This window comes from Strongylocentrotus purpuratus, unplaced genomic scaffold (genome assembly GCF_000002235.5).
Source record: "Strongylocentrotus purpuratus isolate Spur 01 unplaced genomic scaffold, Spur_5.0 spur5_scaffold_20, whole genome shotgun sequence".
Classification (NCBI taxonomy): Eukaryota; Metazoa; Echinodermata; class Echinoidea; order Camarodonta; family Strongylocentrotidae; genus Strongylocentrotus; species Strongylocentrotus purpuratus.
Genome location: NW_022145606.1, coordinates 4,039,727 through 4,111,815, shown reverse-complemented (window position 1 = coordinate 4,111,815; position 72,089 = coordinate 4,039,727). Strand labels below are relative to the sequence as shown.

General features: G+C 36.3%; 2 protein-coding genes across 2 annotated transcripts; one reads left to right on the top strand and one right to left on the bottom strand.

Moving 5' to 3' along the window:
* Positions 1 to 20,370: 20,370 nt before the first annotated feature.
* LOC574889 (adhesion G-protein coupled receptor G2-like) lies at positions 20,371 to 36,770 on the top strand. The gene is made up of 7 exons (XM_775291.2): positions 20,371 to 20,772; positions 21,061 to 21,225; positions 21,840 to 21,955; positions 23,077 to 23,360; positions 24,533 to 24,599; positions 25,071 to 25,329; positions 36,624 to 36,770. Exons 1-7 carry the CDS (start codon positions 20,371 to 20,373, stop codon positions 36,768 to 36,770), a joined length of 1,440 nt encoding a protein of 479 aa, XP_780384.2.
* Positions 36,771 to 49,900: 13,130 nt separating this feature from the next.
* On the bottom strand, positions 49,901 to 54,137 carry LOC105436936. Its single transcript, XM_030993225.1, has 3 exons — positions 54,123 to 54,137; positions 53,604 to 53,804; positions 49,901 to 50,053 (listed from the first exon to the last, which is right to left on the bottom strand). Exons 1-3 carry the CDS (start codon positions 54,135 to 54,137, stop codon positions 49,901 to 49,903), a joined length of 369 nt encoding a protein of 122 aa, XP_030849085.1.
* Between the last annotated feature and the right edge of the window lie 17,952 nt (positions 54,138 to 72,089).

Here is a 72,089-nt window from a genome sequence, read left to right as displayed (position 1 = left end):
AACAGAGAGATGGAGAAATAGATAAACATAACGGCGGAAAAAATGTTTTGACGCACTGCTGACGCAAAGTTCACGTGACATTTCTCATATTCATTGGATTGATTGAGGCTAAAGTTTTAACTTGATTGACAAGCTGTTTTAATGATATAGACATAGCATCGTAATGACGCTTTGACGTAACGTTGCCTTGACGTTATTCATATACATTTGGCTAAGTAGGGGTACATGTATTAAGTAATTTCATTATTGTACTTAGCACAATACCGCCAGAGCTGGCAATTGCCTATGTCTTCAGATCATTTATTGAAGGATGGCAAAACAAATTTGCACAGTAGTTTTTGTTATGTAATGTGCTCCATAGTTGTTGATGTCTTTCTTACAACAGTTTATTTCTTGGGGTATTGATGTATATAAGTTGACATTGAATGCTATGAATAAAAGAATGGAAGGAAATCAAGTCATGAAAAATATTGGTAAAATTTTTCACTACTTTCATCCTACCAGAACCTTACTTTTCCTGCAGCATAATTTGTTATTTCCTAAAATGTGTATGTAAGATATGAATATAATCAGGGTTATTTGATGTCATTCTACTAACCTGTACAGGAGGTTGTTGAGCAGCAGCACTGGTTTGATATGAGTCAGTCCCATGTATCGGCATTCCCGCTGGAACTGCTATAAGGGTTGGTGGGGTCGTGGCCATCTGGTAAATGCAATAGAAAACGGAATAAAATCACATCATGTTGCATTATTACATTACTATATTGTTGGAAACGAATGACTGACAATTGCACACTATTTTTGTTTTGTAGTATTATGTAGCCTAGTGATCTTTTTTTTTTGTACTGTTAAAAATAAAGAAATAAATTGTTTAACATATAATATTCATGCACCCACTTTCTTTCTCCCTCCACCATGTACTCTCTCTCTCTCTCCCCCGTCCCCCTGCTGAAAACAAAATTGTGTTTGTGGTACCGTTTAAATGGCAGGTGGAATTTTGCGCAGATGATGTATTCCAACAAAATAACAGCAACATGTAAAGGAATCACTCAAGAGGAAAAACAAAATCAAGTGATGTTTTATCGATTGTGTTGTGATTTTCATAGAGGAAGATAATGACTAAATCACTCCCCATACTTGTCACTTATATTATGCACTTCTACATCATAGATTTATTCATGTTCATATCTGAAAGGAAATTGTCGTAGATATGCCTGCATCTACAGAAATGGTTCTGTATAATAAGCAAGATCTCTGAGAAATTGTAATACTTCAATATAGAAGAATTGAATCATAATAAAGATTACCCATCAATCTCTTATGTTTACTGTCATCCAATGGGGAGGGAAATTGAAATATTGTTTAGAAACATATAAATTGTATTTTTGTTAAATGGCAATATCACTGCTTGTCGGGGTGTTGGACGTGACACAACAGATGTAAACGGAAAAATATACATATTTGGTTGAAACTTGACAAATTTTTCTTTTGTATGACTCATTTCTGTAAACGTTAGTAAAGTGTATGCCTACATAAAAGGGGTCCTACAACCCTAATAACATGAATACACCTCTACGTATTAATTTTCCAGCTTAAGATGTTTTAGAAAATCTCTAAAATCAGCAAAAATTATTACCATCCATTTTCACAAATCTCACGCTTGCTAAGCTCCAGCCCTCGAAAAAAAGGTAAATACGGTCACGTGGCTTGATGACGCATTTGACGACATTGCAGGAATCCCTTGTATTTTTCCTCACAATTAAGGATCTTCCATAATTCATAATTAGGAGTGACGAAATGGCCAGAAACGTTCTGGGATTATCAAGTGCATAATATTATTCGGATAAATGTCTCCTTTTTTAATTCAATTAATATATCACTGTGCCTGTTTCTTGACATTTTAAGGCCTAAATCACCCTCCTGTTAACCGAGAAGTCGCGAGCAGACGATTTTTGCTTAGACTCATACCAATGTACTGTCCTTGTATTACTTTGCGTGCTCGTTCTTGTCAGCCTGGCGTTAGTTCCCTGTAGACCGCAAATTATCAATCGAGTGGGCAAAGATTCCACGGTGCTTATTTTTATCATTATTATTTTTCATTTGTGATTTACGCTTGCGGCTATAAAGTTTCGTTCTTTAAATTTAATGACTGGGAACTGCCGTGATTTTGTGCTTTTGACGATATATTTTTCTATTTCTCCGTGAAAATGCCGTCACGCTGTGTTGTCCCTGGTTACATCAAATAACAAAAATGACGGAGTAAGCCTACATTACTTGCCGAGAAATGAACATTTAAGAAAGGTTTGGACAGCTAGGGTGAACATTACTAGTGTCGAGCCGGGTGGAGTAGCCCCTGTCACGTCGAATCTTGATCGGCTGTCATCTGCAGCGACCATTTCCCCCGAGAGTGCATTCACAGTTTGGGTTTTGCCGTAAAAGGCGGCTCAAGCCCGATGTTATTCCTATCAAGCTACCAAGGAAGGATTAGAGTGCAGAAAAGGAAAAGAAGACTGTGAGGGTGAAGCTGAGAAAAGGACAAAAACGAGGGTAATCTTCGACTCGGAATACTAACTATATACGATGTGTATTTATTATAGCCTCGTACATTGGATGAGTGGTTTAGGTTAACGTTAGATCTCATTCAGTTGATAATTTATATAAGCTCTAGATCTACCGGTCTGCTTCTGCCTCTGCCTCGTCAAGCTCTGGCCAGGGCTCCAGCTTGAACTGATATGATTTAATGTTACTGTGGTCAATTGTCTTTAATATTTACGAAAAGTATAGGGAGAGGTACTTCTACAAATTTTGCCTGAAGCCCTTCACTGTCCGATTAATCTTTGAAATCACTTGCAACCTCTTCGTCGTTCTCATTGTCTTCTTCAGTTATTAGTCCTTTTCTCTCAAGATGAAATTCTTCTATAACCGAGGAAAAAAATATCCTGAGTCTAGATAGTCATTTTTAAAGCTAGATTCCAGATTTATTGATGATTTCTAAGAAAGATCATAATCATATTCGAAATCAAAAACTGTTCTACATGTCTTTATTTTCGATTTTAAGCTGGTTTTCATTTAAGGGGCCCTTAGGTTTCTGATACTACTTTGAAAGGGGTTCTGTGGGTACTTCTTGGTGACAGTATCATTTTGTATTAACATGTCGTAATATCACTTTACTTTAATTTGTTGTAGTATTTTTGTAGGACAATAAAAGAAGAAAGTAGATAATTGTGTATACATATTGGAGTTTGAATGGAAAAGGGAAGGGCTTAAACAACAAAAGCCTAAATTATGTGAGGACGTGACACACAGATGTAAACGGAAATTCTGCTTCAATTCAGACATTATTAGCATAAGCATGTTTTATACATTTTAGCCATCAGAATAAGCACCCATGGTAAATCAAAGCATGCTGACCAGCATTCGTGTCGAGGGACATAATTTGGATATTGTCACTGTGCCAAAAGGGACCAAAATCAACGGGGTCTCCATTTAACGTCCTATCCGAGGAACGGATGTCTGAATAGATATGTCTAAATTGCACCGCATTTTGTATGACAATTACATGTACTCTTTTTGCTCATGGACATCGTATACAACCTCTAGCAGGCAACCTTGTGGAGTATGAAATTACTCTGATTACTTTCTTCCGTACTCTATACATGAACATCTGTCATTATGAGGGTTCAGTACCATTGTCAGAAAACTAAGTGGCCAAACATATCATGTTTCTCTTATCATAATGATCATATCAACATTCATCAAGATTCTGCAGGCATCCAACACACATGTAAGAATTGTTCTAGAAATGGCAGGTGAGAGAGTTGCATGGCGTGCTCTCGTGAAGACCACAGCAACGCTTTACAGTGCCACCCGAAGTTGATGATGACTAATGTTTGCAGTGATAGCTTCCTTTGTAGGCAGATGATTGCAGTAGCACGTTCAGGACGCACTGAAGTCTTTCTGTCGTTAGTTGTGCGAACATTCCAAGCTCCAAGGATTAGTCTCTTCTCTCTGGATTCAGTGTGTGGTCTTTGTACACTTCTCGTCTTCGCCACATCTGATGACGCGTCGGCTACCCCGGACGCAGTAGCTATTTCATATGGTCTTTTGCTTATTTATCGCCAATTCCATATGTGATGGCGCGTCGGTAGTGGTTCCGGACGCGGTAGCTTCATTTGTGAATAATGTGGAATTCATATCATAGTTCTGTGAGGCTTGCAATTTTGATGTCGGTACCACTCAGCGCAATGCGATACCCTTTTGGCAAGATGTTCTGTCGCTCGACGCCACAGCAGAGCTGAGACGGCCGCAGTAACATCCTGCTGCACTTCACCTGATGACGTTGGTGATAATTGACCCACATGATAATCTACCTCCATCTCTTCATGTGGGCAACCACTGAGAAGATTGCTCACAAATGTACAAAGATAAAGGACAATATATATATATATATATATATATATATATAGGCAATTAGGGCAGAAGATTATTCAAACTGAGCAACAAGTGAGCTCCTTTGATGATAAAGATGATACGGCGTTCCTCAAGGATCTGTCTTGGTCTCAATGCCCTTACACAAATGTCCTGTGGTAATTCTTATGGTACCTGATGTTACCACACAAAATACCACAGGAATATTAAGTACCACATGAACTTGTGTAGTAATGTCAACGGCTGGATGAGGTAAGTTGATATTTCCTGTGGTACCTGATGTACAACACAAAATACTAAAGGAATATTCAGTACCACAGGAACTCTTGAGGTAGACTCCTATGGTAATTTCAAAGGCTGGCTGTGGTAAGTTTGTATTTCCTGTGGTACCTGATGTTACGACACAGAATACCACAGGAATCTTCAGTACCACAGGAACTCTTGAGGTAATATCACTACACTTCTGTGGTATAATGTCAAAGGCTGACTGTGATACTTTGTATTTCTTGTGGTACCTGATTTTACCACACACAAAAACACAGGAATATTCAGTACCACAGCCTCTTGAGGTTATACCACTAAAGTCTTGTGATAATGTCAAAGGCTGGCTGTGGTAAGTTTATATTTCCTGATGGTATCACACAAAATACCACAGGAATAGTCAGTACCACATTATTGTAGAGCGCTTAGAGACTTCTGACAAAGTAAGTGTTAGGCGCTATATAAGCACTGTAATTATTATTATTATTATTTCTGGTGTCATATTTTCTCTATATTTATAGAGTATTTTCACAGCAACATGGATATTTTTCAAGTATCCTTTTATTATTTATCTGAATTCTTAATATACTGAATACATTTCTTTTTTTAAAACTAGTTTTCCTCCAGTCTTTTCACAACTTCTTGGCTATTTGTCCAATATCTTTATAACTAATTTGATTTCATGATATACTTAGTATACTTCTTTTTTTTTCTTTTTTTTTTACTATTTTCCCTACTTTCATTCTTGGCTATTTTCCTGTACATTATTAATACTTCTTTATAATTGACTAGATTTTTGCTAATTTCCTTACTTTCTTACTGCTTGGCTGTTTTCCACTTTATTTGATATATCCTTTTATTTACCAACATTTGTTTGGCACTATACTTTTAAATCGTTTGTCGTTTATTTTAGCTCCTTTTCAGTTTCTGCTTTTTAACTGATTGATCTACCGTAATATTTATAATTAATTTTCTCACTTTTGTCATTTCGTGGCTATATTTCTGGCATCTTTAATATTTATTGTTTTTGTTTTATTTTCTTTTACCATTTTCAAACATGTACTTGTGTAATTACATTCTAGTTTATGTAATACTTCTACATGATATTAATGGACTGTTGGCGGGGGAGGGGGTGGTCGTGACAGCATTAAATGAAAGGTTGAGTTCTTGGAGGGGTCAAAAAGTTCGCAAAAGGTGACAGTTAGTAAAGAAAACATGATCAATTATGCTCTTTTAGAGACCCCGTCAAAACGATTCAACCTTAACCTCAAACGGTTCAAAACCTAGTTTTTAGATTTACACCAGGAAAGAAGAATTTGAAGAGTATTCCAGAGCAAAAATTTAAAAAATGGGGGAGGATCGAAGCAGAGTTTACCAATTTTAATACATAGCTCAGACTGTAGTTCCACACAGGCACATATGTGTGGGGTAATATAGTCGGTCTGCAGAAAACTGCTAGTTGCTACTTTTAATAAAGATCATCATTTTGTCCAGGAGGTGAGTAATAAGATTATACATAATTCAATACAGATTTGTGTTTGCTTTCAGTACAAAATTAGGAAATTTGCAATCTTACTCTTGTAATAAATTTGGTTCATTAAAATTGAAAACCGATCGCTTGTAACATGAAGATCGTAAAATAAAACATGAATCTAATTAGAGCATGGGATTACTAGTAGTAGTACAGTTGTACTTGCATGTAGTTCACAACTATTTTTAAAGGCAATAAGTAGGTCTAGACTAGAATTTAGAAATCTATACCGCAACGACTAATTAATGCCTGGTTAAGTACCGCCTTATGCGCGTGCTGGCCAAAGGGTAAAGACACGTGAACGCATGTGGCAATAGCGTCTCCATTTATACACTTGATTTGCGCCCATTTTGAATGATTTGCAATTCTTTAGAGGTAGAAATTTCAAAAGCCAATAAATCATTCTAAATCAGTAAATGTTACATGTTTTTGCAGATTTTGAAAAGAAATTGAATGGGAAAATTGAATCTTAGATAATCATACCTTTTCGTGTGTGTTGTGATTTGTTTCCCCGTCACAATTGCGAATTTAAATGGTTGTGCAGACATACACATGCACAAGCAGGTGCATGTATGTATAGATTGGTCCCGTGACCATAGTTGGAAAGTAGCTCTTCATAATTCATACATTTAAGTATCAGTCGGGCATCTCATGTCATGAATTTTTGAAGGATGAAAGTAGTTTTATTTGTTAGATGAATTTCATTTGTGCAGTGTATGCAATGTTCAACTCTTAATTTTCGCGAAATTTGATTTTAGAGCATAATAGAATACTACAACATGCTTACTCTTTTATTCATTTTGTTATTATTCAGGGGATATCTTCGGCTGCTAGACAGTCATCAGCGTGGACTGGCACGCTTGTCTTCTGGTGTACATGCAGACATGCAGTGTTAATTTGTAAGATTGAACTGTCTAACACACATCAAGGAAATGCAAGACATGAGTGAGAGTGTAGACCCATACTGGGTAAATGTTCATCGGTATGGGATTCAAAATTATGCAAATTATGCCGAACATCAAAAATTCAGCAAGTACTTCCAGGTCGCCTCGCCCTGTTACAATTAACCCTGTGTTCGGTCGGAATGAATCTGAGAAATAAATCTTCAATACACAGCTTTTTACCAAGGCAATCTCAACGAACACAAATTAAATTACCTTTAACAGCGTAATTAAATATTTATATATATCCTATATCTGTGTTTGAATATATTTATATATCTACACTTTTTGCAATGACAGTTCATTGCTTGTTAAGTTGATGCCAGAGATGTGTAACACTTTATAGATGTGTATTCATGTATCTATAACTTTGTTTTAAAGGCATCTAAATACTATTCATGTTTTGGCCCGGTCCCACTGGCCGATGGACACAAAACGTACGCATAAAGGACACAGCGGACGAGCACAATTTCGGGGATGGCTCCATCCGTTTTCATCCGCTCCAGAAATGGGCAAAATTTGGGGAAATTTGCGAAAACAGAACGAAAAATAACGGACGTGGGTATTATGTAGCGGGGATGTTAAACGGATGTTCATCGGAAGCCTAGCGGATGAAAGCGGATCGAAATGGATGACAGCTTTGAATACTTTATACACGAGATGCATACGCTTACATCCTTTCTATTTCCGTGCTACTAACGATGTATAGACGTTCCATGTGCCTTATCTTTCCTCCCTCTTTCCGTTTTCAGCTGCAGCGGATGTGAGTTGCGAGGATGCCCAGAGGATGCAGAGAGGATACAGCGGACATTTAACGGATGATAACGGACATAGAACGTTTGTTGCTCGTATTTGACGCGGATTTACATCGTACACGGCGGAAGGTCATCCGTTCTAAAAGTTTTGTGCAGCTCAAAACTTTTTGCGCGGATGAAATCACAGTGGACGGATGCTCGATGGATAGAGCGTATTAAACACGTATGCAATGAGTACACAAAGGATGCGTAGCGTTTTCCAACGGATGGCAAGATTTGTTTACGTTTTACATCCTCTTTGCATCCGTAAGTGCAGTGGGACCGGGCCTTTTGACATTTCATGACACTTGATTGGAAGACCTAGCTGCCAGTGCTATTAATTAACACATTTTACATTGTTATGGATGTGAACTTATTCCTTTGCCTTCAACATTTTTAAATAATTAGTTTTTAGATTGTTTATGTATGTCATGACATCTCATTGAAGCTCACCAGATAGCCTTGCTACTGGTATTATGTAACACTTTATAGTTAATATATATATATATATATATATATTTATTCCCTCCCCCCCCCCTCCCCCCACTCCCGAAAAAAAGAGGGTATAAAGATTAGGGGAAATCCTACGTATTTGTAATTTAAAGTTCTTAAGTTATGTGTTCATCACCTAATAACATTTTCATATTCAATGTTTGTCATTCATGTATCTGCACATGAAGGAGAGATCTTAAGATTCGTCGTAAATGTAAGGTCATTTTCTCTCCTCTCTGTAGTTGACTGTTCTAGGAGCAACCCATGTCATTACGGAGGTACATGTGAGAACAATGCATGTACATGTGCTGCGGGTTTTAATGGAGCGTTGTGTAGCGCAGGTATGGAAATACATAACTATTGTAACCTACATTAATGCCCCACTTTCCTACTTGTAGCTACTTGCTCCCTCTATATAGAAAACTTCCCCAATCGGTGCCTGTTGGTCCCCCATGATTCTATTTTTCTTATGTTAGTTGAGAGCTGAGTTAATGAGATAGCCACCTATCAGTGACCTCGCTGTGTGGTCTAATCCCTTCTGGCCCAGTAGTATTGACGGTCTTTAAGTGCCCTAAGCAGGCACAGCGGAGCACCCCAATTACCGTGCGATCGACTCTCGTCCAGTAAACATCATTTGCATAAAATCAACAAGTGTGTACCGATCGATGCGAAAAAAAGTAAACAAATTTCGAAGGCAAATTCTTCATTAATGTGATGAATATCACCAATCAAAGCTACTAAATTGAGTATTTAATAAATTTGCAAGACACTCATGTGTATAAAAAGAGTTATTGATGCACCAAAAATGTGAAATTTAAGGGATAGTTTTGACGAACAAAAACGAAAAAAATGAGATACAAAATCACCGTAAAATTCACCATTTTTTTTAGAGTGAGAAAGAATTGCCTCATATGAACAGAAAGAAAATGTAATAATCTCAATCCTTCTGAAATATCTCTTTCTATAGTTGCTTGATAGGGCCGACTCAGAGCAAAACATACCCCAATGTCCGAATCTCATCGAATACAAATAATCCTTCGTTGTCGCAAAATTGTTTGACCAGTCCCATACATTCAAATGTGTGTCATGTCTGAACCTCGCGTTTGCGTTGGCTGTACATGTCTTGCCAGCCGACTGCACACGTGCACGATAATGGCTCAGCTGTTTCGATCTAGCCTGCACTGGGCCTAAGACGCATGCGCAGTACATCGCTGAAATCGATGACGTCATGTTCAATGAGTTCGCTGAATACAACTTTTACAAATGAAGCCCCATGAAAAAGAACGTTATAACTATAAAAAATACAGCGGAGAAGCGAAAACTTCGCCCATGTATGGATTTAACACTCATAAATATTCATACCAAGTCTCTACTTCGTGCATTGCTTGATAGGGTCAGCTCAGAACAACGTAGACGTCGTGTTTTTCGAGGGGTGAAGCTCAAAACACATTAATATATCGACTTTTATTCCATGGAATTTCGTATTTATTTCACTGACATCAAATTCATAATAATTTTAGTTAGTATGGAAAGTTTCATAGCGATATTGGCAGTAATGAAGGCGCAACGCGAATTTTAAGATTTGACATTCTAGCACACATATGTTCGGATTCACGCAGATGTCCGTTGGTTATTCAAATAGAACGGGCCGCTAATGATATGCAAATTGGGGTGCTCCGCTGTGCCTGTAAGGATTCATCGTATTCATCATGCAATGTTTTGGTTTAACGGAAGTTTATGGTTAGATAATGATAACAAGATATATGCCATGTTCTGCTCATATTGTGACATTGACCTGTAATACATTTCGAGACCCTCTTTTTTTTACCCCCCGCCAGAAAAAAAGAAGGAGGAAAGAGATACGTCCTTTCTAATTGATTAACTTTCAGTAATCCAATCTTAAATCGCAAGCTTTTGGATTGGTTCCGTCGAGAATGGTGGATGTAAAGATTCGTCGTGAATTTAAGAATATTTTCTATACTCTGTGCAGTTGATTGTTCTGAGGGCAACCCATGTCGGAATGGAGGTACTTGTGAGAACGATACATGTTCATGCGCTGCGGGTTTCAATGGAGTTGTGTGCAGTACAGGTATGGAAATAATGTACATGTATATTGTAACGTACTTTAAGAGGTATCGGGGTTTTTCGTTTACGTCACAACAAAATATTGTGGTTTAAAGAGAATTAATGGCTACTGAATGTTAAAAAGAATAATGGCAACATACCGTCATACCATTCCTTGAACCTTTATATATATTTCGATAACAAATTTATACTATATACCCCCCCCCCCCCACTCCTGAAAAAGAGATTTGTATTAAAATGAGGGGTTGTGAGGGTCTTACATAATTTTTTTATTTGACATTCGATAATGCATCATTCCTTAAATTGTGTGTTCGTCACCTAATATTATTTTGATATTTTATTCTTGTCATTCTTGCATTTCCGCGTAAACCGTGAATGTAAAGATTCATCATGAATGTGAAGATATGTTCCATATTTATTGTAGTTGACTGTTCTGGGAGCAACCCGTGTCGGAATGGAGGTACTTGTGGAAACAACGCATGCATATGTGCCGCGGGATTTAATGGAGCTTTGTGTAATACAGGTATGGAAAAACATGTATATTGTCAAGTGCAATCAGGATTCAGAGTATTTGTCGAGCGATGTTTTTTTTTTTTTAATAAATGAAATTAATTGTTACATAATGATACAAGGATTAATACCACGTTATGCTCATACCGTAACAGGGACCTATTAAAACATTTATAGGTCATCTTTTGTATCACCCCCCCCCTCCAAATTCCGAAAATAGATCGGTATAAAGATGGTGGAAATCCTACGTTCTTTATAATTGGATATTCTTTAATGCATCATTCTTAAATTATGTGTTCATCACCAAATATTATTTTCATATTCTATGTTTGCCTTCTATGTATTTTCACGTAAACATTTAATGTAAAGGTTGGTCAAGATTTAAGGATATTTTCTCTATTTTCTGTAGTTGACTGTTCTGGGAGCAACCCATGTCAGAACGGAGGTATCTGTGAGAACAATGCATGTACATGTGCTGCGGGGTTTAATGGATCTTTGTGTAGTACAGGTATGGAAATATATTGAAACATCCGCTTAATGAAACCTCACCTCAATAAATAACTAAAGTTATTCTTTGAGATTTATTATATTCTTGCCATTATTCTTCGAAATTCCTCACCACATTATATAAGAGATGTATACAGCAACAATAATCTACAGTCCCCCCCCCCCCCGCCCCTCCACTCTGGGAACGGAGGGACCGCATGCGTGTTCCCAAAATCTCCGGCTCGTAACAAAGAAAAAGATCTGCCCGTATTGACTTTACACACCGGACTTATGCTGGAAGGGGGGTGCTGGGAATACGCAAATGCGTACCCTAAACAACACTGAGTGGGGTGGGGTGGGGGGGAGTTTCTCAGCACGACATGGGCACCCCCGTTTTCTTTGATAACATGACGGACTATACAACGTTGTTTATCAGGTAAATGAATTCAGATGTATGGATACTTTCTTTCCATGTGTGTTTGGTGATTAAGAATTTCATAGCAAAATCTTCATTTTATATCTCTTGTACACTTTCGTAAGGAATACTGTACATCAAAGAGCAGGAATATATCTCGGTTTTCAGAATATCTACACTTAATCTTTTGGGTGAGGGTCCCATTATTTAAGTACTCTCAGTATTCATTAAATTTTATTTTAAAGGAAAGTAATGGCTACACAATGATCACTTATTATTTTGTTCTTTGACCTCTTCGTATCGAACCTTTAAAATCTAAATTCATGTATGTCAACATCATCATTGTAACTCAAAACCGCTGCCCCGCCCGACAAAAGAGCGGTCTTAACACGGGGGGGGGGGGGGCGAACAGGAGCCTATATATTGTTTTAATTTTGCGTTCTTAAATACATCATTATTAATTTGTCTCTAAAATTCCTGATATTAATTGAATATTTATTCTCACCATGCATGTATTTCCACGTGAACAGTGAACGTAAATATTGGTAATTAGTTTTAGGATATTTTCTCCTCTGTCTGTAGTTGACTGTTCCGGGAGCAACCCATGTCGGAATAGAGGTACATGTGAGAACAATTCATGTTCATGTGCCGTGGGATTCAATGGAGCTTTGTGTGAAAAAGGAATGGACATATATGCCAACATAAGTTAAGTGCTATCTAGATTCTTCGTATACGTCAAATAGTATATTGGTTTAAAGGAAACGAATGTTAACATTATAATTTAAAGAACCTTAAGCAAAAATGAACCTTGAGAAAATATAAGTCTGTCCTGTTACTTCACAAATTATTTCGTTTGTCCTCTTTCTGGACTCCCAACCCAAACAAATTTAGTTGACTGTTCTGGGATCAACCCGTGTCAGTACAGAGGTGCATGTGAGAACAATGCATGTAAATGTGCTTCGGGTTTTAATGGAGTTTTGTCTAGTACAGGTATAGCAATATATAAATATTGTAGCCTACGTTAAGTGCTATCAGGATTCTTTGTATTCGATGTGTAATGTTTTGGTTCAACGGAAATTAATTGTACCGTTACATAATGATAACAAGATCAATGTTATGTTACGCTCATATTGTGATATTAGCCTCTTAATACATTCCGAGAACATCCCCCCCCCCCCCCCCGAAGGAAAAAAAATAACATACGTTAAGGGCTATCTGGATTCATCGTATTCATGAAGCAATGTTTTGGTTGTAAAGGAAATGCATGGTTGCATAATAATAAAAGGATTAATGCCATGTTATACTTATATCGTGACATTTGGATGCCATATGTTTAATCCCACTCCCAAAAAAGAGTGGTCTAAAGATGGCGGCAAATCCCACGTACTTTGTAATTTGACGTTCGTTAATGCGTCATTCTTAAATTATGTGTTTATCACCTAATATTTATTTGATAATTAATCTTTGCCATTCACGCATTTCCACGTTAACGGTTAATGTGAAGATTCTTCAAGAATGTAAGGATATATTTTCTCTATTTACTGTAGTTGACTGTTCTGGGAGCAAACCATGTCGGAATGGAGGTACATGTGAGAACAATGCATGTACATGTGCCGCGGGGTTTATTGGAGCTTTGTGCAGTACAGGTATGGACAAACGTGTACATGGTAACATACGTTAAAGTGCTACCGAGATTTATGGTATTCATCAATAATGTAAGGATATTTTCTCTATTTTCTGTAGTTAAGTGTTCTGGGAGCGACCCATGTTAGTGCCAAGATACCCGTTAGAACAATGCATGAACATGTGCTGTGGGGTAAGAGAATTAAACTCGCGATCCCGAGAACCGGGTCCTCGGGATCGCGCCGCAGGAAGGATCGCGCCATCACTCGGTTTAACGCCTATAGTCGGCGAATACAATTTTGTTTTAAAGTGTCCATAACTATACTACCTGTAGAGCCTCAGCGATGCCTGAGCGGTGCCCTGTCAATTTCCATCGGTCCCCGGTTGATTTTAGGTAAAAACTGGTCGAAATCGGGGAGCATGTCCGCGCGGCGTCCCGGCAGTGACCGACTGATCTCTCAGCGGCGACTGCTCGTTAGCCTTTGACCTAGCGGCCCGGGCCCCCACTCAGTGTTATTTAGGGTACGCATATGCATGTTCCCTCCTTTTGAAAACACCCTCTAAGTCCGGTGTGTAAAGTGTATTTGTGGATGTACGAGCCGGACTTTGGTGCGTAAAAAGTACCCCTTTCCCGGACATGATGATGATGATGATGAACAGCATTTGTATGGCGCCATATATCTGTTTCAGATAACATTCAAAGGCGCGAGCTCCTCCAATAAAATTAGCATTTAAATGTCTCAATGAAGACATTCTGGTAACATGCATAGTATCCCTCCGTTCACGGAGTGGGGGGGGGGGGGGGGGGCTAGCGGCTTCGATTTTGGACCTTAATTGCTCGACGGCAAATTGTCGATTAGGTAGGACACCAAGCGTATTTTGGGCGGGGAGTTAAACGTGAGCAGGCGCCGCCCAAACTCCGCGCTAAAACTTCAGCGGCGACCGAGCGATGCCGTAAAAACAAGCGGTGCCCGGGCTAAATTGGCTAAAGAAGAAATCACCGCCCGGCCGCCGAGCAGGCTACTTTTGTATGGGGGGGGGGGGGTTGTGACCAAGCCTGTATCCTCTACCGAGTTGTGACGTGTCAGCGGGTAACTGCACTATAAATAACCCAGATGTGCGTCCTTCCACCGTATATGCATGTTTGTTCTTTAATGGAGCTTTGTGAAGTACAGGTATTGAAATATGTTTCAAGGTACGGGATTCTTCGTATACCTCAAATAGTTTTTTTTGGGTTCAAAGGGAACTAATGGTACTGTAATAATAAAAAGAACCTGTAGCAAATATGAACATTGGGGGAAATATTAGTCCGTCTTATAACTTCACATCTTATTTCATTTGTCATCCTTCTTGACTCCCAATAAAAACAAATTGCACGATATCACACTTCTATTATTGTGGGATAGCCTGACAACGACTAGAATTCATACATCGGGAGAAAAGGGGAATAGTCCAATAGACTCCATATTACTTGGCTTTAATGTAGGTATCATTAGCAAATTGTGTTTATTCGTACACATGGACAAACCGTTTGAATCCTGTCCAATCGACTCCTTGTTAAGTATATCTTAACATTTTTTACTATATTGAATTTTGAACGTGCGCACACAACTGACAAATGAGCCCAATTTGGACTAGGGGGTCTCTCGTTTGGTTAATCTTGGTACCTTGTCTGAATACAACTAATTCTCAAGTCTAATCATATGTTTCAGGGAATGGATGCTAAAAACCTACCTTTCCCATCTCGTACATAATGTGGGCAGAACACTGTCATTGAATGATTTGATTTATTATCATGAGATTCTAGTTTCGAATCACCCCCTTTCAAGAAAGAAATGAAATTTGAAACAAACTCGCTATATTCAAATATGAACGGACATTCACGATTCTATAAGCCTGTGTACGAGACAAAACCTCGTTTTCTTTGTCCATCTGATAATGTCTAACATCCTGTTCAGGAAAAAGTGAAAGAGACATTCATGTAAGCAACATTTCATTCAATTCAATAATTAACACATTCAACTCTTTATACCGGAAACACTCTGATGACGGTAAATAAAACACCGTCAACATAAACGAGTGCGTGATCTGTTCAAGAGCTTTTTTGATTAAACAGGACAAATAAAAATGATCTATGTATCTATCTATCTACTGCTGCTAAGACTCCTCAGGAATAATTGAAGATTTTTTGGAAACAAATGATTGTTATGACCTACAAATATGTGTGGTCTTCTTCACAATAGATATGTGAAAACGTATCTTTTGTATTGAATTTAATTGTTATCCCCATTTTTTAACTGATACCCCATTCACAGTGGCCTCAAACACCGCGACAGCAGCGGGACTGTCCCGCTGCTGTCGCGGTGTTGTCTTCAGTGTGAAGGCTCGGACCCGTTATAAACTATCGCGGGATAACACCGCCTTGCGATAGCGCCGCGACAAACTATCGCTAGGCTCGCCTAGCTACAGCAGCGGGACAGTCCCGCTGCTGTCGCGGTGTTTACTCAGTGTGAAGGCTCTCCGCTATAACACCGCGACAAACACGTGTGATTTGTTTACTTACCTATCACTGACCTCTTTTCTCCAGCAATGGGGAACATAAAGTGAAATAGAAATAAAGTAACCAGTGGATTCAAATTGATTTTATTATTATGTAGATATTATAATTATCCAAATAAAAATATTTCACACTTCAAAAAATTAAAATATCCTGACTGGAAGCAATAAAAATGCTAGTTTTTTAAAAAGTAATATGATCGAGCTAGCTACATGAGGAAGGGTGTGTAAAGTACAGCTAGCGCGCGCAATTTCAAGCAATCGAAAACCCCGCGCTGAAGTATTTCCGGTCATATCGGGGTCACTCGCGGGTCATGAGCCATGCATACACGTGTTTGTTACGGAGGTAATAAAAATCACCCGCTGCAGCGTGAATGGGCACATGATATTTATCCCGCTGCTGCAGCGGGATAACTTTTCTACTGTGAATGCATTTGTAGCGGTGTTATGGCGGTGTCGCCGCTCCGCTACAACGCCGCTACAAATTTCAAAACCACTGTGAATGGGGTATAAGAATTCTAAGACGCTCATCGCTTCCTTTTTTGTATAGAATGACATATACAGACAATTGAATACCATGCTTTTTGCTTATCTACAGTCAGTTGAAGCATAATTCAATTCTATAAATGAACAGGGAGAAATTACCAATTCAAACGATTACTTTACCTACATTTTTCCCCTCCGCAAATTCAAATCAGGATTAATCTTACGTTCCACGTTGATTGTTCGTCCACGTCGAAATTTTATTAGCAATTGATTATTATTATAATTTTGTCGCGTCATATGTATGTACGTCAATAATATGAAATATGAAATAAAAAATTGCACCAGCCACAAATATGTACACATACGTCATTAGCGGGTCTTAAATAATATCTGCACAATTCTCAGCAATGGTTTTATTGTAAACAAAAATTGAATCGAAATTCGCTCAAGCCTTTCTTTTTTTAGATGCTTTTGTTATTCTTTATTTTTTGTGAAGCTATTTGCCAGAATATCTCTTGGATTTTTGCTCGGTTTGGAGGAGTCGAATTTGAAGTGGGTGAAAACGGAACATGGGCAAATTCAACAGGAAAGTGTCCATTCAACACTACTCAAGGTTCGTTTTAATGGTCATTCATTTTTAATTGTGAAGACGAAGACGGGGCATTAGTTTGAATAGCACGAATAAAATGATAATTTCCCTGAGGTTTGTTCAGATATGGAGCGTTATACCGCGTTTTTGTCTGTGTGTAACTGCGCGCAGCAAATGTAAACCACTTATTTTTGTGTCAAAACATACAGAAATGTGAACCGCATTGCACTTAACGTCATCATAAAAAACGCCATGTTTTTGACCATGTCATATCCCAACAGAGATTAAGGCTTTCAAAAGTAGCTCGAGATTATTGACGACATTACAGCTATAACGCAAATTCCATTTACACTGTGATGACAGTCTAATTGAAAGCGATTCGTTTACTCGCAATATTATTTCCAAAATAGACTCAAAGTCCTGATTAGACTCAAAATCGTGTATTTCAACCGATGCAGTTGTCTTCACTCTATTATCAAACACTAGCAAATCAAAAAGTGGGCTTGGATTTTAAAAGCCCCTCCTAATATATATTCAAGCCCCCCCCCCCGACCCAACTGTTTTTTAGTAAAGCTGAATTTAAGTGAGGCACACCCAGAAATGCAAGAATCCCTAAGTCACCAGCCCTCGGACCTAACTTAATATTCTAGATCCGCGCGTGTTATTGAATGTTTTAAATAGTTCCAGAGTCATGAATAACTTAACTACATTTCACATTTACATCTCCTTCTTTCTTCGTATATGTTAATAATTGTTTGTCAGCGATCTTCTGATATATATACAAATATATGTGAATATTTTATATACATACCGAACAGCCAATGAACCCATTGGACGGGCTCTGTGTATCGGTGATGGTATTACCCAGAGCCAGTGGCAACCTGTGGATAATTGCGGACCATTTAGAAATGTCACAGATCTTCTCATCGAAATTGCACAGGTTATTGGATTTTCTTTTCGAATTTTGATTATAAAAGAGGCTTTTTGATAATATGTATGTTTTATGCCACTGTGTTTAGTGTATTATATATACCACCGATCATTACAACCTGGAACAAAAAAAATTGATAACGTATTTATGACAAATAGAATATGAGTAAAATATGACCTATCATTGTGTAAATTTTACCTGATTAGGTACGTTATTTTACCCAGTGTCGGGTACAATTTTGCAGAATAAACATGCATGTTCCTGTCTCACTCAACTTTTTGGGGGAGTGTATCCTTACTTTACATTTTAAATCTATAAAATAGTGCCTAAGAGGTTATGAGTAGCTAGTTATGGTCAATCAATTCTACCGATTTGCGTAATGTCATTCCATTCACAAATGCATTGGACGATTTTTATTCAAGGCGGCAACATATTCTTTGTCATATTCATTGACAATACTAAAAAAGGAGCACTCGCAACAGGCCTACTCATCACCATTCATTAGCTCTGGATCCGGCATTTAAAACCATAAAATAGTTTGAAAAGTAGAATTTTACCGAATTATTGCAATTATAAGATGTTGGTACGCTAAAATCACTTGAGAACTGTAGGCGATTATAACCGCCTGTATGTAGTATGGGACACATTTTTTTTATTTTTTTATAATACAGATTATATATGGAAAATGAAACCTACATATGTGTCATGGCAATATTTTAAGGGAAACATGTTCTCTAATTAAGAAGGGGAAGCCGTATAAATCAACGTGTACATGCTGTAATAATATTTACCCTCAAATTTTAGGTAATTGTAGGTGAAGAAAACGCAGGTGAAGTGAGCCAGCAAGTATCATCTGTTACTTCCAATATCGAAGATATCACATCAGATGAAATCAGGATTGTGGCAGAAATAACATCAAACATTGTGCAGCAACATCTTACTAGCGAAGAGGTATTCTACAGACTTGAACATGAAGTTGTGATCGTTGATGAATGTTATTATGTTCCGATAATAATATAATGGGAACAAATTGGAGTCTTCCCTCCAATACATGTATTAAATTGTCATCGATGTGAAAGAGTTAAATCCCATAACCAGTTTTAACAATATTGTACGCCTTGTAACTACTGTGAATATAAAGTTTACTAGATCCTTACCCGTATCAGGCTCTTTAGGGGAAATTTTGTATATTACCCTATCGTCATTTAGTTTGATTTCCGAGATTTGACAACTTTCGCATACTGTAGTTTAAATCACTTTTATATGTTGTGTTTGAATTGACAGGTAACAAAATCTTTAACGGGTATAGTGAGCAATATAGCTCAGGTAGAAACAGAGGAACTTGAAGCCGCAGAGGAAGAAGGTGGCAATAAGCAAATTTGTCCAGGCTTTTGAGGAACAAATCAGTCGTGTTGAGGTTGCCGATGGTGGGATGCTCAACATTCAGCATTCAAATGTAGCCGTACAGGTGAATTTACATTTGTATCATAGGCTATGAAAACATAATGTGATTTCAACCAGTGTACTAAAATATAAAATGTCTTCTCCAAGTTATATATATATATATATATATATATATATATATTTACTTGGATATTCAAAATAGAAAACATGTTTTGTTAATGACACTGCAATACTCATCCATTGTGGTCGCATTAAATCGGCCGTCCAACACTGAGCGATACTTACACCGTTTGTCTTTATAGTTAAACAACCAATATTTACCAAGCAACAACATTATTTGTACATTTATTTGTGCGGAATACATCACATTTTGAATTTGGGGGATGCCTTTAATACTTGAACGTCCGTGCATGGTGCTAACCGCCTCATTTTCAATCATCATCATCAGTAATGATCATAATAATAATAATAATGACAATAACATTGATAATGATAAAAATAATGAAATTAATGATAATGATAACAAAATACAAATAATGTAAATAATTGATTATATTCCAATCCAAAAAGAACCGATTTTGTATTATTTTTGAACACCTCAACTGATCTGCCTTTACGAATTAGTCAAGTGAGAACATTTCACAGCGAACAAAGATGTCCTCTCCCAGTTCGCTTTTTTAGATAATAAAGATGTAATAGGAATAATAACACAGTATAAATACAATAATAATGATAATGATAGTAATAATACAAATAATGATGATGATGATGATAACAATACTAATAATTCAAGTTCTAATTCACATAACAGGTCCAGAGTGTACCTGTTGACGACATTATGCATGGTCTTGTGCTTTCGTTAGCTGGATCCACTTTTTCAGACCTGACCAAGTCCAATATTACCATCAATGCTCCGACCCGAGATGACCGCGATGACGTCATTGCTACCAGACCAGACATAATCGCTCAGGTCAACATTCCACCTTCAGTTTCATCCGTTATTTCGTCCACGGCCCCACTCTCAGGATCGTCGTCGAATGACAGTGGTGAATACGTCAGGGTCACCTTCAATGTATTTTCAACTCCAGCCCTGTTCATTTCTAAATCATTGCGCACATTCAGTGCAGATAATGACGGCTTCAATCGATCGGCTAATACGCCCGTGATTTCTCTCAGTATTGGTCAAGGGAAAGTAGCAGCCTTGGCCGAATTCATCAACTTTACCTTCACTACAATGACGGTAAGATAAAGTATCAGAATAACGTTTGTTCATATAGTATACTTATTGGTATTCTGCCTTTAGCGGTATTTGTAGATATCTAAATTTGTAGACATACATATATTATACAGGGGGGGGGGGAAATTTTAAAATGATATGTATTTCAACATTCTGTGTTTGATTCTCCTCATGATAAATGGGCTTTTTAACTTAATCAATCAAAATTGCCATGCATTCTTCTTTTATGCCGTATTTAACACATTTTATTATGGGTCTATGCATTTTTTTTATTTTTGTTTGTTTGTGTAGTCTGGATACGTGAATCCCATGTGTTCATTCTGGGATGAGGAGGAGGAAGATTGGTCTCAAGATGGGTGTGTTCTTGTTTCTGGAATCACATCGTCTGATGAGCGCTATGATGAGGATAACGTGCGCTGTGCGTGTGATCATCTTACCAACTTCGCTGTTATAATGGTTAGTGAAAAGCAATTAAGCATTATTATATCCATTATCACCGGTCAACTACTCCCCGGAGAACTATAACCCAACTAAACGCAGTAGGTTACTACACCTATATCGTGATAATCCTTTTAAAGACCCAGGCGTATAGTATGTCCTACGGAATAAAATATACTATGGTATATGTACTATATTATGATTTATCTTACGCCTGTTGTATTGCGAATGGATACGGTTACTACCTAGTTTCTTTTCAGACAGGTGAACAAATACTACAAGGTGTTTGTGGATGAGCGGTCATTATTCAACCTCTTCGCCTTTTACTTCCGGATAACGGTGGAGTTCAGAGCTTGTCTTGTATTGTGTTTGAATAATAGTCTCACTCTCGAGAAAAAATAAAGTTTAAAGGTGTGGTGTCTTGAGTGAATGGTAGTAAAGTGAAACTCTTTTCCTTTGTTGTTATCAGTAATATGAGGTTCTACCACTTTCTATTATAACAAACCCCCAATTTCTCAGTTTTGCCTTAACGACACATAGACTTTATGAGAGCTGATGGTCAAATAATCAGTTGTATTTGTGAATTCAAAGAAGATGTTTCAGTTAGGGCTCACATTTCTTTCATGTTACAGGATATCCACAGCAAGGAGGATTCATTAATCGAGGCATACAACATCCTGACTTACATTGGATGCTGTATTTCTATCCTCAGTCTTCTTGTGACATTGGCAACCTACCTGTGGAACAAGTGAGCTCATTGAGAAAAAAATGCAATCATTTATATAATTCAAAGGAGACATATACTGTAATGATTCTCTGTTCGTTTTATCTTCGATTTAATTTGGTAGCTTTTGAACGAAGCATAGTTACATTAACTATGAAAGAGATGCATTTTTTTTAATTCATTAATGGTTTCATTCAAATGGTTTGTGAAATACGTATAAAGCTGCAGCACCATGGGTGTCGATACTTACGTAATACCTATTCATCAGGGGGGGATGAATGAATAGATCATCCCCCCCTGATGAATAGGTATCAGTTACGGATCGACACCCATGTGCAGCACAGTGCTGTTAGATATCACTTCTGTTTGAACTAGCAAGGTTGTTGAGAACTATAAACAAATGTACAGTTTGTGATATAAAAGGTAAGAGGAGGAGGAGAAAAATGAGAAGAAATGGAAGAAGAAGAGAAACTGCCAAAATAGTATTAGTTGTTTGGTGGTGTAGGGATGGTGTGACGAGGGTCATAAATAGGTTACAATAGTCACTGCTCGCAACATAGGTATCTTTAAAACTGGTCTAGATAAACACTGGCTTGTTAAATAATTTCATATAACCTGACATCCACGCATTACGTCTTAAGTCGCATACTGACAATTGAACTTATTTCTTGGAAGAAACCGGGAGACCTACAGGACTACCTTATACCCGTATACCGATGATGATGATGATAATATTAATATGTTTATATCATCTATATATTTGATATTCTATCAACTTCGTATATCAAATACTCTGCCCCATAGTGTGCAGTTTGCAAAGAATGGAAAGAATATTTGATTTCGAGCGCCTTTGTCGTACATATATTTCCCATTTGACATCGTCCTGAATAGTTACACCTAGATTAATTTTATTCAACACGCGTGGCCATTCTGACGGTTTTGTCGCTAGTAATAGAAAAGATACACAATCACGTAATCTCCTTCATTTTACAAAACAAATCCCCCGTAATTTCACATTGCTCTTCATGTTATTTGACGCTTCTATTTTCTGTGTGGCTAGATAAGTGATGGTAAACCTGTACATGTATGGTATAATATGGCGTCGACGCTTTTTTAACCTTATTTTAATGTTGTAATATTGATAGGGATGTGAGGACCAAACAGACTAGCCAGATCTTCATCTGTTTGTGCATCACCTTGCTGTGTCTCTACACGACATTTGTCATCATGATCTCTCTGGATTCCAGAAGAGGTTATCGTGAGGTCCAAGCTGTACCATGTGGGTTCCTGACGGCCCTAGTTCACTACTTCGTGTTGTCCTCCATTGCATGGATGGCTGTAGAGGGGTACAATATTTACCTCATCATTGTGAAGAACCTTTACACCTATATCCAGGATTTTATGATTAAGGCTTTCTTACCTGCATGGGGTAAGATATTTCTTTCCTTCTTTTTGTTCTTCTTCTCGGAATAGTTAACAAATATACCATGCACTGAGAGGCTCTAGTTGAAATTATGGACCGAGGTGGCAGGAACAGCACTATTTGTTGAGGGGCGTAGCCCCCCAAAAGAGAGTGCTATTTCTGTCGCCGAGGAATCCATAATTTCACTAGTGGCTTGAATTAGTGCATGATATATTCTTTTTATATTTTTCCAACCAGCCTTCATAACAAAATTAATACTACTACTAATAATAATGTTTACTGTCACTGAAGTAGTGTAGAGTGCAGTGAGAGCAGCACAGACGACAGGCGACCGCGACCGATAGCACATTGATCTTGATCGATCGCATATATATGACGTCGTCCATGGTATAGAACCATGGTATAGTGCACTTTACCATGGATGACGTCACAGTTACATGATAGCAATGTTATGTTTGTTCACATCATACTATGTTGACCAATCACTTGAACAGGGATCAAAAATATAATGCTTACTATTTAACATATCATATTGGATACAGATAGAATGTCTCTAGATCAGAAACATTTGACAGACTTGTTTTAACTTAAACATGTAGGTACTGAAAGTATTCATCAAACAATGAGTTTGGCAAGTTGCGAAAAACCTGCTTTGCTGCGATCGACTTTCAGCAATAACAAAATGACGAATGGGCGGTGAAATATAACTTTATTACTAATAATGTAGCATAGGAAATATGTAATTGTCCCTGTTTTCTAATGAACAAAAAAATTCAAAAACTCTAGAAGTTCATTTTTATCACATTACGACGGACTGTAGTCCTCCATAAATAATCTAATAGTGTACATGAATTCGTCAATGTTGCCATTTGTGTGTAATTTCTTCATCATATGTATTAAACAGCAATCGACATGGCATGTGATTTGCACAACAATAATTTAAACCACAGAGAGTATACAAAATATTTAAAAAATCGAGATTTCTATTTCATTTTAATAAAACGTATAGTGTCGCCATTACCGTGGTAAACACTTTCGAGCTGGACAGCACAACGATCACATGAGTAGGCCTATCAAAGAAACGGGTGAAGGAATTACCTACGCCCATGTCCAATTTAGGCGTATCATGCATGACTATAAAATGATTTTTTTTTCCTTGTATACGTATGTCATTTCAGGAATTCCTGCACTTATCGTGGTTCTTACTGGAGCTATTACTAGAGACTCTTACGCCCATGATGATCGGTAAGTAGTAACCATTGAACGATTAGCCGGCATATTGGATTGCATAGCATAATGTATACCTAGTGATCTTCAAATTTCGATTACAGGAAATAACGTTTCTGTATACTTAAATCTAGATGTTTGGCATTTGGTATTAAGGTATCTCATGAGCTTAATAGCAAGTATGCGGTCATGATCTGGAATAAGTATTTAGGTATCACTTTCGTGAGTATATGTTGTGATCCCAGCTATAGAAAAGTCGCAAGGAGAATACGGTCACCACACATACTAAAATTGCACATGTTGTTTGTAACTTATGGGGCAAAAAAGCTTGGACTTGTCAACATAGATAATGGGAAACCATTTCAAATGACAATTTCTGAGTTAAAACGGTTCAAGGACCATGGAAATGTTGAATAAAGTTCACTAAAATAGTCGGTAACGATTGACTTCATTCAGTCACTTTACAAAATGCATATTTACTTTCAATAGATGCTTTCTACAATTCTGGTCTCAAATCGGTGGTCTCCTGATTCCCATGGCCATCATCCTCCTCATCAACATTGTCATCTTCATCCTGGTGGTTCTACAATTGCTCCGGTCAGCCAACATCGCTGGTCGGGAGAAAAGGGAGGTTAAGGAAGAACGTCAAGAGACTATCGAACGCGTCCAGAACGCGATCTGCATCTTGCTCCTGTTCGGTCTGACCTGGGTCACAGGATATCTTCTTTTATTCCCGTCATTCAGTAAGGTAAAGCCAACTAGCTTAAAGAATAACTCATGTGTGGTATCTATCTCTTCTAAGTATCTTGAGAACTCAGTTATGATAATTAGATACACCAGCAATACCTATTTAGATGTTTACTATCTGAAGAACATGAGAGGGAATTCCATACACATAATTATTATTTCTGAAACATTTGCGTTTAACAGGTGGCTCAACCAATTTTCGTCGTTCTGAACTCCTTCCAAGGATTGTCCATATTTCTACTCTACTGCATCCGGAAGCCTCACATCCGTAAACAATGGCGGCTAGCCTGTTTTGACTAGCTCCTGAAGAAAGAAGCAAGCACTTCCAGGGGTGGAGTAAGCTCGACGCGCCATCCTCGTTAGCTGGCGTGATTAGCACTTTCAGCCCAGGAGCCTCGGGTAATTACTTGTTGCCTACTATAAAAGACGGCAATCCCGATCCTATGTGTATGGTCAATCCGACCTATGATGACAGCCAAATTGAGGAAAGCGTCACATCACCTATCAACACAGATTTCCAAATGTAAGGGCTGCGGGCTACTTTGCTTATTTCTGTAGCCCTCCTGCGTATAATGTATGTTAATTATACATTCAATATATTTGTTTAATTTCGTTTATTATCTGAATAAATTATAAACACTTAAAATATTGTATCAAACCATACTATGTAAAAAAAAAATTATGTAAAAATGTAAATGGTTTTTTATTCATTTATTTGTAAGGTCTTCTTTTAAGAGAACATGATGTTACATTGTCTCCTATGTAGGAGAGGGGCGGGCTGAACCCCCCATTCCCCTCCCCGAGCATTTTGCAGTTATCAATGTTCCGTCACCCCATATTTGGGAAACCAGGTGATTGTTATTTGTTATAATGTTTAGTATATTTCAATTACGAAATTATATCTGTAAAACTGTTAAGTATCTTATCATAGTATTCATGATCAGATTATATTTTGTGTAACGATACTTTGTGGTGTATTACTCAAGAAGAGGTCGATTCTTTTTTGTGGTTAAATAAATGTTAGTCATGATATATATATATAATAATGATAATGCGAAAGGAATTGAGTCGATGAAAGTTGCGTAGCATAAATTCAAGATCCCGATTGCTGTCCTCTTTTTTAAAATCTTTATCCAAAGTTTGTACAAATTATCTCCGCCTTGAATCGAACCGGATCACTGGCTGAGAATGCCAATGCCTTAACCACTAGACCACACAGAACTCCCCCCCCCCCATCATCTCCTTCCACAAGCGTTTTGCAAATACCAATAGTCTGTCAGCACATGTTCGGGCAACCAGGTGAATGTTATTGTTAGCATCTTTATTTTATTTTAATGACAAAATGTAGATTAATATGTACCTTTTCGAGCATTCATGATCAGATGAATTTTCTTACATGATACTTTGTGGTCTATTACTCAGAAAAGAGTTTTTTTTTTCATTGTTGAAAAAAGTATGATGATATTGATGATATTGATGGTACGATCGTTTGCATTCAATTCATTTTAATCATTTTTAGTCATGACATTATGTATGTGTTTATATTGCACTGGTAATGAGATAATAATGGTTGCGTAGCTTTAAGCCATTGCTGTCCTCTTTTTTAATTTGTATTTGCAAAGGTTGAATAAATTGTATTCGCCGGGAATTGAATCGGATCACTGGCTAAGAGAACGCCAATGTCTTAACCGCTAGACCAAAGAGACAGGCCAGTGGCTTGGGCGACACGAGATTGAATTGACCGACAGATTTGGCAAATATCGTGGAAAATATATAAACATGTATACATATATATATATATACATGTCCTGTTAACAAAACATGTAGCGTTAAATATCAATATATACTTTAGCGGTGGTTAACGAAAAGTAGACAAGTGTTGACGAAATAATGAAATAACTGTAGAATATACATATTATACCTATTCTTTGCTTTAAACCTTTGTCTAGTAATTACAAATACTTACAGTTCTTGGAGTAACCTTCTTGTGCCATGACTAAACTGTTTAATCAGTTTCATTTGCTTCATAATGGTTTACTTAGAAAATTGCACTTTATTATACATTATTTAGGTTGTATTCGTTAAAAATGTGGTTATATTATAAACTTGATTGTTCGGGGTGTCCCTGAAAATAAGACACAAGATTAACGTTAACTTACTCAATAATACTGAATAACCTTTGGTTAATGTGCACATAACAAAATATGTTTAAATAAATATATACTTTACCTTCATACAGCGCTGAAGGTTAATCGTCTCTAAACCCTTTACATGATTAACTTACACAAATTATTGAAGAAATCTTATGTAATAAACATGACAGTAATGTAGGTATAGAAATACAAATGTAAGACAACAATATGTAGGTTTAAATGTACGTAGACAAGTTTACATATGACGACATCAACAATCACAGGAGAAATACTTTCTTAATAACTGTGTAGAAGGGAGGTATTAAGGCTAGCCTTAAAATGATTAAAATGAAAGATGATAATATCAGGCTTTACATGATGAATTTCGATAATCAATATTCCCAAATCATTTGTCTTTTCAAAACAACTTTCATCAACTCGTTTTGTTTTTCTGTCATTGCAACTTCAGACTTGTTTTAATGAATCATATTCTTGTTGTCATATGATAGAAATAAAAATGAGCTTTTCAGTGATGTATGTAATAATAATAACAATAATTTAGGATAATTGAGTAATTTACAAATATAAGCTTGGGTTTCTATTTTCACTGACACCCTGTAGTGTAGCTCGTTTGAATGTTGGATTGCCTAGTTAATTTCTGAAACTGTTGATACAAAGCATACAAAATCGGAAAATTACTGTAACTATCATTTGTATTATCATGCGCAACAAGAAATGTATTAAAGCAGTCTTAGTAATAAAATAAATAGTGTAGTGGAAAGTTGGTATTCAGATTGTTTTTATTAATCGTTTTGAATCAATTATTTCATTATATATATTTCCATTGCGATTTAAAAACGGATACAAACTGCAATTAGTATTTTCAAACCTGTCACAGCTAGCGAAAAATGATTTAAAAAGAGAACCCTAAATACATGAGATCAATAACATAATCTAAAACCAATCACAACACAAGCGCTAATTCAATATGGCGGATCACAATGATTTGTTTATGCAGATCATATTAAGGTTCATACACAGGGATCAGGCATTTATACATGACTGACTTTGAATTATAAATTATCTTTATTTCATCACGTTTTCTGCACACGGAAAACCAAAATATATCAGGACCTTGATGGTAGAGGAGAGGAATACCGACACTTGATGAGGGTGATCATACATCCCTGCATACTACAGAAATACAGCATTTTTTTAAAAACATACCCATTCCTGGAAAATAGCCTCTTTTGGAAAACTACCCCAAAGCTCTGATGGCAATGAACTCATAAGCAAGTACCCCGAGCAAGTCACTCAGGACAAGTACCCCAGGTCAAACTACCTCTCAGTTTCATGCTCGGATAGGTTGCTATTTTGAATAACTGGATAAATGCTCTTTTTGGCTGGTAGTCCAGAAGTGGTAGTCTGGGAGTAAGTGTCCCTTTTTTTTTCTTCTCCTTGAAATTGTCCGATATTTGAAAGTCTATATATAGGGTTGTCCTGTCAATCAATTAATGGATTGGAATTTCACTGAAACCCGTGTGTATCACTCTATTGCCAACACATATCATATATATATATATATATATATATATATATATATGATCGACGTGGCGAACGAGGCAGGGGCGGCCGAGCGACTTCCAAAGTGGGGGGGGGGGGGGTATCAAGGAAAAGGGGAAATTTCTGGGAAAAAGGGCACCTACTATTTCCACTTTATACACCTCACAAGATATTGGTTAAGCATCATGCTTTGCAGTTGGGCTTGATTGTCTAAACAAATGTTTGTGAGAGAGCAAAGCAAGCGAGGACAAATTTTAAGATGTGTGAGGTCCCAGTGCGAAAAATTACATCTTATAAAGAGTAAAAAATAATCCTAATGGGGTTATAAGCACATTCTCATATCGGAAGACTGAACAGAACTTTGATAAGTAACATAAGTATATCATGTATAGATGCGTGAGAGCGTAATGAGCGAGCATTGGGGGAAAGCTAGGGCTCGTTTAATGATGAGAGGAAAAGGAGACCCTTATCAGGAAAGAAAAGGAGCATGTGCCAAATTACAAAGAGCACTTATCAGAGGTAAAAATGGGGCACTTCTTACACCCTCAAAAAGAGGCACTCACCAGGGATTAAAAAAGTCAGTCATGAGAATAGGAAATGGCTTTTGTCGACGGAAAAGGGTCCCTCATCAGATTTTGATAGGGGCATTTATAAGATATTATTATATATTGTTAAAAGGGAAATTATTAGAGGTGAAAAGAGGCACTAAGTCGAAGCGCGCGAGAGGTAGAGCGGTAACTAATAGTTTGAATGAACTGGACAACAATACAAAGGTAATGAATTTATGAAAATTGATCTCGTCTATTTAAATATGTTGGTCTGAATAAGTCAGGAGTAATTGATTAAGTCGCAGTTGGATGCCGTGACCCAATACGAAATCGTAATAAGTTGTAGTTCAATGTAATTTAGTTTATCCCGTTTATTCACCATTCATTATTAAACACAATCCAAAACGAAATTCTGCAAAGGCAGAAGAATAACAAAAACAATAAGAACATGTTCAAAATTAAACATTACATACAAAATATCTGCAAAAGACAGTTGTATATCATAATACAATGTGAACATATGTCATATCAGAATAAAAAGATATATAACACTATTACTTTAGGACAATGATTAATAAAGGTAAATAGATTCAGTATAATTTCCACACATCTGCTGGAATTGATGACAAGTTTACAATATTTAATACGTATACATCATTGCATATTCCGTAAAATGCCTTCAACTGTCAGGCGTCATGGGAACAATTTCAATCTGTACATGACCTACAGACACTCCATATTTGTATCCCTATTCTAACGAATCATCACTCATTACCCTCTGATAATATAAACTCTGTTTTAAGATCTGAATGGAAATTAATCTGAATAGAAATCCTAACAAGAATCAATTATCTAAACAGCATTTGATCACAATCAAACACAATTTGTCATACTAAAATCCTGGCTATGAGCTGAAGTAATTTCATAAGTGCACTTTAAAATGCTGAAGTATTTCTTATTACCTAAACATTATACCCCAAAAAAGCAATTTTACAAGCAAGGTGCACAACTAAAAGACCAAGTAATTTCTTATACTCAAAATAATATTCAAATATGGTATACATTTTCACTACTGCATTAAACGTCATAATTATACATTTGCAGGAAGACTAACGAACCATGTAGCAGCCAAGTCACCACACGTAGCCATTGGATAGGATGCCTCAACAGCCAGCATCTACCAGCTATAATCAATAAAAGCAATAGAAACAAACATGCATTTGTTTACTGGCTATTCTGACAGCATAATCTGCATGTCATTTGGCATATCAATATAATTAAGTTCAAACTCAATCTAATATTCAGCACTGCTAAATTACTTCTTCAATACATTACTAATACAAATGTAGAAACACATCATTTCTTCAATCTTAATCAACTAATATGTATCGTATTATAAGATCTATGATAATCAAAATGAATCCCTACCAACAGCAAAGTTTATCGATAATCGATGCACACATGGGGGCAGCTATCTCTAAAGGTTTGTTTACATTCGGCCGCCCTGTATGACAATTATAACTGCACAACTAGCAAACACTTCATTGCAATAATAACATATTAATTCTTTTATATCTCCGTGGAACGCTGAAACTTCTGAATTCTCTACAAATATCACCAATCAGTATAAAAAGTGAGAAACAATATCATTTTTAAGAATATACATTTAATATAAGTTCAATTCCGTAAGAAAATGTATCGCATGATTCTCTAACACATGGATTCCTTTTCACTTGTGCAAGCACAAAATACATTATTTACTTATCAAAACAGACTCTAAACATGTAAATAATATATTTATATATGAGCGAGAGTACTACATACCAGGTAATAAACTGTCAGAACCTTATAATGCATTCAATTAACTCATCCTGGCACATGCATTGATGTTGCAGACACCTCGACTTCAAGTTGCAAAGTGACGTGACATGCCTTACACACTAGAAATATTATCATAACACGTGTTACGCTCAAGAATGTACCACACCCTATACTCGGGCCAAATCAGTGCGCCTATCCAAATGCATTGATATTCAGATTCATTACAAAAGACGCGCATCTGCTGACCATGCACATATTTTGTGAACTATTTTTTTGGTGAACTTACATCCCATCAGCCCTAACTTCATCCTAACCTTTCTCGGGAAGATGATCACCTATAATAATAATATCACGACGGAAATTCTAATTCCCGACAATAATATTTTGTTTCCCAAATATTTTTACAAGAATCAAAAGCTGCATACAAAACGCATGGCTAATCCTTACAACAAATGTAAATTTATTACTGACATTTTTACTGACATATTATACATTATAGGCCTACATGTATATCTTAATAACATCATTAATTTTAAAGTTAATTTCAAAGTTAACTGTAAAGTTTATCACTGCATACATAAAGGTACTTGAAAACCAGGTGTTTATTAATTTCAATGTGTTATGAAAATTGTATAAATCTATTTTGAACACAAACATTGCCATAACATTTTCCATCCTCTTGAATTATCAATATCTGCCGCCCACTCTGTTCACGATGGAAATGATGATGTGACAAGACGTATAACACATTGCCTACTGGACAATTTGATTCACATATTAAGCATATAGGAATGGGATAATTCAATCGGCAATGCTATTTAACACAAGTTTCGTGAATAAAGGGGCATGTTTTTACAAAAAAATCATGTTACGCGTCCACCCGACTCTACGCCATGACTCGATGAATTACAGGTAGCTGATGGCTACGGCTTCATACAGTAACATATTTTTCGAAATACATTGTAGGTATATTGACAAATTAGGACATCAATTACCGATACAGTACTTGATTCTTGAATTAACTATCTTTGTACATTTCAATATTCTCACAAGTATTGCAATAATTTATTTTGGAAGTGACATGTTTATGTAATTTTAATTTGTTTATTAGCACAGTTAAGTACATTTATAAAATACATTTTATGTGGCGAAAAATAGTATATATATTCATGATTACCACATTTACAAAAAAGGGAGCAAACAGGAAGCTCAAGTGTTTACAAATATCACAATTGTTCAACAATTTTACTCATACAATATCGCATTTCTAAAAAGATATGATTCATACAACTTCCATGTAAAAGTTATCATGCAATTATCAAGTTTTATTATGGTCTTCTCATTCACAACAACACTCCTTTCAGATAATAAGCCCATTTCCCCAAACCAAGTAACAGCCATGACATATTAATGTTCATTTGGTCAAGGTCTAAAAGTGGACTAACAACCAGCAGTAGAAGAAGGCATTACAAAAAGAAGCTCACTTGGACTCCAATCAGATTTAATCAAATAGGGCTTAGTGAACTGCGACATGATGACGGCACTCTGACGACCAGAAAAGAGGTCTATGTAAGCTGGTGTGTGTAGGTTTCTTCAGTGCATTTTTTGCAATGAAAAACAATTTTATAGGGGAAAAAAGGAAAATGGTCTTTCTATACTGGTGCTTGCTAAAGAAATGTAAATTGTATTAAGATTTTTGTAACGGTAAGATGAAGTCTAGAGCAAGATGATGGCCTCATTCTTTTGATATGCCTCAAACGAATTTGCTAGACTGTCTGGAATCTATTCCGAGGTATTCTCTAGACCGTTCTGCAGTATTGTCTAAGGCTTTACGATTGTGTCGACGAGAACGCCCTTCTAGTCCAGAGGGCGTGTTCACTCAGGTAGACGACACACCTTGTTCACTACCCTTTGAAACGGTTTCTATTTCAGTCAACGCCCGCTCGCCGCACTAGTGAACATGATGACATCGGTTGTGTGACGTACTTTCCATCATGCATATGCATTCTCCCCGCCGGGCCACTTTGAGTGATCTCTAATATTACCGCTTAGTTAAGTACGTACTATTGCTATATAGACAGTGTTCAAGAGTGTAGTGACTGGCACCTAAACCGAGGTAACCACGTTCTTAATTCTCATAGTAAATTGGACAGGGTAGTAACTGGCAACATGGTGCATGTGCAGATCGTCTGATGTCAGAGTGACGTCATCCTGTCGCAGATCGTCAGAGTGGGGCCATCCAATACTTCTAACTCTTGTTCTTGTTTGTATAATTCTATTTTCGAACGATAGGCCTATTACATATCCGTTTACATATGTTTTATATTTTTTAACTGCAATGAGTACTTCTTTGTTGTGGTATGATATACAGATTATGAACTCCTGAGTTGTCGAACTCACAATGTTGTGTATTAGAATCGAATTAAATTTAAATTAATTTAATTTGAATAAAATTAGAAGATGATGCATAGTATGTACAGTGAAAATTGTATTAGACACCATGTTATGGGAAGACCTTTTAACAGTGCATAAAAAGAAAACAAAAATAAGATAATGCAGCTCTTGTCGGTGGCACAAAATCATGTCTACCTGTAAAATACGTGGAGCCGGTATTAAAACAAAATTCACATATAGGTTCACCGACGAGCTTGAAATAGTTGGCAAATCGTCGATTCGCGGGAGGATCCGCTAAACCTCTGAAGCAACCCGTACCGCTGTACCCTGAGGTCAGAGGTCACTAGAGTGCAATGGATCATTCTGTTGACAATGTGGAACTAGTACCTTGAATACAAATATAATAAAATTGAAGATGGTTTGCAAAGCACATCATAATAAAATAGAACGGTTTAATGGCTTAAGATGGAAATGAAGACTGAAGGTTCCGTGGAAAGAAATGGTGTGGAAAGAAAGCGTTAAGGTAGCTATATAAAAATTAACCCCTCGTATGAAGGAAATTACTGATTTTCATAATGATATTGATGATGATGACAGCCCTCTGGCGTGTGGTTTTCTCTGAGTGTGTAAGGAGCTTGTACTACATGGTTGGTGCATTTCTCACGATATTGGCTATTGTCACACATACGTAATATCTTGTATTCATTATGTTATTTGTATATGTATTCTGTGTTCTGGTACAATGTATGTTAACATAATTATTTGTTTTAAGTAAAGCGCATAATAAATTATACACATTATTATGAGCTATATATGAACGTTCTGTTATTATTCTTATTATGATTATTATTATTATACTGTGAGATTTTGGAATTGTGAAAATGAAAAAGAAATTGACTCGGGTCTTGCTGAAGGTCATACCACTGTACACAGAAATGTGCCTACAAATTCATTTTGTGAATAAATCATAGTTATGAGTTGTTTTTCATGTCTTGTTTTGTCAAATCAAATGTTAATTCGCGCAATCAGAGTATGCTTTCTGTCCGTGTGTTTGAATATGATTTATTTGGTATATTTTCTTCTGTATATGAAGAGTTTAATTCCAAAAGGCGCTAAATCCCCTTTTGGTGTTTTTGAGTAAAATCAAGGTTTTCTGTTAGACCACTTTTGTTTTAACGAAACCGCCAAATTTTTACACAGTTCAAAGATCTACCCCCAAACATTATTAAAATATTGCTTAAAGAAATCCTGCCATAGTAATTATTGTTAAATATTGTTTTACTTTTTCAATTTGTTTGGATTTAGCGCCTTTTGGAATTACAATTATGATGTGTCGTTCCGCATTTCAAATTCTTAATTTTGTGTTGTTTTAAGAATGATGTTTTTTCAATGTTCGGATGTAATAACATACTTTTAAAATCATAATTCAGGGTCTAACACACACATATCTATCCATTTAACGGAACGTAATCTTGATGCAAACCTTCTACCATCATGATAACAAGAAGAGTACAGCACTAACCTGCAAACTCTGCAAAACCAGCAAATATCAAGGCTTCATTCAACAGCTCTTTCTGTGAGACCTGCAGAGTGTCGTTCTTCCAATCAATGAGCATACAAAGTGTTCCTTCACTGCAAATCTGGCCATCTCTCCGAGTATTGGTGGCTTTGTACTGCAGCCACTTCGCAAAATCAAAACCTAATTTTATGGCCAACTTTTGCAGGTTTGTATGATTTCCAAGCTTTTCTGCAAGATTGTGTAGTTCCATCTCTGATGTTCCAAGATGAAAGTGCTCGCTGTATTGAGGATGATGGCAAAATTAACTACCATATAATTGTAGCAAATATGTTCAAACAGGTGGAGTTATAAAAAAGAGCACGCCTTTAGGGTATACCGATGGCTCCACGACAAATAGGACAAATCATGTGCGCTCCGTAAACAGCCTTTTAAACAAAGGAAACGATTGCATTTTCATTTAATGCATAACCATACAAAGGACAATAATCTGTTCACAATTTAGTTTTCTTCATGATAACAAAAAAGCTTATGCATCTCACGAATAGTATGCAAACATGTATTACATAACATGAATAAAGGAGATGCGGAAATAATACAATAATTATGGTGGGTTGATTGCCAGCGATGGTCAATTATCTTGTTTGGATTTATTTCATAGCGCCATCTTTCACGATATTATACAATTATTGATGAAATTTGTTCCTATTGGAATCATGCAGAAAAGTGCTAAAATTACGCAAAAGAAGACATAAATTAGTGTCACTTTCATGGATTTTGATGTTCACTTGTTAAAATTAGTGTCTCTTAAAAAATCACTAGATTTGGGCTTTTTACGGTCTAATATGGATGACAAAACAAACACAACTCCCGACTGCGTGTAAAAAGTAGGGATCTGAGAGTGACGTCTTCGACAATATCATCTAGTATCAAGTTCTTTATTCTACTTGTGAGATTCTAATACCAATCATAGGAAACAAAATTGCTAGATAGAGAAGACTCTGACCTTGCTTTTCGAGAAGAACCTGCACCGTCTGCTAATGCATATTGAAGAGGAATGCCAGCAGATGTTGACGGTCCCGTGTGTGCAGTCATTTCTCTGGATGATGAGTCGCCTGATTGTGATTGAATGACAAACAATATCGTAACTAAGTAAAACAAATAATGTAGGTCCAACTTTAATATACAGGCTAATATATTATACTCATTGATTGCATTTGCCAAATTATGGTTTACAAATTTAAAAAGAATCATTGGCAGTCCATCGTCAACGATAAAGACATGATAAAACCAATTAGTGTTTTCTTGTATAGCTCCACAGTTAAATTATGCTGGCCCAGCGGAATCCACACAGATTGGCAGCTCTCTTGCTCTCAGCAGCTTGAGAGCACTCTACTTCTGCCCCATTGGCTGCTGTAGCAACAAGTCGCCTCCATTCTGTGCGACTACGGCTTTCTCACTCAAGTGAGTCAGGGAAGATCTTAGTCACCTTCAGCTATCTCTTCAGGATGTACGTGCAACGGAGAAAGAGGCATCCAAAAGACCTTTTGCCCATCTTCAATTCTCCATAAAAGGTTTGCCTTGGCAGGCGCTTCCCCTTTTCGTCGCAGATGAAGAAAACAAAAACATCTCTTAGACTATAATGGAAATTGGTTAGAAGTCTGAAGCATCTACGAAAGTGGAGATAGGAAGGCAGTGGAGATTGGACAACTACCCCCGGAAGACTACCCCCAGATAACTACCCCCTAGGACAACCATCCTCTGGGACTACTACCCCCCCCCCCCCCCGCACAACTTTCCTAGGGGGAAGTTGTCCTAGGGGGTATGTTACACCCTCAAATGTAATAACTCCCACAAATGTAATAACGCCCACAAATGTAATAACACTTTACCCACAAATGTAACAACACCCACAAATGTAATAACACTTTACCCACAAATGTAATAATTTCACCCACAAATGTAATAATGACTTTACCCACAAATGTAATACATTTTAAGTGATATTCTGAATCACCCACAAATGTAATAATGACTTTACCCACAAATGTAATAAATTTGAAGGGATATTTTGTCGAATTTAAAACTAAAACCCTGTAATAAAGCATGGGTAAAGCGCGCAGTCTTTGCTCCAGACCCGGTTATTTCAAAAAAATTAAAAAATCTTCAAAACTAAGACCCCACCATCTTCCAAACTAAGACCCGGTAATAAAGCATGGGTTTAGAGCGTAGTTTTTCTTCCAGACCCGGTTATTTCAAAACTTTTTAAAAATCTTCAAAACTAAGACCCCATCATCTTATTCCTATGGAAGAACATAAGTATTGAGCGTAGTCTTTCTTCCAGACCCGGTTTTTCAAAAGTTAAAAAACAAACAAAAAACAAAACAAAACAAAACAAAACAACAAAAAAACCTTTTAAACTAAGACCCCTCTATCTTCCAAATTAAGACCCGGTAATAAAGCACGGATTAGAACGTAGTCTTTACTTCAGACTCGGTTATTTAAAAAAAAAAATCTTCAAACTAAGACCTCACCATCTCATTCCTGTGGAATAACATGGGTATAGAGCGTAGTCTTTCCTCTAGACCCGGTTATTTCAAAGGAAATAGAAATTTAAACAAATCTTCGAAACTAAGCCCATCATCTTATTCCTCTTTTTTTTTCATTTAAAAAATAAATTACATTATTACATATGTGGATGGTGGGTCTTAGTTTCGAAGATTTGTTTAAATTTCTATTTCATTTGAAATAACCGGGTCTGGAAGAAAGACTACGCTCTATACCCATGTTATTCCACAGGAATGAGATGGTGAGGTCTTAGTTTGAAGATTTTTTTTTTAAATAACCGAGTCTGAAGTAAAGACTTCGTTCTAATCCCATGCTTTATTACCGGGTCTTAATTTGGAAGATAGAGGGGTCTTAGTTTAAAAGGTTTTTTTTTTTTGTTTTTTTTTTTTGTTTTTTAACTGTTGAAAAACCGGGTCTGGAGGAAAGACTACGCTCAATACTTATATATATACAACTAGGCGTTGTGGCGTGCGCCTGTAATCCAGCTTACAGTGGAAGTTACAAACTGATTCAGCCGAGGACGCAGGTTCGAAACTGAGTCACGTCTTTCGGATGGTGACGTTAAAGGTCGGTCCCCAGACGTAAATAATCATATCTGATTGATACACGTCTGTAAAAGCCAAATACACACACACACACACATATGTTCTTCCACAGGAATAAGATGATGGGGTCTTAGTTTTGAAGATTTTTAAAAAGTGTTGAAATAACCGGGTCTGGAAGAAAAACTACGCTCTAAAGCCATGCTTTATTACCGGGTCTTAGTTTGGAAGATGGTGGAGTCTTAGTTTTGAAGACTTTTTTTTTTTTTTTTAATAACCGGGTCTGGAGCAAAGACTGCGCGCTATACCCAGCTTTATTACAGGGTTTTAGTTTTAAATTCGACAAAATATCCCTTCAAATTTATTACATTTGTGGGTAAAGTCATTATTACATTTGTGGGTGATTCAAAATATCACTTCAAATTTATTATATTTGTGGGTAAAGTCATTATTACATTTGTGGGTGATTAAAAATTATTACATTTGTGGGTAAAGTGGTTATTACATTTGTGGGTGAAATTATTACATTTGTGGGTAAAGTGTTATTACATTTGTGGGTGTTGTTACATTTGTGGGTAAAGTGTTATTACATTTGTGGGAGTTATTACATTTGAGGGTGTAACAGGGTAGTTGTCTAGTGGGTAGTTGTTCGGGGTGGTTATCCGGGGGTTGATGTCCAGGGGGTAGGTGTCCGGATACGCACCCTATGATGTGTTATATAAGCCGGCATTATTTTTGAGAAATAGCTGCAGCTGAAACAAGAAAAAATAGAATAACAGTAAACCCTCTCTTGATTGAAACAAGACACAATATTCTATACTAACATATATAGAATGGTATTTGTGAGCTTATTGAATAGGCAGATTCAAACTAAGAAAATCAAATCCTACTTCTTATATTGATTCCAGAAAAAAATGATAACAATGAGAAGATGAAGTGTTGCATACTTACTTATTGGACTTTTGTTCCCTGACTCCACTCCTTCGTCACTCATACCTAAATACATGCAGAAATAAATTCAAATTGAAAAGAGTTGAGGTCTAGTGGAGGAATAGGAGGGCTGTGGATCACAAGGTATAGGGTTCAAACCCCTATCACAGCAATACTATCCACTGGCAAGATATACATCCATATTTTAGAGGTTTGTGATTTTGGACTTTCCTAACACCATCTAGAGATAGTTTGGAAATATTTAGAAAATTATTCTTTTTTGACATAAACATTTCAGGTACAATAAGTGTAAACCTAATCTCACTCCTGACACCAAATATAATAAGACATAATATTATATACTATTTATATAGAATGATAAGATACTTGTGAGATTAATTTTAATTTCGAAATTTTTCAATCATAATTATACAAAGGAATTAGGGTTACGAGTAATAAAGGTTAGGAGCCCTAAAGAAGGTTCAACAAATTCATCACCAATCTCATCGTTTGTGAAAAATTCAGTATTTGTTTGATCAAAGTAAAATGTGGAACAGATAATTATGGCATGTTGAGAATTATTAAAACAATTTAAAGAGAATCAGGGCCTTTTGGCATCACTGGGAGGACCAAGAAATCTTGTATACACAGAAGTACAAGTATTGCACCAATAACCCCAAAGTGCGCCAATCAGCTAACATATTATTTGTGTACAGCTACAAGGTATACAATAAACACAGTTTTACCTGGCATTTTATGCATTAATAGTTAAGGCATATGAAGGCATTCAAAAAAGCATAAGCCCCCACATACGATACTAAACTTGGACTTGGGTTCCTATTCTATGTCAGTGTGTACAGGTGCGTAAACTAGTTTACACATGCGTGCCTTTTATCTATATTAAAGATGCATATTATAGTGGGCTCTCATGGAGAATTTGACACCATTCGGGTGTTTGCCCAATAACAGGTGTCACCAATCACCAGATATGGAAAAGTTATTATCCTACATTTTCCTCACTCAAAGCCTCTTCGCGAGACTAGTGTATATATTAATGGCACCATCGGTTTGCTGTGTGGGAAATTCGTTTCAATACAGAGAAAAATAGTTTTCGGTGGGGTACCAAGTCTTATAGACCTACCAAACTTGAACTTGATTGCAGCAGTAGGGATGGTATGTAGTCTACACTTGAGTGACATTCCCTTGTAACAGTCTTTAAGCAGTATCTTCGACTTGCACTTCGGGCTCGGGCACAGAAAGCGGACATCATACTCGATCCTCCTAGCCCAGTGCTGAATAAGGCTATCAAGGTTTTTCGTTACAAAGTCCATCACCTGCCATAAATACACCAACAGCCCCAAGACAGATATTATTTTTAATTCATTTTTGGCTACTTCAAGCTTTTGATTTAAATTAACAACATACGGATCTACAGTGAGACTGTCATTAGGAAAGTGCATGAATCGCACGTCACATTGGCTTATATTGTCTCTTAACCTAACAAAGTCTGCCGAGACACATGAACGGGTATTGCCGATTTGGGTGAAGGGAAAAAATGGTCCTCTCATCTTCCTCATCCATAAACAGTACATTTATTTCGAGGTTTGTTTCCAATATATCTCGACCAAAATTAATCATGCACTATTAATATTTTCTTGGAAGCTCATTTACAATTGTCCATAAACCTACTGACACAGAACGGTTTCAGAAAGGTCTACCATTTTGATGAAGCGCAATATTTCACAGTTTCACAGTTACCACATAAACTAGATGTAGAATATGGCCTAAAATAACCAGATTTTCTAAAATAGAATTGGAGTTAGTCCTGCCTTCAACTGTAGATAATGATTTATAAGTCAAGTTTAAGTGCCCTTTGGTCTAGCTTTACTGTCCTCTAATCTAACAGGACTCAAAGTTTCACCACACTTTAGGACAGGGTAACGTTAGTGTAAAGTTAATTACAGTTATATCTGCATAACTCAAGTACAAGTCATATTTTTGTTATTAGTTAAATACATTCTCTTGAAAACTTATGCAAATCATGTGTTATTTACACTTCTTAAGTCGCATTTTGACTAAGTCAAACTATTTGTTTGCGGTCCCAACCGATTCGACTTATGCAACTGGAAACACATGTTCTATGACACATCCAAACAATTATTTACCAGTGACGGTTTCAGTTCTAGGTTTCAGAGAACTTTCTCAGATGTTTACTGGCAGACACAAGCAAGCTACCAGTTTTCCAATCGAACAAAAACATAATTTTCTCCGTTCATTTATATTGTGTAGTAATTGAAACCATTCTGTTGAGCTACCCACCTCTTTGACAGCACTTGGGGCTGGAGGTTTGTTACTATCCCCATCATGATCAGGGTCAGCAACCGGTCCTTTATATACAATGACCTGACATGTTCAAAATCAAAGGTAAAGGGAAACAGATGTTGAAGAAATTAATAATATGATGGTATAGTATTAATGACTGCTTTGAGAAAAATAGTTGTTTTTATACGCTCAAGGGAAGGTTAGAATTGTGCTATTGACCGAGGCGTGCCGAGGGCAATAGCCCAATTGTAACCTTCCCGAGAGCGTATAAAAACAACTATTTCTCGAATATTAAAGCAGTCTTTAATACTTTTATATGCCGAAAACAAAAGAGTCAACTAATGACACCACCTTGGCCTTTCTCTAGTTTATCTGCACGGTTGTTTTTTATGAGTGTATCTTTGAGAGTAGACTAGATCTAGATTCTAGTCTAAGCAAGATATTTTTACATTTTGGGGGTGGGCCGGCCCTGTGGGGAATATGGAGAAGAACCTGCGCTTTCATATGACACCTCACTTATTGAGTATCACCTTCAGGATCACAACAGATTATAAAGGTTTGAATCTCGAATTGAAAACAAAACTTGACCTTAACACACAGTGCATCGGGTGCGCGATCAAGACACCCTGACAACTAGATCTATTTTTGTATCTTTGAGAGTAGACTAGATCTAGATTCTAGTCTAAGCAAGATATTTTTACAATTTTGGGGGTGGGCCGGTCCTGTGGGGAATATGGAGAAGAACCTGCGCTTTCATATGACACCTCACTTATTGAGTATCACCTTCAGGATCACAACAGATTATAAAGGTTTGAATCTCGAATTGAAAAAAAAAATTGACCTTTTTTGCATGGTCGCGGAATGCACGTAGACTGCATAGGGAATGCATTGCGCACAATCTCTATGTGAATAATTTTAACACACAACATCGGGTACGCGATCAGACACCCTGACAACTAGATCTATTTTCGTCTACAGTCTATACGTCTATGCTTTTTCAGCAACTAAACGAACATGTTTATGGATAATTTCACGTACCCTTTTTGTTGTTCTTGCTGTCAGCGAGTCTTGCATTTGATAAGTTGAAACCTTGGGAGAGATTCTTGAGCCATGTTTGTCTTGTTTGGAATTGTCTTGTCTTGTATGAAATTACCGACCAATTTTTCGCACACGTACGGTATCCTCGATCGCTCAAACCATTTTTAAACATGTAAACCTATGGGGTAACCATGGAGACTGACCTATTTTCCCAATAACCATGGTTATTGGAAAAATAGGTCTGTTTTAACCATGGTTACTGCGAATTTTCGGGAACAGTTAAAGTTTATGAATGCAATTTCGACCAATCAGATTGCTGGATTACTTAAGTGAGGTATATAATGTGAAATATTGTTCAGTTTCCCTCAGTTTTGTGAGGGTTATTTATTAATTTATTTATACATTTTTAAATTCTGTGTTCGTTTCACAGAATATGTTCCTCAGCACACATGAACTGATTTGCAAAAGAGTACTTATTACATGATCTAATAAAAAAAAAGTAAAACAAAACAAATATAGAATAACAAAATATTACAATACATTACAAAACACTTATCACCTAAGAATGTATGTGTATTTAAAACCAATACAAACAAGTAAGATATCATGAGGTTCCACTTTTCAGATTAGAGCACTAAGAATCAGACCTTGATACTGAATTATAGGTAAAGTTTTCAGGGTTACACAATGTAATTATTTCAAAGAAATAAGAGCCCTGAAGAGCTCTTGGTTCTCTACGTGTCGACAGTATCATCGTTTGCAGGAAAATTCCTATAACATTGCCTGGCGGAGGCTACTCGGCCTCGAAAAAATGTACTTACATTTCAGTATCTCCACCATGAATAAAACTAGATGGATCTGCGACTGCGCGTAGTCAAAAATAATACTCCCGCAATAAAGCGATTTTACAAACCAAAAAAGATACAATTATTAAAATTCAAGTTTGGTAGTAATCCATCCGTCGGTTCTAAGGAGAGTGTGTTCACAAGCTATTTGTGCATACATAATTAGCCCTATGACCTTTGAACTTTGACCTCATGATTCCAAAATCTACTCCGTTCATATGCTTTGCAAGATACATAAATGTCTTGAGTTTGACGGTAATTTCTAATGATAATGCGACCACATGCTATTTTTGCATATATAATGAGCCTTATGACTTTTGACATTTGACCTAATGACCCATAAATGTAATCACTTCATTGGCTCTGCAAGATTCATACATGATCCACGTTTGGCGGAAATCCATCAATCGGTTCTTGGGATAATGCGATCACGAGAATGGGATGTACAGACGGAAGTACGGACGTAAAGAAGGACGGACGGACAACCCGCAAAGAAGGTAACGCTGACACTTGACTCAGACCTTGATAGTTGCTTCACAAGGAGGTAACATCTCTATTAAGGCATGATGTACTCCATCAACCATTATACTGATGTGACGATGGAAAAGAGTGACTGGTTCTCCATCCTTTTCACTCATCCATCTGACTGCTCTCGCCATCAACCGATGAAACAGCCCATCTGTAGAAATGACAAATGAGAGAGATGACCAACATATTATGGCTAGTGACGTTTTGAAAGCCAGCTTAAAAAGAAATAGCTGCAATAATACTTCAAGACAATTATATATTTCTGAGAAACAAAACATGAGTTTCTAACAAGATGGACTAAACTCCGACTATCAACATATAATCATAACTTTGTAAAGTGGTTTATACACCTGATCGCCCTGACACGTCCTTTGACAGGACATCAATCTACATTTGCCACTCTCTATCCAGGTGTTAAAAGGGTACCGACAGGGAAGAATTTCTTGATTTGCTTGGGGCAATCTACAACAAGTAGCCCAGAAGAGCTGGGGTAATATTGGAGCACCTTCAGCACCTTGCGTGGCGGATATGTGAACTCTGAAATATCCTATATTGATTTTATCATTTGAATTAAACGAAATAAAAAGAAAATTGTACACTAATCTGATAACAAATTATAATAAATAGTCTGTAGCTTATCATCTTTCTACTCAAGGTTGAAGCCAATCCTACAGTTTTTCAAATCAATACGTGAGTTGGACAAGGTGCACTATTAAGGTCAGTCAAACTTGTTTATTGAGGCCACTCAAGAAAAAAAGAGCCAGTGGCCACTGTGGACAGGTGGTCTTTTAGGACACCCATTTCTTTTTCAAGGGAGACAAAATGTTTGGCCTTTCTAGCCAGGTGGCATTTATAGAGAGGTGGTCATTTAGACATGTTATTGTAGAGTAAACAGATGATAATTTCATCTTCACCTGGTAAGAAGCGCTGGAAGTCCACATAAAAATCTGTAGAAGATTTGATCTGTGCAATCTCTTCTGGCGGGCAAGGGGTCGTCAACCTGGAAGGAACATAGTAGCGCTTTTGTACCACCTTCTCTGTTTCACTTGATACCTGAAATATCAGATTACAGTCAAACACTTAAACCAAAATATAAAACAAAAAATAACACAATACAACATTTAATTTCGATTAAATTAATATTAAAACAATTTACGTTATCAAAAATGAAGCACATTTAAAATTTTGAAATTATGTACCCCTTTTCAACCCTGAGTCAATATAAGCACATGTATATATGTATACATATATATATATATATATACATATATTTATTTACAAAAGCTGGTACATGTTTGTTCCTATATTTTCTGTATATTTCCAGTCATAATATTCTGAGTTTAACGTGAAACAAGATGTTGAGCACCTGCAATAATAATATTCTACCCTAAACCAAATTTATAAATGCAGCAATGGACCAAAACAAAATATACCCTAAACCTGATACGAAAACCCAATGTTAACCATAAACCTAACCCTATACTTATGATTAAAAAAACCCGGGACGTTCCTGGGGGAGCACGGGTCGGAGCACAATTTAGTTTAAGATTTTACCTCAGCATCTACTCTTTCTACAGGAGCCTCACAGATGAGATCAAACTTGGTCATGAGCCTGACTAATGCCTCCTTCTGCTCCAAAAAACCTTGCCACATATGTTGAATCAACCTATCCTCTAAGATACCATCCTTCTCAAGAGTGGTCAAAGCATCGCTCACGATCCCATCCTGGAAATAACACATAATGTCAATTTAAACTGAACATAGGAGTATAGAGCGTAAACCATTACTACATGGTGAATAGAGAGAGCTTTGTTACATCAATATTATAAATAATATGTCCTATCATTTGTATCAATACTCTAAAACTCTGTACCTCAAGAGACTTCGTGAGAGCCTTCTTTCCATCGGTCATAGTGTCGCAGTTTACCGCAAAATGTTGTTAAGTGTACTACACTACTAACTTTCCATATTTTAACACAAAGATACATAGTGTCTGAATCCGATGCTAGGGAAAATGATACATATGGAAAGCTTATAAAGACATTAATTATGTATTAAGCTATTTATAAACCAGAATATTATTATAAATGGAGAAGAAGGTTTCTCACCCTTTCTACAGAGCCCAATATGGTAATGACCTGCTTGAAGAAATAAATTAGCCACGTCTCTTACGATTTCTTGTAGGCCAGACTTCATAGGACCTTTGTGATATGCGATTAGTTTAGAATGCCAACTTCCCATTCATTTCGTAATACAAAAAAAATTGCTGCAGCTTACTGCAGCAAGAGTGAACGAGGTTGTAAAGGAGGAGGTTTCTCACCCTCTTTGCAGGATCCAGGATGGTTATGACCTGCTTGAAGACATCAATTAGCCATTGAGGATTCAGGATCACCATGTCTCGTAGGAGAGATTGCTGGTCTTCAATGCCTCCATAGTAGATTACATTACCCAGATCGTGGTAAAAGGTCAGCATCGTGAGAATTTCACGCTCCGATTCAATCCCGACTGACTGCGTCAGTTCCTTAGTCTGCGAGAATGCAAAAAAATGGCTTCATAATCATCATATGATTGGTGAAAAACATCACAAATAGTATCTATCAAATGAATAAATATTATAACAGTAACATTACATTTAATTTACATAGGACATACACAGAATATAAATATAGTAATAAAGCAAAACTTTAACAGAAGGCAACATATAGCCTGAATTGTATGCCAAGATTTTCAAAGGCACTACATCCATTTATTCAGACAGGCAATATAGTCGGCCATTTACAAAATACATACTAATCTATTTGTTACAAAATTCGAATCCCGACACGGCACTAATATCCTTTGGCAAGATATTTACCTGCACTTGCTACTCTACACCCAGGTGTTAAATGGGTACCCGGTAGGATGCGAACGTTCATGTGGTTGAACGAGCAAGTGTGCGCCTGTAAAATGGCGACTGGCTGGAATGCTCCCCAGGGAGTGGAAAATGTGCACACATTGTGTGCGGGTAAGCCTGAATCCGATGACCGGGGTAATAATATATCTGTAAAGCGCTTAGGTACATCGTTGGATCGGTGTATTGAGCGCTATATAAAAAACCGGATTATTATTATTATTATTATTATTACCAAACAATTGCAAATTTTAAAGAAAAAAAAAAGGTTTCAAGGGAATAAAACCAAACTAGGCATTCAAAACTTGAGATTCAAATTTGAATTGCATATCTATACAAGTGTTTTCTAATTTTCTTCCACAACAGCACCTAAACACATATTATTTTTGAGAATGGCAAAAATTAACGTTGCAATCTTACCTGATCTAATGACATGTATTTGAGTTTATCTGCAGCTAGAGCTTCCTCAAATAAGAGCCATCTGAGTGGAATCTCTTCTCCCATGTAAGGCTCTTCCATCGCTACTTTCGTAATATGTGTCCTCAACGCGACCAGCTACAAAGGAATTAAGTGTATTGGTTGGTTTATTATTTAAAAAACGTGACATGCAGCTCAAGGCTGATATTATCTGTTTTACAAAGCAATCAGATGTTTACATTATGATACAAACATCATTATACAAAAGCAATATGCAAAATAACAATGGCATTCCATCACACAGCAATACTAGAAAAGATTTAGACAAAGATGTGGATAAAAGTTTTTAAAATATTTAAGGCAATGTCATTTAATATTCAATGATAATTTCGATTGAGCATGTTCAGGAATAATAAGCTTATTGCAAAAAAATATCACTTTATAGTAACAGAGGGAATAATTGCATATATGTAGCAAATAAATTTGGAGAAGAATTGCCAATGGGTAATGAAAGAGGTGATTTTAATCTTCCACAATGCATTTAAACAAACATATTTATACAGTTGTATTATAACCAGAGGCAATTAAAGCATGAAGCCTGTTTTCTACCAAGAGTAACTACTATGTAAATCAATGCCAGATGATCGTAGGTAGTAAATTCCTATAATTGATTTTCGTCAAGCACAGTGGATGGAAAACAATGTCAGTATAACCAGAAATAATACCTGAATTGCAAAGAAAGTTGATTTTTCTGCCCTTTTATATGACACTCCAATCATGAACAATGAGCAAGGAATGACAAAGCTCTGTTTATTTAAAGTAGTGCTTGCATTTCCATAATTGTATCAAACGAATTCGTTTTAACTGGCTCCCTGCCGTAGCAACAAGCAGAATTGACAACAGACTTAACTCCGTTTCGTTGACAATCAGCCATGCATGAAGTCTTTCGTTTACGGCTGATTGTCAAAGAAATTGAGTAAGCCTCGGTAACAAATACCATTACGAACTGCTACGAACGCCGCACAGTGGGCCAGGGAGGAACCAAAGTGCGCCAAAACTCATGTTTGGGGATTTATTTTTTATAAATCCAGAGGAAATGTTTGGATTTCCAGGGATTTTCGCTAAAATGTTATTACCAACATTTTCTCTGATGTCTAAGCTTTAAGTTGATACCAGATTTGGCTGCCCGATTCTGCCCGTTATTATGTTTGAGCCGTTTTCCTTGCAACATTGCCCCGAAAATGTGTTTATTTTGGTCCGCGGTGTCAGAACAAGTGTCACGCGCCCCCTCGCGCCGTGCTTTATGACCACGAATCCTTCATGATTCGGCCGCGGACCCCCAAAACCCTCAATTTTCGGGGCAATGTGGCAAGGGAAATCGCCTCTAACATAACAACGGGCAAGATCGGGCAGCCAAATTTGGTATCAAATTAAAGCTTAGACATCAGAGGAAATGGTGGTAATAAAATGTAAGCGGTACACTGCGGAGATCTAAACATTTCTTCTGGATTTATAAAAAACATGGATAATTAGTCCATTTTTCAGTGAACTACCCTATAATATATCATGAAGATTGTGTTTCTATTAATTTTAACCCATTCATTCAACGAAATGAACTATCAGGAATATGTGAGAGCAATTTTATATCAATAACTTAAAAACTTCATGTTGAATTGAAAGATTTATAAAATAAGTTACTTTTGCACTAAAACTGTGAATATGTAGGATTTTGCTGTTTGAAGTATTAAATTTATACCCTTATTGTGCATAACGGAATTAAATATTTCACTGAGGTATTCCTCTATGTATTACCTTTCAACTGGGCAAGAACAAAATTGAAAACAAAAAATCACCCAAAATTAGTTTTGGCGCACTTTGGTTCCTCCCTGGCCCACTGTGCGCCGTACGAACGATCTTTAGACCATGGAAATTCGGGAAGACCATGGAAAAACAAGGAGATTCGTACGAACGCATCGTTCGTACGAACCTTTGTGACCGTAGCATATTAACTCTCTTGTCAACTCTGTAATTCCTTGCTCAATGTTCCTCATTGAGGTGTCATATGAAAGGGCAGAACCTCAACTTTTTGGAAATGTGATTTTCTCTTTGAAATTCAGATACCGTCCGCCAAATGACTTTTTTGGTTTCCTCTCTTCAAATTCATTTTAATCACTCATGCGTGAACATGCATCGGATGAGTTGCATCAAATGAAAGAGGAGGGCCTAAGCTTTCCAAATGTGTGTCATTTATTAATTATAAATGTGATTAAGTTATGATTAAACATCGATACTTCTCGGTTTCGTTTTTTCTGGGACGCACTGTATACGGTATGTTGTTAAATAACAATGGACTGCATTAGCTTAACTTTTTGAAGTGATACATTGATGTTGAAGTGGTCCAAAGATGTGGAGCAATTTGTGCAGCACTTTGTAACTGCAAGGAAAAGCAACTTTACATTTGGGATTGGATGTAAGTGGATTAGATAGATAATCAGTAATACTCTTTTGCTACAGATTACTATAAATTGTGATAGTTGATGATTTGTTTGTGATGTACCACTTCATCTTTGTCCTCCAAGCTGTTTTCAATGGCATAATACTTGGGGACCACATGGCGTTCAAATGGCCTCTTCATGATAGATTCACGGATCTTCTCAAAGGCAGAGCCAATCTAGAAGACAAAACGAGTGAAATGAACAGAAAAAACACATGTTAAACATGCATGCCTATTTCACTTTAGATGAGAACACGATAATATCTATCTACACATCTACATGACTGTACGCAGCGGGGGCTAGGGTAGGGGGCAGTTTCCATAAATAAAAAAACACACAGAAAATGCAATATATTTTTAATAATTTATTGCGTTTTACCCCGGTCCCCAACATAAACAAATCCTCTGGACGGCCATGCATTACGGCTCATGGCATGGGCACACAGAAGATTTGTTTATGTTGGGGACCGGGGTAACATGGAATAAATTATTGAAAATGTATTGCATTTTCTGTTTTTTTTTATTTATGGAAACTGCCCCCTACCCTAGCCCCCGCTGCGTACAGTCACGGTTCAGTGACAAAGCAATGGCCTCGTAACTGTGAGGCCCCATGATCAAAACCGTGTCGATGTGGTGCCCTTTTGTGGGGCATTAATCCTCATTACTGTCATTTATGACTTAAGGGCATAGGTCCCCTAGTTGATAAGCATAGTAGCATACACATGCTTTAGCAGTCACGCAAAACACACATTGGCAAATTATTATTCAATAAAATCTGAGAATGTATACTATTATCTAGATCTATTATTTTTAAATTATTTTTAAAATAATTCCATAAATTGGGATAAAAAAAAAATATTCCACCTTTATGAGCGACAGTGTATCTAAGCATCTTCTCCCGGTTCGGAGGTTGATTGCAACATCTCTCCATTTCTTCTGCCATTCTGGTGCACTCTTCCCGTTTTAGTGCACTCCAGTTCTTGACATTCTCTTCCCAGTTGATTCTGGGTCTCCCTCTAGGTCTACTTCCTTCCACTCTTCCTTCCAATTCATCCTTTAAGAGGCTTTGGTGCCTTTTAACATTATTAAATTATTTGATTTTCCTCTCCTTAACTAATCCTACCAGTGCAATTTGTTTACGCCCTGCCATGTGCAATATCTCTTTATTTGTTTTCATACGTTTCCAGGATATTTTCATCATTCTTCTGTAGATCCACATTTGAAAAGATGTTATTCTATTTTCCATGGCCTTGTGTATTATCCAAGTTTCTGCTCCATACAACATGACAGACCATACATAACAGTTTACTATAGTCTCAACCTAAGCGCAAATTTCACCTTTCTATTTGTGAATAATCCTTTCATTGCCAGAAATGTATTCCGAGCAATTTCTATTCTTCTTTTTATTTCTGCTTCGCATTTGGCATCATCTGTGATATTTTGTCCTAAGTAGATGTAATAACTGACTTGCTCAATGATATGCCCATCGAGTGTCAAACATATTCTAGGCTTATTTTCTGTTCTACTAAAAATCAGTGACTATGACCCCGTTTGCAGTGAGCAAAAAGGCCGGGCACTGTAAACGCGCAAAAGGCCAAACTGGCCGCGCATTTGGCCCTGCTCTGGAGGTAGTCTCTGCCTTTTCTCACTGTAAACGCACGCAGGGCCAAATGCGCGGCCAACTTTTACCCCGGAAGTGAAAGTTCGCCGTGTATAGGAAATTGGGGAAAAGATTTACTGCAAATATGCGCGCGACCGGATCTGCACTGTGACCCCCCCCCCCCCCCCCCCCCCGGCGCGGTCCCTAGATAATCGTTTGTTGACATGCAGAGCACCACTACGACAAAATATTGAAAGGTTACAATTTAGGCCGCGGCCGAGCCTACCACTATAAACGCACACATTTGCGGGGTCGAGTAGACCTGGCTCGGCCGCGGCCCGGCCCGGCCCGGCCCGGGCCCTGGCCCTTCTCGCTGTAAACGGGGTCTAAGTTTTCTTGACATTTATGCTTAGACCAAACTCTTCACTTTTCACTTTTTCAATATCTAATATATGTTGTAAATCTGCTTCACGATAATATATGCAAACAAAAAGAATGCCGATATGAGATAGCAAATGAAATTAAAGTCCATCTTGATATCTCATTAGATTTAATACAAGCAACAAACATAGAGAAACAGATCAGTGATTTGAACAAGTCTGTCTAAAAATAAGAAATTCATTAAATGTTGAAGTTATAAGCAATGAAACACAAATTGGCAAATCTTTGCCTTATCTGTTGAGGTCGTCTTCCGATTGCTTGGTAGTGCAATTTTCATAAATGTTCATGTTCTTGCTTATTTAATGAAGGAATGGGGCTATGTAAAAACATAATGTTAATGAGTGATTACATCTGTTCAGATAAAATAAATATTCGTTTAAATGTATTACCCTTTATTCAGATGTTGAAGTTACAATCAATGCAAAACAATTTAGCAAATCTATGACTTATCTAATGGGGTCGTCTCCCATTTGCTTGGTAGTGCAAATTGTATTATGTTTTATTTTCTAGCTTATTTAATGAATGAATGGGGCTGTAAAAAAAACATATTTGTAATGATTGATTACATCTAGCATGCACGTATGACTAAATAATTTGTTCAGATAAAAACAAATATTCGTTTAAATTGATTACCCTTTAATCAGATATTGCTCAAATTTACAGTAATCCGTTTTTTTTAAATTTTCTTGTACTATCAAAACCAACCTAATACCAGGGTGAAATTTGATTTTAAAACGTCCATTCACAAGAGAGTGTAAATACAAATTTTGCAAAGTTATATATAGTCAAGCTGTTCTAATGCAATAGCACAATCTCACTGCCAAACTGACTCATATCTGAATTCAAATGACCAATGTAACGGCCGCTCAGGGTTAGACAGAAATAATCGTTTGGTATGGGGAATTCTTTTAGTAAAACTGACATTTTAACGACTCATGTTGACGAAAAGTCTTTCTCGAAATTAAAAGTAAAATGTAGGAGCTATTAAAATGAGCAAGCTATCGTAAGTCAAAGTATATATTTCAGATTTTGTTATCTTTTACAATAACAGGAAGTGTAATTTTGCAGCCAAAATGGATATGTGAAGATGTAAAGAGTGAACAAATTGTAGCATCTCATTCATCTCGGTCTGGCCAGATGTAGTCACAGCGGAACAACCGTTGATATCAGAGACTAAAGCGTTCAGTCTAACTCAGGGTATGGTACTTTGTGTACGATCTTTATGGTGTTGGTGTCGGTCTTGTTGGTGTTAATCGAGTATTAAGGGTAGGTCTATCTGATAATCTGCTGTGTGCTGATCGCACGAAAATAAACGAAAAAAGATACAGAGATATCCCTGGATGAGAGATGTGACTTGGATAAAATTCACAACAAATCCTATACAGCGCGTGCGACCTGGAAAAAGTTTCACCGAAGACAAGACAAGTTTGAAATCACTGCACGATCGAATTCGCTTTCAGACACGTATAATGCGGTTGCATGATATGTGTATCACGCGCATGCATGTGCCGTACACCAAAAGTAAGTAAGTTCCCGAAGTGGCTCTTAATTCAGTCCAAAAGGCGCACATCTCGGCATTTGGGGATATTGCCGATATCAAGAATTTCAGGACCTTCAAGAAAAACAGCTGGGGTAAACAACATTATTTTTTCATTATAAACAAACGTGTATATAATAAACCATTACCTTTTCCCTTTTCTCTTGTGCATCTCCTTTCACACTTTCTCGATGCGTACCAACGATGAATATTGGTGGAGATTTCTGGGCGGGTTTAGACGTACTCTTATTTATGACTGAAGACGGCGCCACAGCATGGGCGTAGATGGAATACAACCAGAAATTGATGAACTCTAGACATGTCAGTTCTGCTTTGGCACCTCCTTTAACCTGCGTTTTAATTGTAAATTATGTGTATGATAAGGCTAATGATAACAAGATGGAACTTCGACCGCGCGCAGACGAAAATAATGCCTCTGCCAAAGAGCGATTTTACAAACCAAAACGGAAGTCAGTTTTAGTATTCAAGTTTGATTGTAATCCATTAACAGGTTCTCAGAAAATTGTGATGACAAGCTATTTTCGATATACATGGCTCTGCGAGATACATACATGTTCTGAGTTTGATAGTAATCCATCTTTCGGTTTTAGTGATAATGCGTTCACAAGCTATTTATAGGCATACATGATGAGCCCTACTATGTTTACCTTTGACCTCTTCATCCTAAAATCTAATCAGTTCATTGGCTCTACAAGATTCATACATGTTTTGATTTTGATGGTAATCCGTCCACCGGTTCTTGAGATAACGCGATACAAGCTATGTTTGCATACGTAGTAAGCCCTGTGACCTTTGACCTCGTGATTTACCTCGGTGGTAAATAAATCATCAAGAGAAATTAAAGTACACCTCGATATTCACTTGGTAAAACATTACCAGCTATTATGATTGGTAATTTTTGTTCTCAAAAATTGATCGCTTTAATGACATGCCCAGGTGTGGAAAAGATCGGCAGGATGACCTTGTAGGCCTACGTGTATTCGAGGAGAGATGGACTTTCAAAGAGATAAACATTATAGCTATTTAATATCACAGTACACCCTGCTCTGATAAAAGACGGAAAAAAGGGTTAATATATCACTGTTTTGATTGTACCAACAATATGAATTAATCTAGACGGCAACAGGTAGTTAAATCTACATTTTCAAATATTTAACATGAACAAGAGCTACCATAATATTTTGTACGAGTAATAAATAATACAAATATGTAAAACTTAACAAAATATCTAGGGCAAAATAAGGTATGTTTGGCAAAGAAAACACAACACTATCTAAAATGTATCTATCCTCTGTAAAGCATAATTTATTTTGCCAAACAGTATAACATGAAATACAGACATACCATTTCATAATTCTTGCCTCTGGATTCAGGGGGAACGACAGAATCCAAACTTCTACTGAGATCAAAGACAATCACATAAATAGCTCGCCACGTCAGAAATACCTACAGGAGATAGAATAAAAGTGATGCATAAGTATTTAATAACTACAATGCTATTTTGTTTCTATATGCTCTATTTTCTATAATAATAAGGGACCTCGGGCACTGTTTATATACGATTAACAACTAAATGATCCATACCATTTGGTGTGTGTGTCTGTGTGTTTTTCGTAACTCATGAATGCAAGGTGGACTGATTGAATGAGGACCTTTGTTAAATAATTTTAGATGTAAGTTTCAATATGTCTCAAGAAACATACATCTTGACAAATCAATTGTTTACGTACTTAAAAAATAGAAAACTTGATAAGGGTATGAATAATTTAGTTGTTAAATGTATTGATATAGAGAGTATAATTAAGCAGTAAGGTCAAGAGGTCTCTAAACTGCAATATATTTGTTCAATCCCAAGACAATGCATTCATTTAGAAAAATGTATTAAGTTCTGTGGATAAAACTGACTGATGTAGATCCTCTGGCTCCATATATATAACCATTATTAATTGCATATTATTATCAAATCCTAGATAATCTGTGACAATGACAGGTCAAAGGAATAATAAAGTTATGTTGAAAAAGAAATAATATTACAAAATTAAGACATAGTTTTTAAGTTTTTGCTGTTTACAGCACTTTTCTTCACTTTATTATATAACAAGAAACCAGCAATTCTTAACTAATGTGAAGTATGTTCTCCTACAATGGAATATCAAATAAATAAAAGAAGTAATAATTTAGACACTGGGCATGACTTTTTATCTATGACTGGACCACACATTAATTCACCTGCATAACACCTATGGCAAAAGCTACATGTAGACCAACAGCTGTGCATATTACAAGTACATTAATCCATGTGCCCTGAACTGAAGCATTTTATTGAGACAATGATTTCTTTGAGAATTAGATATCTACACTGAAACTGATCAGAACAAAATCACAAGAGAAATATCAAAGATTTAGGACAAGAAAGCCATACTGGAGGTATGGAAAACTGTAGTCAATACAATTCATTCAATTTTTTCTATGGAATCTAACAATACTTTACAAATTTGCTTTCAAGGCACCACGGTATAATATACAAGGAATCTAATGTTCTTAAAATGTTATTTTACCTGATGGGTTGAGTAATATATGTCGTGTCCAGCAAAATCCCATATACTTAGGGAGACTCCTTCTCCTCTACCGCTATCAGCCCTGTCTGTTCCTATCTCCTAAGGAATGAGGAAAATGAATACACATCTATATGAACAATTGTCAAAAACTAAATGTATTAACAAATAATGGAAACATCAGTAGGCATCCTGAAGACAATTACAAACTACAACATTGTTTAAACTGATATCATGAAGAAATCTTCTATTTAACGAAATGTAGCATAATTTTAAGCACAGAATGAGCAAAAACATATAGTATTAAAGCAAATAACTATTTTATATACTATTTATATACATATATATTCACCATTTTTTTTTTCTCCATGGAAACCTGTTCCAATAATTTTTTCTAACATAGATTTTCACCCCACCCATGACACCAAACAAGATTGAGATCAGCCGATATGCTTTATATATGTATATGTTTTGTTGGAATTTGCAGTACTGTTACTTTTCATCCCTCCATCTTTCATGGTCTAATGGAGTATCTGCCGTAATACACTTCTGTGGAAACACACCATAATCCGATGATAACATTAACTGTAACAGATTATCATAGGTGGATGTCAGAGGTATACATATCCGTGAATGATGGCAGTCACAGCTCTGTATAAATGTTTATGTTAACATTAATATTTAAGGTTATGTTACACAACGCTCACTTTCCAGACAGTCATCTGGTGAACCTGGTAACTTCTGTTAGCCATGCAAAAAGATATTGCGCTTCTGAAGAAACAGACTGATTACATTCTACAAAGGATTACTCGTACCGGTATTTTTTTAATTATAGGTACACACATTTGTTAATTCTGGGTCTCCTGTGGAAACATGCGAATAGATCATGCATGCAAGGATATAGATCCTTTAAAAACACGGAACAAATAAGTGAAAGATTATAAGATTAAACAAAAGTATTGTAGAAAACCTTGTGTATAATAAACCACATAAAGATACAAGGTTAAAACAGAAATTCTACCTTTTGGTGAACCTGTTCCTTAAGCATTTTCTCCACCAGACTTGCTATTTGATTCGGCATATTGTCACCCTTCTCTTTAGCCTTGTCTGTACGAAAGAAGAAATACATATATGTTTTTGTAGGATATATACATTCATAATTAATCTACATCTGCCACTCCGCCCAGGTGTTAAAAGGGCTCCAAGAATGATGCGAACGTTAAAAGGCCCGGTCACCCATAGGGGACGCATGGGATACACACGGCCCGCGCAGTGAAAATTTGCAATTTCGGCCAGTGCGTTGTCGTTCGCTAGGTGTGCGTCATCATTCGTTACTCGTTCGTCGAGCGCGCTGGACCAACGCTTGACCAACGCTATGCATTCGTCGACATTCGTTGTGTGTGTCGGGATTTTTTAGCATGCTCAAAAGTGTGCGCGTAGCTCAACGCATGAATGTACACGCAGAAAGGACGCCAGACATGCGCGGAGCGTGCTAGACAGACACCAGATATATGCGGAGCACACGCCCTGTATACGCACAGCGCGCTGGCAACACGCTAAAGTCGGGATCACGACTTTTTCCCATTTTCAATGCACCGGCCGTGCGTCGTCTATGTGTGACCGGGCCTTGTATTAAGAGTTGTTGGGTTGGCATGTGTGCGTTTGTAAAATGGCGCCTGGTCAATATTGAGCATGTGCATTATCATTCTGCGACCTAAAAATGGACTTCAAAAGTTTGAATGCGACTATTTTTATCATAATCATTACAGACCATATCTGAACTGAAAAATTAAATGGATGAATATACATCAAATGAAAGCTTATAAGCTAATTATTACAATAATATCAATTATATGCCATTTCAGTGTGTAACAGAGGAGTATCAGCTCTCTGAAAACTCAAAATGTAAAACTTTGTAAATTGGAAGTTGTCGACCTAAAAACGTGCTATCGACTTTATGACATCATCTTATATTATGTGGAGTCTGCACGGCTCATCACCTCAGCTATAGAGGTGAACCTATAGGAAACACATGTTATGTTGTCACTGTAACTTTGACCCCCATTAACCCGTAATTTAAAGGGGAACGAAAAATGAGGGTTTATTTTGCTTTTGTGTAATAATGAAAAGGTACTATTTTTTTGTTGTATTCTAAATACATTCAGTGTTCCCTTAATATTAAAGCCCCCACTGTCCTACGTGTAGCTACTTGCTCCCTCTATATATAAAACTTCCCCAATCGGTGCCTGTTCGTCCCCCATGATCCTCTTTTTCTTATGTTAGTTGAGAGCTGAGTTAATGAGATAGCCACCTGTCAGTGACCTCGCTGTGTGGTCTAATCCCTTCTGGCCCAGTAGTATTGACGGTCTTTAAGTTGTATTTTCATTGGATAGGGTCTTACTTATTTTGAGAAAATTACATGTAACTGACTTTTAAATAGTCAGTCTTGATTGCAATGCAAATCGATCAGTGGGTTATAAATTGTTTTTCTGTCATAACACTTTAAAGGGAGTTTTAATAAGTAAACACTTATTTGTTGTCAACTTTTGTTGATTCTTTATATCTTATGGACGATGAATTAAGGATTGATCGATTGGTAAGAAAGCAAACAAACAGCACAAGCCAAGTACGAATACCCCCCCCCCCCCCAACAAAAAAAAAATAGCAAAAAAACAAAAAATAATAATAATTAAATAACAAACAAAAACAAACAAACAAACAAACAAATAAACACACAAACCTGCTTTTACAGGATTCAGGTCGCTGCTGGGAGCAGTATCGCTATGTAGTTCTAAACTTTCTTGATCCTGTACACAAAATAAACCAGTATTTAGATTGTCATCGAGCAGCTTGCACTAACCGCATTGCAATTAACAACTAGAACTACTTTTTTTCTCAAAGTGGTTGATGAGACGGTTACACTCAAACTTGTTTGCATATACACTGTCATTCTGGACTGTTCTAGAGTAATTCATTGTATCATTGCATGACTGACTAAGAACTTGACATTCAGTTACAAACAGCGAATATGTACAGTTAATAAAAAGTTAAATGTAAACTTGTGTTGCAGTAATGAACTTGAAGTTCAAAACATCATAATGATACGAATCCGCTTTCCCAAAAATGTACGAACCTTAATTGCAGCTGTTAGACTTGTGAAACAAAATTTAGTCATGAATGTGTTAGAATTATAATCAGACTCCTTCCATACTTGAATTTGTTTAAATTACTACTTGTTTTCTCTCGTCTTTTTTCTCTATACAAATTCATCATCACATCACTAGCTTATTCACTTTATTCGTTTACTCAATTACTTCGACAACCAAATTTCTTCCTCCATCCATCTTCTCTACATACCAAGTCTTCCATTTCACCTGGTATGTTCATTCGTTATCTTCTCATTTGGTATTCATGGATCTTTAATAGGTATTTCCACTTCTTACTTATCATTGGTTCTCTTCTCGTTTTCATTGTGAATATTCAGCCTACTCCTAAATCCATACAAATGTTCAGTATGTTTTATTTACTGCTCATGTATATTGCTTTCAAATTCATTGAGCAAAATTCTGACATCTTTTTTTTGTTTGCAAGGCCATCATGCATTTCCTTTTTGGGGCCAGAGTCTATTCATGAAAATACATAACGGGTTCTAAGATTGTTTTCTCACAAAATTAATGTTGATTTCATAATGGATCCAAAAATGGATGTTAAAATCATTTCTCTCGCTGCATACCAGGGCGCCACGGCTTCTCAGTTAAGAAAACACTGCTGTAAGTGCATTGTAGTCACTGACAGCCCATATACTTATAATTTTGTACTTATTACTCAGGTATATTGCTTTCAAATTCATTGAGCGAATTTCTGACATCATTTATTTGTTTGTAAGGTCATCATGAATTTCCTTTTTTTTCTTCTGGCAGAATTTCATAAGTTCTCCATCATAATCACAACTCACTACTTCATTGACTTTTATAGAGATTTTAAGTTAGATTAACAAGTAAGATAACCATTTCATTCTTCGTCTCTGTCACTGGCTCACCTCAAATTAGAAAAACAATACCTTTATCGAGATGATAATTACCTGTTGAGGTGTTACTCTCAGCCTCTTGACCATTTCCGTCTCTGCGAAAGTAAATCATCATATTTCATATTTTACTATTGTTTCATATATTACATCGTTAAATAAGATTGTATGACGAATACAAATAACAATTCTTAAGGAAAAAAAAGCTTGTGAAACAAATTGATATTTTTTTTTTTTATATCCGATTTTACAGGTAATGGTAAAGTTGTTCCAAAACACTTTGCAGTTTATTAACCGATTCGTTAATTTGACATTTTCAGAGCAGTACAGACAATTATTATATCTATTTTAACACTGCAAGATCTATAACGTGCTATGTCAGGAAACAATAATTATGATAAAAAAGATTAGGATGATGATAACAATTATACTACTAATAAATACGACAATGATAATGACAATGAACATATTAATAAACATAAACAAAAATGAAGAGAACGACGTGAATGAGACTGGACATGGCGGGCCTACATTTGATCGTGACAGGCTCTCGTCCGACAGTGAACGTGTTCACGGACAGGCACCTCGTGGTCGTCATCTCATTACTATTTAAAGAAAATGGAACCAAGCCTTATGCAGAGTGGTTATGGAGTGTTACTTCGACAGTAAATCAGGGGCCAGGGGATATAGGGGACTAATGTTGAATAGCCGGCAGGAGAGAGAAATGTTCAGGTTATACAAAACAGATTTTGGCAGACCAGGCTCGGGCAATTATAACCACATAGTGGCTCTCAGAAGTTGAATAAGAATAAATTAAAAGGAAAGTAAATAGAGAGGAGAGAAAATACACTGTGGAAGGGAGAAATGACAGGGATGATCATGCTGCAGAAGGGTAGCCCAATGTAATCAAGGCACAGATGCACTACAGATGAGCCAATATGACGTTGCGCCTCAGTTAAGAAGGCAGGCCAATGACGGTCATGAAATTAACTTCCTAGATACTGAAGTCCTGATAGAGAGGCCAAAAGACCAATTGCATAGAATTAAACATGTTCTAGAAGTAATTGAGAAGCACCAGCTAAGATAAATAAAGCAGTTTGACAAAAAGAGGCTGCATGAGGCTCCACAGGAGGTAAATGAAGTCCTTAGGCACATTGTGACAACTGATATCACCGAGACCAACTGATGAGGGTAGCCAGCGATAAAGGACTTGGGCCAGATGGAGTTCAAGTATTTTGACTGAAGTACTTCTCCAATCTGCACAGACGAATTGCACAGCAGCTCAACAACATTCTCGAAACAGGTGATGTGCCTCAGTGGACGAATTATGGAATTGGTATTTAACAGATAAACGCACGTGTGCGTAGTCCCATTGACATATTTCTGTGTACAGTGCTTGTAACTTTACGAAGACTGGGCCGAATTTCTTATCATGTTGATGATTCCAAAACCTTGCAGTACACACTTATGCTAAATGATCATCCTTTTCTGATCGATTCCACAACGTTTTTTTCACAATGCCATCGCACGACCATAACTGGTCTTTATCTTTAATCGACCCCTTGACGATTTTCAAATATCCAGCTTCGAGATGCACTGCGTATTGCAACTCGGAATATCACTGCAAAATTTCAAGCACAAAAGGGACGGGAAGGGGGCAAACAGCAGTCATTAACATTAATGTAGGTATAAAGATCGTCATTTTAGAGCAAGTTGAAGGTATTTTTGCAATTTTTTTGAAATCTGGAGGGCAATCTTCTCAAATTTGGTCAGCGTTGGGGTATATAATTTTGTATTTAGCTGGAAATGGCATATCATTAAGTATCTAAATCCAAAAGGGTACGGGTTTAGCCATAAACGATGGAGATACGACCACAGAAAGAAAGCCAATTACCAGAATTTTAGAGGGCGCTTTTTACTTTTTGCATATTCATTGGAGCATAAAATTTAGCATTACCATGTACAATTATCAGATAAATACACTGCAATAAATTGAAACGAAACGGAATTGGTATGAGCAAGTTATGGCAATTTTAGATTTGTAGGGGTCCATTTTTCAAGTATTTTAGAGATTGTTGACGAAGTCGGTTTCGGATTTGAATTTCGAGTACGAAGATGGCATTGTGAAGGGCAGGTTATCCGTCGCTGATGAAAGAACATATCTGGGACTATTTAGAGGAATTTGTTAAAACTCTGTAGGATCTATGATAATGGAGATAGGAAGGAAGAAAGAAAGGCCTTAACACGGACTCAAAACGGACAAAATGGCGCCTGGACGGTTATGCATAAGTGATTTCGAAAATCGAAGAACTTAGTGACGTAGAAACTATGCCTACGAAATTTGAAAGGAAACGACCAAGAGTAAAGGACCTAACTAGGAAAAACAAGCACTACGTGCAAAACGAATGGGAAATCTAGAAGAGAAAAAGAAGAATATGAATTGGACACAATGTGAACGAAAACAAGGCAATGGCAATATTCGTCATTGCAAAAAGACATTTACAAAGCACAGAAACTATGTGCTTGAAAATTGAAACATAAAGTTAAATACAAAGATATGCTTTAGTTTTCATTTAAAGTGTTTGTCTGTACTCACTTGTCAGTTTGAAAAATTCAAAATGCAAGAATCAAAAGTCGGAGGGGTTGGAATGGCCAGTGGCGTACGCAGGATTATTTTTTTCAAGGGGGGCTTTTAAAATTTTGAATTTCGCAACGACTAATCGGGGGGGGGGGGTGGGGTAAGAGGACACTTTTTTTTGAGGGGGGGGGGTCTCGAAATTTGAAAATTTGACATTTTTCTTCTTTTTTTTTTGGGGGGGGGGGGTAAGGTCACCTTTTTTAGGTCAGCCATGAGCATAATTTTTTTTTTTTTTAATAATTAAAAAAAAAAAAAACGAAAGGGGGGGGTTTAGGGGGGTTTACACACATAAAAATACCAAAGGGGGATTCAACCCCCTCCCCTCTGTGTACGCGCCTGGGAATGGCATATGTGCATAGGTAAAACGGCGCCTGGTCTGAATACCTCTGAAGGCGTGGAACGTGTGAACTATCATTTTACTATTTATAGGCCTACAAATGTGACTATTATCCTCATTATCATTATATTAATTATAAAAATATTTCATGTTACTGAATTTCATTAGGTCAGAATTGAAAGCAGTTAAAATTGTGGATTTAGTTTTGGAAAAAAATATGTAATTACCCTTTAAATTAGGCTTTAAGCAAGTAAATTTAATTTTCAACATTTTCTTAAATATACTGTACTAATATATGGACGGGACAATGATAACAGGATTGATTTTAGGGTTAAGAAAACAAACAGACAACATATACAAATTAAAGCTATAAAAAAACATATACACCAACCTGTATCTTCAGGATTTCGGCCTCTGCTGTGTGGTTTTCTTTCTTTATTCTGTACACACGATAAATCAGTCAAGATTGTTACCATGCAGCTTGCACTAGCCGCAGCACAATTATAACCTAGGACTTCTTTTTAAGTGGTTGATGAGATGATCCCGCTATTGATTTGTTAACATTGTCATTCTAGACTAGTCTCGAGAAATGTATTGTTCAATTGCATGATTGACTCAGAACTTGACAGACTAGGTGCAAGCCAACTGCTTATACATGTGCTAAAGTCTGTGAATACTCAAATGGCCGAAAAGGAGTTAAATGTAAACATGTTTACATACAAACAGTGGGTTATTTACTGCATTTTTTTTCTTCCAAGGACCTCATTGATAATTGACCAAGTTTTCTTCAAATTATTTTTGACTGATTCAAATCTATCATGATAATACTTTCTCTTAGAACAACGTAGAATATGAATAACATCATTGCGACATTTTTTTTCTACTTTCACGAGGATTTTTTAAATATAATTTATATGACCTGTTTTTCTTTTTTATTAATTTCAATATTTCCAAGGTGACCCATGGCTTTTTTGGCTTATTTCTTTTCCCACTTCGCGCATTAAGTAAAGGAAAATGTATATTGTTCAATTTACAATAAGTATATAAGAATAAATTATATGCTTTCTCTGGATTTTGCTCATTTAAAACAATTGACCAATTAGTACTACTTAGGGCTTCAGAGAATTTTTTCAATTTCAGTTGTGATTTTACGATATGCATGTGAATCATTATTATTTACACACAGATTATCAATAGATTGAGAAATATTAAAAATAGGAAAGTGATCTGATAGGTTTGTTATTAAAATACCTGAACACATATTTGTATGAAAAACATTTGTATAAATATTATCGATCAGTGAGGCAAAACGAGTATCAATTCGTGTTGGCTTTCAATAAGGGGGTAAAATCCGGCTGACAATGTAACATTTACAAATTCAGATACAATAGGACTACTTTTGTGATTCAAAATATCAACATTATTATCACCAATGATATATGAGTTTGAACTTTTTATATGGGGATCATTCAAAATGTTATCAAGGACTGAAATAAATAGTGAGATATTAGATTTTGGCTGACGGTAATAACTATTACAAATATGTTTTTGGAGTGTTTGCATAGAATTTCGATACCAAGAATTTCAACACCGTCAAACTGATCTGAAAAATCATGAATTTTGTAATGCATGTAATCTCGTATGAAAGGTCCCACACCACTTTCGGACATCATTTATTTGATTGGATGATCATCATTACTACAATTTTTTCTTCTGGCTAAATTCACTTCTCCATCATAATAATAACTTACTACATATGCTTTTATACATATTTTTATTTGGGTTAATAAGTATGATAGCCATTTCATTCTCTCTTACTGCTTTACCTTAAATTCAGAAGAAAAAAAAATACCTGAATGGAGATGATAATTACCTGTGATGGGGTCACGGTCAGCCTCTTTGCTATGTCATCCGCAAGAGCTTTCTCGTATACATCCTCTGTGAAAGTAAAGCATCATATATCATATTCTACTATTGTATCATCTATTACTATAGAGATATCGACTGCTTTGAGAGGTCTGGCTGTTGTGTATGCTCTCGGGAACTAGCACGTCCTGCCATGACCTCCAAATTGTACTATTTTCATGGTAACCAGAATTTTGAGGGATCTCACTCTTGGACTTCTTACCGGTATTGGCATTTTTCGTTCGTTTACGGGAATGGCTAAAATCACGACTCAAATTTCGACCAATCAGATGTCCAGATTTCTTAAGTGAGGTATACAAATTGTAAAATTAGATTGTATGAATTCAGAATAATTTAAATTATATAATGTTAATGAACAATATGATGTGCAATCGTGTCCTTTTAGGAGGTTAAAAAAACAAGAAAGCTATTAGAAATATGATGTGTTGTATGAATCAATTGTTCTAATTCACATCTTGACTGAAATATAATTTTCTTCAAAACTAATGGCTGAAAAGGATATGTTTCAGTTGAGTCCTAAGAACATGCTATCCATAATAAGAATAACGAGACAAATGCTACTGCGTCTCTTATATGCCTCCGCCCTAAATTCAGTATAACAAAGGGATGAAATTATTTGTGACATATCACAATGTAAACAAAACGCATATCTCCTGAGGTTCTTGAGATATCGCAATAGCAAGGTTAAAAGGTTAATTCAGAAATGGACCTCTACGACCTTTAATCTTTCACCCAAAAATCATGTCAGGTTGGCTTCCTATGGTAATAAAAATTATCACCAAGTTTGAACCTATTAAAATATTTCTAGTAGTTCTAGAAATTTTGCAATATCAAGGCTTATAAAGTGTCGAAGCTGTGACATCATAATAATATATTTTTTTGAATTTCTCAATTTTGTCTTCATTTTCCGAAAGGGCATAACAAATAATGTCCAAACGTCGAAAATCAATTGAATATGTTACGTATTGGCTGAGATATGACCATCTGATTAAGAAGAGTTCCTATAGCAACTCAGTGTTATATTGCTCTGGCTCGTAATGTTATGAGCCAGAGCAACATAACTCTGAGTTCCTATAGGAAACCTATTTATTAAAATTGTGCAGAGAATTTCATTTTTGTTAATAGTAAAGGCAAAATCTTTGTTGAAGTTCTACTTACCTTTTTTATCTTCATTTGCATGTCCTTTCTTGTGAATTGACCATATTTCCCCAGCGTTTGCAACCTCGATGCTAATTTCACACCCGTCTGTTATTTCTACACCGTCCGTTATTGCCTCTTTTTTATCAAATCTGAAACAAAAAATAAAATTATAACAGTATTAACAATAATATTATTGATAAACATTATATACACACTTATATTCTGATGCACAAAAGTAAAATCTGTACGCAAAGTATTAAAATCGTTCAACAAACTGAATTTGGTTAAATCAGACAATCCCGAGTACAGTTAACACAGTTCGATAAATAACTGATGAATTATACATTTGTCAAAGTTAAGTAACTTGATCTATGAGATTCTCAAATTGGTGAATTAGTGAATTCAATTGTGAAATAATTTATGACGTGATTGGGGATGAAGAGCTCTCCTATATATCGCCATGAATTTCAGTTCTATCCATAGCATCTTGTCCCATGGGTTTGTACTCCAAGTAAAGAAGAGGGAGATAGTGAGATCCTATCTAGTGTACATGTAGGTCTATACTGTTCTGTTTTTTTTCCTTCAATTATGTCCCATTTTTCTTGATACTGCTTATAATCCTTTTCACCTTTATCTCTGTAACTTAGATAATGTATTTCGTCTGTAGATAAGATTTGAGTAATCTTTAATACTGTTTACAGTACCTCACATATTAAATGTTATTTGTTATTATGTGTACACAAGGCTCATTGTCGTGAAATATGTGTAATGAACCAATTTTTAATTGAATCGATATCATATTGGCTAATTATTTTACATTTAGTTCGTACCATAATAGGGAAGTTGCCGTAAACGACACCACACAACATTACGACTTTGAAAAAGGTGCGATAGCTCAGTTGGAAGGGCAGTGGTCTCGTAATCCGGCGACCCGGGTTCGAAACCAAGGCGATGCGCTAGTGCCTTTTGGTAAGGCATTAATCGCCATTCCCAGGTCTCTCGGAGAGGACCTAAAGCCGTCGGTCCTCTGGTTGCTTACTAACAAGCATTTATGCTTTTTTAGCAGTCAAGTGAAATATCCTCCACTACCACTACTACTACTACTACCCCTCTCAATGTTTCCCAGATTCGGTTCAAACTGTCACCATTCTGTTTGTCTATTTGTTCTGCTTTCCTTCAAGTAACTTGCTATAAAGACTGGATAGCCTCTCAAAAGAAACACCTTTAATTAATTAAGAACAATTTATTTCCTTCAAATCAGAAAAAACTAAAATATTATGACGTCTTTAAAACATTAAGCGATGTCCTCTAATAACATACAATTTAAATATCCATTATCAAGTCCGAGTGTTGGAATAAAAGATTACAAACATATTATGTGTTTGAAAAGTTTTCAAGTTGGTATTCTTTGTTTCTCATTTTTGTCTTGTTAAAACTTAATATTGATACATATGGCAACGATGTTTAATAAATTTAATTTCGTTCAATTGAAAATTGAATCAGGAAAATTATTACAGTTAGATTCCAACCGTCAATTATTTTGCACAATATTTTGATCTCACTTCTTCCTCAAATGATCAACAAGCAATATAATTATAAACATCACAACACGATTATAATCATTGTAGACATGTTGTACAAATCAAAATTATCACATCATTGTAGCCAGAATTTGCACATTCACATATTTGATCAGAAACGACCACAGTGTTAAATACATGTACATGTTCTCTGATTAGAATGATTCCATAACCAACAGAAGAAGAAAAAAAAGATAATTGTGACTCAAACAAGGAAAAGTAATCACAAAGGGAATTAATTTCATTATTAATAAGACAGAACAAACTAGATCAAAATCATCTTGCTCCCTGATCATTTATTAATTTGAAGAAATTAGTTTCATGCATCCAAACAAAAAGTGATGAGTCAACATGACTGGTAATAAACATGTCTATTTTTTCTCAGGTAAATGGAAGAAATACATAATACAGAGTCAGATAAACAAGGAACAATGGAGAAATAGAGAGAGAGAGAGAACAATTTTTTAAAGAGATGAAGGGATAACAAAGAGATTACCCTTGTCTTGTAAGAGTTTTCTTTAGACTTGTCTTTCCAACACGTTCTTGTCCCACAAGCATCAGACGCGTTCGGAATACGTTCTTCTTGCCTGCTTTAGCTGCTTCGGCATACGCTCGCTGTGCTCTCGGCCCTCGAGCCAGGATCTCAGGGGGTGCCGAAAGGCCGCCGAAGGAAACATCATCCCGATCGTTTCCCGAGTCAGGTTTGAGAGATGTCAGTTGATCGTCGTTTTTCTTGTCTGTATGAGTATCATCTTTAATAATGAAGATCAAGAATTAAAAAAAAATACGACAGGATCAAACAAAAAAATTATCCACTATATAAATGGTCCAGTCGTTTCGTAAAATCATCATTTAGTCTAAATAGTAAGTGGGGCCAATATATAAGCATGTGATTTTCATTTACCGTTATAATTGCCACTTCCAGTCTTCTTCATATCGATAATGTTTACGACTTGATCCAGTAACCATTTGGTCCATCATTATTTGGTCCATGTCCCATTTTGTCTGTAATAAAGTGGTCTAAACGCAAATTATGCTCTAACCATTTGGTTCATACACGTTTCGTCCATAGTTTAGCGTATCTACAGACGATCTATTTCAACTTCGTCTATCATTTCGCCTCCACCATATACTCCAATAAAATATACGAATGAGTGGTGGCCTTTACTATGCTTAGAATTAAACCTTAGTAATGAAAAAATAAAAGAAAGTAAATGAATATAGGCCTACATGTATATTATGATATGAAGTGTTGAATGTAAAGCCGCTTAACCTTAGCTTTTACTTATTACAATAGTGTGATCATTTAATTTTTGTTTGCGTGGATACACAACAGATCGAGTCGTACTGTGCACATTAGCAATATGGTGTCATTTTGCCGCAATAAGTCCTTTGTGTTAAGCAACTAGATATTAATACTCAGGGAACAACTAAGCATCTCCATGATTTTTTTTTACCTTGGAAATGCGTCTTGAATTTGATCGTCTGTGTAGTGGCTTGTGTCAGTTCAAGTGTCACTAATGTCTCATCACTCTCCTCGGTTAGATCGAGCTCAAAGTACACTGTCTTCGTCGGTCCTGAACTCATGTCGCTGTGCTGAATAGTCTGAGTAAATTTCAAGATTAGATAATTATGTGCGCCAAAACGCAGATGAAGTGAGTACTGATGAAACTGATGAAAAATAATGGTAAAAATGGTCTGTATTTTCGAACTTATTCCAATCGATCCATAGTTTCGCATCTAATTTCGTCAGAGAAAATTCAATTTGGTTATCCCCGGCTGCCAACGTTAAGTTGCATGAACCATTTTATTCGTTTTTATTGAATTTGAATTTGTCACCCGTTCGCTTAATGATATACAGGTATGTTTTACGTCACGTGTTCGCCTTTATACCCGAAAACTGCTTTGTGTATGTGTTTAAAAAGTAGGTAGCGTAGGTCTATGTATCGCCATCGTAATGTTTTACCTCATATTCCTGTTGGCTCGGCTTTGATTGTTATATATTTTATCATGATGATTCCTTGTCTTGCAACAATACAAATTTATTTCACGCTACCAATGACATGAGTGACACGTAGTGTGGGCAGCAAGCCAGCAATGAAGGAATTTTATATTGTCACACAGATAAGACATATCGGTTTCATGCTTGGTAATACAACATTTCGGTATGTGGTCAGGAATCTGGTTTAAATGAACATATTAGAAGCATATGCGATCCTACAATTTTCAATGATCGTTGTCGCGGTCGAAATCGAGTCTAAAGTGATAAAATTGTGAATAATAAACTTTTGATGTTGTATAGCTCCCTCTAAATATTGATAATATTATTTCTATTTGGAAATTATATATCAGAACTGAAGAAAGATGTTATATTAACTTGTGATATCTATTGTGATATGTGGTATGTGGTTGTGATATGTTTCGATATCATACCATAATCTACTGTGAAATTAGAAGGCCGCTAAAAAGTGCTCCCATACATAAACATCGACATATATCTTCACAGGCTAATTTTAGTCCAATTTAATATTATTTAACAATGATTTGTGCAACATCACTTTTTACAATACCGCCTTAAAATATGCTGTGAACAGAGCAGTCAGGATTTAAACTGCTGCATTTGTCATCTACCCTTAGACAAATAAAGGTCACAGCAGATTGGCTCACAGCCATTGACGATTCTGAGGTGCTACATGTGTAAATTTGCGTATTAGGCATCCGATACTGTCTAACATTAAATTCTTAATTACATAACATTGGTATAAAATACTTGAGGACAGATTGATTCTTTAGCTAATTATTACAATGGAAGAACAGGTAAAACACCTGTTAATCTTTTTCTCCCTTTTGCCAAAATCATATTATAGGGGGTCAAACAAGGTTTATTTTTAGATCGCTCTTATTTATCATATATGTCAATGATCTATTCAAACCCCTTGTGACATTCTTTTTGGATTGTTTTTAGACCTTAGTAAGGCTTCTAACACGTTAGACCATCATATACTCTTGGTAAAATTATATCAATATGGAATAAGGGGAATCGGTTTAGATCTTTTTAAAAGTTATTTGTTACATCGTCAACAAATTGTTTCTATTGCTAATGTTAAATCAAATTATCAAGAAATCAAATATGGAGTACCTCAAGAATCCATATTCGGCCCCTTATTGTTTGCCGACGATACAAGCATTTTTTTATCCCATCAAAATATTCAATCACTTCAAGATATATTTAATCAAGAAATTAAGTTAATAAACACATGGTTTTCTGTAAATAAATTGTCAATTAATATAAGTAAGACACATTATATGATTTTTACTAATAAAAAAGGTGGCACTAATTCTATGAGTATTCGTTTGTGTAATACAGAAATTAAACAGGTCTCTTCATTTACATTTCTTGGCATAACCATTGATAAAAGGTTGAAATGGACTGATCATGTAAATGCTGTTTGCAATGTATTATCGAGAAATATTGGTGTTAAGTATGAATTAAAATCATTTCCTAAATGTATATTGAAGATGATATATAACAGTTTAATATTACTATTTTGAATAATGGAATACTTGCATGGGGGAATGCTCATGAAACCCATATTAGGAAAGTAATTTTATTGCAAAAACGTACAATTCTTACTATTTGTCATACTTCGTTAATATCTTGCCCATTTAAATCCACTTTTCAAAGAAATAAAAATATTGCATTTTACTGATATGTATAATTATCAATGTTCAATATTTATGTTCCAGTGCTATTTACAAATCCTTCCCAAATCACTTTTAAAACTTGTTATACTAAATTGTAATATACACCACTATAGTACTAGAAATGCTGAGAATTTTCACTTGCCACTTGTACATACAACTTCATATAAACGTACAGTAATATATAATGGACCTTGCTTGAGTACCGTACCTCGTAAAATACGAGAATTAAAATTTGTTAATACTTTTAAACGTATATATAAAAAATACTTGACCGACCTATATTGATATTAGCTACAGATTTTAACGATTGTTAAATTCACTATATTTTGCATGTAATTGTTGTTTGTTTTACTTGTTATTATAGCCTAATTTTTTTATATTTGATTAATTGGTCAGCCGCAAATAAGGACCACCTCCTTTCTGGCTGCTACCAGCATTAGCAATTTCCTTTGTATTATTCATGTTTGTAAATTGATTATGTGTATTTCCGTGTTTATCTATGTTAGTTATTGTAATTGTGTGAAACTTTGTATACTGCTTTTGTTTTACCCCGTTATGTTTTGCATTGCTTGGCAAAATAAATTGAATTGAATTGAATTGATTTATGTCAAAATGCAAAATTTAATCAACTTTCAAAAGTGACGAACTTTTTGTTTTTCATTGGGCGAATGAACCCAGATTATTGTGAAGTATGAAAAGAAAAACAGTC

Excerpts from the sequence above, each read along its gene's own strand:
- LOC574889 (XM_775291.2), top strand. The coding sequence starts at position 20,371 with ATGCATGGTCTTGTGCTTTCGTTAGCTGGATCCACTTTTTCAGACCTG. Across the intron at positions 23,361-24,532 it reads GGCTTTCTTACCTGCATGGG|GAATTCCTGCACTTATCGTG; the intron begins GTAAGATATTTC and ends ATGTCATTTCAG. Across the intron at positions 25,330-36,623 it reads TATTCCCGTCATTCAGTAAG|TTAAATTATGCTGGCCCAGC; the intron begins GTAAAGCCAACT and ends ATAGCTCCACAG.
- LOC105436936 (XM_030993225.1), bottom strand. Across the intron at positions 50,054-53,603 it reads CACAAGAGAAAAGGGAAAAG|ATTGGCTCTGCCTTTGAGAA; the intron begins GTAATGGTTTAT and ends TTTGTCTTCTAG.